This window comes from Notamacropus eugenii, chromosome 6 (genome assembly GCF_028372415.1).
Source record: "Notamacropus eugenii isolate mMacEug1 chromosome 6, mMacEug1.pri_v2, whole genome shotgun sequence".
Lineage (NCBI taxonomy): Eukaryota > Metazoa > Chordata > Mammalia > Diprotodontia > Macropodidae > Notamacropus > Notamacropus eugenii.
In genome coordinates this window covers 314,469,958-314,542,046 of record NC_092877.1, presented here as the reverse complement: position 1 = coordinate 314,542,046, position 72,089 = coordinate 314,469,958, and the positions used below count along the sequence as shown (strand labels likewise).

Sequence of the window (72,089 nt, the reverse complement as noted above, 5' to 3'; positions counted from 1 at the left end):
TGGAGACAAGGGCAGAGAGGGATGACAGAAGAGAGAGCAGATTGGTCACAGGGGCAATTAGAATGCTTGGTGTTTGGGGGGGGGAGGGGATAAAAGGGGAGAAAATTTGGAACCCAAAATTTTGTTAAAATGAATGTCAAATAAAAATTAAAAAAAAAAAAGAATTAGATGCCTAGAGAGCATTTTGCTTCCTTTTCCCTAACATTGCATTTACTCTTTTTTATGTGAAAATTATGTGTACGTGTGTGTGTTTGTGTGTGTATACATATACACATAGACATATATATTTAAAACTATATCTAAAAGCAGTTTTTAACATTTGTTTTTTATAATTTTGAGTTCCAAATTCTCTCCCTTGCTCCCTTCCCTTCCCCCTCACTGAGAAAGTAAGCAATTTGATATAGATTGTATATATGCAAACCATATTTCCATATTAGCAATGTTGCAAAAGAAAGCAAAGACCAAAAGAAAAAAATTCCAAGAAAAATAAGGTTTTTTTTAATAGTATGCTTCAATCTATATTCAAATTCCATCAGATCTTTCTCTGGAGGTAGATAGCATTTTTCATCGTAAGTCCTTTGGAATTGTCTTGTATCATTATATTGCTGAGAATAGCTTTGATCATCACACAATGTTGCTGTTACTATGTACAGTGTTCTCCTGGTTCTGCTCATTTGACTTTGCATTAGTTTGAGTAAGTCTTCCCAGGTTTTTCTGAAATCTGACCACTCATCATTTCTTAGAGCACAACAGTATGCCATCACAATCATATACCACAATTTGTTCAGTCATTCTGCAATTGATGGACATCTCAATTTCCAATTCTTTGCCACCACAAAAGGAGCTGCTATAAATATTTTTCTACATATGGGTTCTTTTCCTTTTTTAAAAAATCCCTTTGGAATATGGACCTTGTAGTAGTATTGCTGGGTCAAAGGGTAAGCACATTTGACAGCCATTTGGGTTTTCCAGAATGGTTGAATCAGTTCACAACTCTACCAACAATGCATTGGTTTCCCAATCTTTCCACATTCCATCAAACATTTGTTATTTTCCATTGCATTTACTTTTGACAGCAGGAGCAGTATGGTGTAGTGTGTACTGGAGATACAAATGTCAACTTCAGATACTTCCCATCTGTGTGGCACTGAACAAGTCATTTAGCTTCTGTCTGTCTCAGTTTTCTCAACTGTTAAATGGGGATAATAATAGCACCAATTTCACATATAAAGATCAAATGCAACAGTGTATATCAAGGAGATGTTTTATCATCCCCTTGTATCATATATTATCAATTTTAGAGATAGGTTCCAAAATTGAGAGAGTGCTAGATCTGGAGTCAGGAAGACCTGAGTTAAAATCTAGCCTCAGATACTCACTAGCTTGTGACCTGGGGCAAGTCACTTAGCCTCCATCTGCTTCAGTTTTCTGAATTGTAAAATGAGAACAATAATAGTAGTATTCAGGGTTGTTTTGAGGATCAAATGAAGTAATATTTGTAAAGCACTTTGCAAATGCCATATAAATGTATATATTGTGTATAAATGTATATGTCAGTTAGAAGGGACTCCAGAGATCATATAGTCTAACCCCTCAATTTTATAGACTTAAGGACTGAGAACCTAGGGAGGCTAATGACATATCCAAGGTCACACAGATAGGAAATAGCAGAATTCTTAATCAAATTCCTAATCAAATCCAATGCTTCTGATTCCAGATTTTCTTTTGTCAAGTCTTGAAATAAATCAAATCCATGAGTTGAGGAATAAAGCATCTTTAACTGAGCAGCAAACTTTCCACCCTGGGGGATGTCCCATGAATATAGAGCACAAAGGATTTTCCAACCCAGGGACCCATGAAAGAAAAGCTTCTTAAACCTTTAGGAGGAGAGAGGGAGGAGGCAATATGAGGTATCTAGGCCTAGCCATGAGATCCCAGTCACCCTTACCAATCTGGGCAAGGTAAACTACTTCATTCTGGCTGTTTCGTCCTTTGTGCCATGAATCCCAAGGCAAAGGGGATAAGGTCATTAGGAACCACTTTTGTAACTGGTCCGGCTCACTGCTGGCTTTGTTTATAGGGTTAGATCCAGGGTGGAATTTAAGGTGTGGTTCAGCTCAACCTAAATGACATTATATTAAAAATTGTTATTGTTGTTTGGACTCTCAGTTCTTGAAGAGGATCATTGACACCAGGAGGGTGATGTCTTGACTTGAAAGTGAATTGAATTTAAGTGAGGGAGGACTGTGCAAAGTCACCAGCCTCACTTTCTTCTCCAGAGTCATCTGAGTCCAGTAGCAAGACATAGGTCAGGACAATTGGAAATGGTCTCAGATGCAGTGGGAGACCTTAGCCTTTTAAAGCTAAAGTCAGTGTTGGGTCTCAGTTTGTCTGAGGCAACACTCATTCAGTGATTTAAGGATCTTAAGAGTAAGACTATAAGGACAAAACTGGAATTCTGACATTGCTAGGATCGTTTAAGGGACTTGGCAAATAACATTACATTTGATGTTAACAATTTCTAACATTTTATTAACAATATTTCTGTCATCTTCTACCACACCTTTTATTTATACTTTCTAATTTTGCCTGGCTCACGGTAGAAGCTTAACATGTGGCTTGTTGACTGATTGTTGATTAGTTTTCACATATTGCTCTTTTTCTGTCTCATGTGCACCCACTTTGCTTTTAGCTACATCTGAGTTGTTTGTGTCAGACTGAGAGCCCCTGGAGCTAATTCTTCTGATCACTTCTATCTTCTCTTTATATATTTTGTCTGCCTAGTTATTTCCCTCTTGTCTCTTTCATTAGAACTGGTATTTTTGTTCGTTCGTTTGTTTTTTAACTTTTTATTGTATCTTCAGTGCTTGGCATAGTAACTGTCACACAGTAAGCACTTAATAAATGTTTATTGATTGACTCTTGGAGGGCAGGGGCTTTATCTAAGTCACTCTGTATCACACCCGAGATTTTAATTGCAGATACCTGTCCCTTTAGAGGGTGTTTTATGGTGGGGGCGGGGAGGGAGGCAGAGGGAAGGGGGAGGAGGAGCTCTCCCACCAATTGCTTTTCTCTCTCCCCCAATTTATCTTCTCTGGTTTTGCGATTCTCTCTTTGGAAAGCAAGCTGAAACCCTTCCCAAGCAGGAGGGCTTCTCTCCTGGAAGCAGCTGAAATCTGGCAAGCCAAGTGACCTTTGTAATCACTCTTGACATTTGGCAGCCTCCAGTGCTGAGGGGGCTGCTCTTCTAAGTCGCTCCAGACGCCGCCGCCGGCGGAGTCTGCAGCTCACTTTGCCTTCAGGCGGTTGACGAATCAGCACTAGGAGAGGTCTTTGTTTTCTGCGGAAGAGGGGGAAACAGCAAGAGACTTGTTTGCCTGGGCTGTCTGGCTGCGCTGGAAAAAGATAGACATGAACTCAAGGAAAATATTCCGTCTCCCTGAAGCTCATCTACCCAGAGATCAAAAGGTCTTGAACAGCTGTGATTCAGTCGAGCTCTGAAGAAAATGAGGGAGATAACCACAAGGGCATATGGAAGGTACCTTGACAAACAGCTAGTCATGCTCCAGAGAGGGGAAATAGACTTACTCCTGGTAACTTACAAGTAGTAAAGGAAAGAAGTAGAATTCGAACACAGTTCCGGTGCTCCTCCCAGCTCAAGACATCCGGGCAGATTGAATACATTTCCACCTCTTTGTGAGCTCCATTCCACCTTGAATTAAAAAAAAAAAAATTTAATTAAAAAAAACAACTAAGGACCAAGGAACAAAGATTGACTGACCTTCATTTTCCATGCCTCAATATTTCCTAGGGAATAATTTTGTTCTTTCTTTGTCACATTCAGAGGATTAATTGTTCCCCTCTCTGTGAAGTCTAGGGCTTCACATATAAAGACAGAGAAGGGTCAAAAGGGCCGTCTCTCATATATCCCCTAATGTGAAGACTACCCCCACCCCCAAAGCTCCCTGGGGCACTGCAAACTGCGTTATAAATAATGGACTCCCCTCTGTACCTCCTTCCCACAAGGGATGGGCCCTTGGGGACTGTGTTGTGCCTGTTCCCGTTCTCCTCGGGTCTACCTACTGTGAGGCGTTATACATAATGCTTACTGATCGTAAGCCTCTGGGAGGCATAATTCCAAATTTCTTTCCAAGAATCTCTGGGCCAATTTACAACTGCGCCAACAGTGCATTAATGTGCCCACTTCCCTGCAACAATTGTCATTATCCATTTATGGGTATGAGGTAGAGTTTCAAGGTTGCTGTTATCTACAGTTCTCTAATTACTAGTGATTGGAACATTTTATTTCAATATGGCTACAGCTTGGACGTTTTCCTTTGAAAAATGCCTGTTCGTATCCTTTATTCATTTGTCTGCTAGGGAACAGATCTTATTTTTTAAATAAATTTGAATTGGTTCTTTATATATCTTGAATGTGAGACCTTTATCAGAGAAACTTGATGCAAAGATTTTTTACAGTTACCTTTTTTTCCCTTCTAATTGTAATTGTATTGGTTTTGTTTGGGCAAAAGCCCTCTTAGTTTATATTTTTTTAAATACCCATTTTATCTTCTTTGATTCCATCACTTGTTTGCTTATGAGCTCTTCCCCTATCCATAGATCCAAAAAGTAATTTCTTCCTTACTCATCTAATTAGTCTGTCATGCTATCCTTTATGTTTAAATCATGTATCCATTTGGAGTTTATCTTAGTATGTGTCTGAGATGTGGGTCTATATTTAATTTCTGCCAGATTGCTTGACAGCACTTTTTGTCAAATAGTGAATGCTGAGGTCTATGCATAATCCCTTAAAAGAGAAGAAGCAAATGCTTTATTGTGTGGGGCAGTACCTGGATGAACTTTGTAAATGGGCCTAAAAAAGCTGTCCTCTTCTCTGTCCGTTCAGTTCTTCTGCACACTTCCCAGTGTCCCAGGGACAGTAGATTTCATAGCCATTGAATCTAAGTCTAGAGAATGGGGAGGAGGTTTTCCATTTTTGTTTGCAGAATTAGAGAACTATTCTGACTCTTAGTGACTTTATACAGGTAGTTCCCTCATCATGTTCCAAATGTTTGAGTGAGTATTGAGAATCTTCCAAACCTTTCCCCTCTGGAATGATATGATAGGATCATAAGATCATAGATTTAGAGATGGAAAGGCCTGTGCAGAACACAGTATGGTGCTGTGGAGAGAGGGATGGACTTGGAGTCAAATAGACTTGGGTTTTAACTTTACCTATGACATTTATTAGCTGTATGATCCTAGGCAACTCATTTAACCTCTCTGAGCCTAAGTTTCCTGAGATTATCTAGATTTGTAGCTGGAAAGACCTTATTGATCATCCAATTCAACTTCTTCCTTTTATATAACCCTTAATAGCCGAGTTTAGTTATTTGCAGATGGAGCCAGGGCCACAGCCTCTCCCCTGAATCTTGCAAACTAGGCAAACCAGTGACCCACTATTCAGGAAGTGCCCTGACCATGGTTCTGAAACAGTTGCTCAAGAAGACACCATTACACAATCTGTCATTGGGAGCACCAAAGAGACATTTGAAGCTAATTTCCAGTCTGGGATATATTAAAACAATTATTAGTAAGTCAATGGAGCTTATTAATATTGTCATCCCACTTAATGTAAATATCCCAGGAATATGTCAGAGAAGATAAATGAGCCCGTGGTGCTGGTAAAAGGGTCAAAACCCATTGTAATCAAGTTAGTTACCATCTCAGGTGGTGGTCTACTTCTTATTTCACTGTTAAATATGACTTGGAACTAGGGATTCATTAGATGTTGGCTTTATTGAAGGGTCTATTTTTGGATTCCTGACACAAAGGGCTATTTTTTTTCATCTCAATAAAATATGGATGACTTAGATGTATTTGCTATCAGGGTCTGCCTGGGAATCATGGCATGGTAGTAATAACTATTAATTTTATTATTATATTTCTTTCTTGGACTAGGTTTACATAAAGTTCCTGCCTGGTTCTCCATTGCTCCCCCCAAATCACCTGTTAACATTTGACTCCTTTTCTAGTTCACAGAACTATGCTTTCTTGCCTTACCTACTTTGAAGGGTAAATGACAAGAAAAGTGTCTGTCCTCAGGGAGCTTTTGTTTAAACCATGTAAACAGATAAGTATATATTTAAGGAGGAGGGAAAAAGCACTAACAGCGTCAGAAAAGGCTTCCCTGGGAGAAGGAGCAGCTGAACCTAGAAATAAAGGCAGGGATTGTAAAATTCCAGTGTGGACAGACTATGCAGAGTTAGAGAGGCAGGAGATTGAGTGCTGAGTTGGATAACTAAGTGAGTTTGGCTGGAATGTAGATGGTGTAAAGTGGAATAATGTACAATTAAACAAGGTGGCCATGAACCACTTCGTGAAGAGGATTTAAATGCCAAACATTTTTTGCCTTGTTCCTATAATCTAGCAACAGCAACATTATTATTACTGGGCATTTTTTTAGTATAGTAAATGAGGGCTGATGTCCTAAGTAAAACACTTTCCAGTGTGTGATCTTATGTAAATCACATAACTCTGTTCCCTTATTTGTAAAGGTGGGCTACCTATCTTCTATAATTGTGGGTGAAAACCAAAGGAAATAATACACTTTGTGGTATAAAGACTTTTAAAATATAACAACAACAATAATTTTATTTATATAGCTTTTTAATATTTGCAAAGAGCTTTATATATGTTCTCATTTGATCCTCACAACTTTTTTAGGTAAGTGCAATTTTTATCCCTATTTTACAGATGAAGAAACTAAGAGATGGTAACTTGCTCAGGGTCTCAGAGCTAGACAATGTTGATAAGGAGGATCGGGGGGGACCAACATGACCGGTATGTGCATTGAATTCTGCCATACCCGATCTGAATCCTATGTCATTCCGCTTCAATAAAAGAATCTTAGGTTTCCTGGATTCTGATGCTGTTGGTCTCAGCTGACTGATTTCTGCTATGTTTGCTACTCAGACTTTCCTAGAGGCAGGTATCTTATAGACTGGGGCAAAGGAACCCTGAGAAGACTTTTGGGCCAGATGGTGACTCCATGTTAGATCCCGTTTGTTAGTTCTTCCATAATATGATCAGAACTGACTGACCAGAGTGACTAATTTAAAACCATGTCACAATCCAACCAGTTCTCAGTTCTACAAGGGCTGATTTAGTGTGTGGAGTCTGCATTGAGTTTACTTGGCTACTCCTCCCTCATCCTTCTGTTTCCTACTTCATCATTCCTCATTAGGCTTGGGAGAGAAAATTCAAACCCAGAATCATGTAATCTCCTAGGTCTCAAAACCTATGATCTAATGATCATTCTTCCCATTTTATGGTGTTGCAAATTGGTCTGTCTGTCTGTGTTTGTCCTTCATTTTTGAAAAAGACCATGACATCAGAGAAATGATGACATGACTTGCTCTTGACTTTGTTTAGAGGGTGGGAGGGGTATGCAGGGTCACCAGCCTCACTTTCCCCTCTTGAGCCATCTGGATCCAGTGACCAGATACAAATTGGTAGTGGGAAATGGAAGCAATAAGAAGGCAGGAGCATTATAGTCTGGCCCAAGTGGCTTTGCTAGGATATAATCACATCTTCATTCTTATCTTTCCCTTCTCCCTTTTCAGAGTCTGTTTTGATTTTACTCATTTGAGAAAAAATAATTTTGCTAAGATAAAATGTTCTTAAAAGTTCAGGAAACTCTGTGTGTGTGTTGTGTGATTATAAAAGAGACAAGAAACCCATGTCCCACAGGGCCCCCTCTCATCTCTTCTGAGTCAACAATTGAAGTATTTGGGGAAAGAACCCTAGTCCCCAACTACACTTGCTTCTCTGATTCTGTGTAATCATGGTCTTATTTCTATTTCTCTTCATCTCTTTATTTCTTAGGATCATAATTTCTCTCTGTCTCTTTCTCTCTCTCCTCCCTCCCCCCCTCCTTCCTCTTCATCCTCTCTCTGTTTCTCTTCTTTTTTCAGTCTGTTTCTCTCTTTGTCTCTGTTTCTCTGTATGTCTCTGTCTTTTGTCTCTGTTTCTTTCTCTCTGTCTCTATCTGTCTATTTCTTGCTCCCTTTCTTCCTCACCTTCCATAGAACCAGAACCTAGCAAGAGTTTAAAAATAGAAACCCTCTCCCTATCATACTCCTTGCCTCTATCCCTTTTACCTTCTCCTCATTTCTCTGTAATTTGCTGTATAAAAAGAAACTATCTGGATAGGCTCCACTGAAGAGACACTCTCCCTGGCTATATAAAACAACAGATTCATAACCATCCCTCAGGTTGGCAAGATAAAGCCCAGTGTGAGTCACTATGAGTGAAAAGGGCTGCCAGTGGAAACCAGGGAACCAACCGCTTGCCATCACCCTGAGCTGGGAACCATTCATTCACAGAGACCATATGGCACAATCCATTCAGGTTTTCTCAGATGAAAACCTGGGCTTCCATATGGGTAAGTCTGTGTTGTCCCACCTCTTCCAGGGGCACTACCAAGATGGGTTAGATTCATCTGGACACTTAGTGATCAGCCCCATCCCATCCCCCAGGAAAGGAAGGCATAGAGAAAGCATCACAGTATCCAACAGAGGGGAGGTTTAGTGAAAAATATTTGTAACTTCCCATGTTACAAAGGTAAGAGAGGAATAGGAAAGATATACATATTAGAGAGGAAAGGAAAGAGATATTTAGATAATAGAAAAGGGTATGTGATATGTACTCCTTTTGCCCCCATCTTCTTGTTCTCCTTTTCTCTTCTCTCCTCCCTTTCCTCCCTTTTCACTCCTATCCCTTTCTCTCATCTACCTCTGCTCTTTTTTCTTTTCCCCTCACTTTTCTCCTGTCCTCTGAAGAGGTGGATCTAGGACAAAGAAGGATGCATCAAGATGTGTGTGGATGAAGGCAAAAGGTTCAGAGAAAGTTGTGTAGGAACAAATTGGTGAGAAAGGGAATCCTGCGTGTACACTAATGAATGTGTGTGGGGTCCCAGGCCACACTAAAAGATGTTCTTTGTTTATTCTTTAGAGGTTATGAAGCATCTTTTCTCTGAAGAGCTTAGCCAGAAGCTAAAGGCAGGAGAAAGAGAAGAGAGAGGCCACTAATCTGCCTGGCATGGACTTCATGTGACTGGCTCACCCCAGGGCCATGCTGCAACTTCATGCTGCCTTCCATGTTGACACATAACAGGGAACCCAGATCTGAGGTGCCACACTACTACAAACATTGGCAATGAGTTCCGTGTCTCAGTGTGTGTCCATGGTTTGAGTTAGAAGAAATAAAACAGACTTCATCCCTCCACTTCTTTATCTGAGAACTTTCAGTAATACAACACATCCTAGGATGAGCTTTTGACTAATCTAGTCCTTATTCTCTTTTCCTTCCTTTTGCCACCACCCTCACCCTTCTCTTCCTCCTCTCTTGGTTGGCGTTAGGCATAGTAGAGAATGGGATTGGTCCAATCAATCTACCAATCAATCGATCAATCAACCAATCAACAAGCATTTATTCCAAGAAACAGGATAGATGAAGAGTAGAGTTTTTATGGAACCATTATATTATTACTGTTTGACATTTATATAGCTTTTTACATCATTTTTCTCCTTTGAAATTTGCAACAACCCTGTGAGGAATTAGGGTTATTATTACCTTCATTTTACAGCTCAGTCAACCAGTCAGTCAACAAACATTTGTTAATTATCTATGTGCTGGTACCCTCCAGGGTGTTGGGAAGGAAGGAAGGAAGGAAGGGAAGGAAAGGAAAGGAAAGGAAAGGAAAGGAAAGGAAAGGAAAGGAAAGGAAAGGAAAGGAAAGGAAAGGAAAGGAAAGGAAAGGAAAGGAAAGGAAAGGAAATAGTCCCTACTCTCAAGCAGTTTACAGTTTGTCAGATGTAGAAACTGAGTCTGAGAAAGATGAAGGGACTTGGCCTCATGGTTAGTAAATGTCAAAGGTAGGATTCAAACCAAGATCTCTGCTGACTCCTTGTCCAGCATTTTGTCTTGCATGCTTTGCAGCCTGTTTTTCAACCACCTTTTGAGGAAGGGAAGGAGAGCTCAAAGAGCAAGGTCCCAAAGTAGACCAAAGCAGAAAGGGTGAGGAGAGGTTAATGCTTGATATGGAAATAATTTGGATTCCATTAGGAACCATTATCAGATAACATTAAGTGCCCATTAGTACATAATGTAGTATCATTCTGAGATCTTCACCCGTCCCCCTCCATTTATGTGTCTATCTGTGCATAAACATTCATACATACATATACACATGCCCCCTGAGACACCATGGTGACTTGATAGAACTGTGGGCTCAGAGTTAGGTGGACCTGAACTCAAATCCTACATTAGACTTCCTAGTTGTGTGACCCTGAGCAATTCAACTCTATGTGCCTCAGTTTCCTCATCAGTAAAAAGATAATAATAACACCCTACCTCAGTATATGAGGATCAGATTAGATAATATATGTAAATCATTTTTAAAAAACTAATGCAATTATCAGTTACAATTATTATATCAAGATTCCACAGCAGATTGATTTCAATCTTCCAACAGGTCTCAGGGCCTTCCCTGGTTGACCTGTACCCTGACTGACACTGTCAAGTTTCATAGCTACCAATCCCTCTTGGTAAGCAGTTACCAATGTCAGCACCATCCTCAGACCCCAGACCCTGTGTCCATCCCAAGACTAAAAGAAAACTGAAGCTACCTTCTCTGCAAAGGAATGTTAGGGATTCCCATTTGGAATATGCTGCACGTCCTTTAAATAGCTATTTCCCATATGATTGCCTATAGTTTCCCTCTCCACAGGGCTATGGAATCATGTAGGGCCATGATTCACTGAATGGAAAAGAGAGGTGATGGTGCCATTACCGCACCTAGGACTTCAAGCAGAGTAGTATTAAGACAGGACTTTTGTAGTCATGGTTTTGACTGTGACATGAGAACAGGATCATGAGACTAAAACAGAACAGGAAACTAACTGGGAGAGGTTGGAAGTAATTGGGACTCTGTGCATTCTGTGACCCTGATCTACTGTGCCAGCATCTTTCTATTAAGGTGCACATGGGAATTCCAACTGGGTGTAATTATTCTCTATTTCAACTGAAGGGGAAACTGAGACAGAAAGATAAAATTTTGAAATTGAGTGAGAGAGCTGAGATTTAACGTCAGTTCTCCAGACATTGAGCTCATGTTCCCACTCTTATCCTTCCCCTACCCTTCAGGAACAGGAGGAGAGAACAGGGGAAAGGAGGGAACTGAGCTGTTTTCCCTTTCATCTCTCTGTTGATGATTCTCAACTTCTCTGCTGCTGACACCTAACTCCGAGTTCACAGTCACCCTTTGTGCCAGGAGAATGGCTGAATCGAGGCCCACTCCAGATGGTGCCTTTATTTTTAGTTGGTTGCGCTGGCTTGAAAGTCTTCATGGATTCCAGTGGCATAGAGAGGAAGCTACAGAGGAGAAACCACAGTGTATGAGTGAACAGTGGGCTAGTTTGGAGTTCCATTGGAGTTAGCTTGTGACATACAACGTTGAAAAACGGGGTAAGACGTCTATGCCCCACCACTAAAGAAGGTGAGATCTGATGCTAGGTCATTCTAGGAGACAAATGAGGGGCCAAATTTGGGCCTGGCACTATTCAGGGGATCTATTTAGGACCCTGAGGGTCACTACAGGGCTGAACAGGACCAGTGGAATGGCATGGTGCAAACCTGATAGGTGGTTGCCTCTCCTAGCACTGTACATTTCTCTGCTTCAGCTATTCCACTCACTCTTAGAAGTCTTTTCTACCCTTGGGTGAAACTAAGGGAAGAGACAGATCTGGAAGCAAGGGGTCAGGGGAAGGTGGGAGGTCGTACCCATCCCCTTGTGATTCATTTTTGTTGTTATTCAGTCATTTTGTCCAACTCTTTGTGACCCCATTTGGGGAGCTGCTATTTTCTTCTCCAGCTCATTTTACAGATGAGGAAACTGAGGCAAACAGGATTAAGTGACTTGCCCAGGGTCACATAGCTAGTAAGTGTCTGAGGCCAGATTTGAACTCAGGAAGAGGAGTCTTCCTGACTACAGGCCTGGTTCTCTATGCACCATGGCACCACCTAGCTGATTCATTGGCACTGTCCATTGCCTGCCCAGCAATCATTTTCTGACTGAATACATTTTTTTTCCCTGCTAATTGGAAAATGGAAAATAGGGATATCCTCATGCAGAGTGCTATTAGAGCCTCCTTTTGTCTGACTTCAGGTAGGGTTTGGTTGTAACACATTAAAGCTATTGTTGTGAAGTGACATTGACTGGAGCAATATTATGTAGAGTCTGATTATACTAAGATGTGTCAGACTATATGGATGAATAAATGAGTGATAAAACATTTATTAAGTGTCAGTTGTGGATCAAGCATTAGGCTAAGTGCTAAGGATGCAAATAGAAAAACAAAAAAGTCACTGCTGTCAAGGAGCTAATATTCTAAAGGAAAAGATAATACCTAGGAGGTTATTGAGGCAGTTAGGTGGTACAGTAAAGAGTGCTGAACTTGGAGTCAAGAAGACTGTAGTTCAAATCTGACATTAGACACTTTCTAGCTGTATGACCTTGGGCAAGTCATTTAACCTCTGCCTGCTTCAGTTACCTCAACTGTAAAATGGGGATAATAGCAGTATCTACCTTGCATAATTGTGAAGATCAAATGAGAATATTTATAAAGTGCTTAGGACAAAACAGGGCACATTAAAAAGTGCTAAATAAATATTTATTCCCTTCCCCCTTCACATAGGAGCTTTCAGCTACAAGTCAGGTAGAAAGATCCCTTGGTCTTTGGGTTGTAGTGGCAAAGCAGATGGTAATATATCCCTGTTAATAGTATTTGTATTGATCAATTCATATCCCCATCTGACACTGAATCATTTGACAATGCCAAGAACTTTGGTCACAAAAATATTCATTTCTGAATCTTGTGACTTCAGTACCCACAGGAGAGTAGCCAGGCTGTATCTCCATAGGTTCTGCTTCCCAGGATGATGGCTGCAGGGCTTGGGCTAGTAAGGAGGACCAGTAGCTTGGAGGGTGATGCATTTCCATGGCATTTGGTTGTGGTGGCAAAGAATGGAGGAGGGAGATGCCACTCTGTAGCAATTGCTCCCCTTGATAATGACTGCAGGGTTTGGGCTAGATGCAAGATTGGTAGTTTGGGTGGCGGTGTTATTCCTGAGAGTCTTGGGCTATTTCTATCAGAGTCTGGGAGGAGGCTTTGGTCAAGGCGATGGCAATAGTTTGACTTTCCTGGCACACAATCAGCTTTCCATCTTTCCCTGAGGGTGCCTTGCCACTTCAGTAGATGTACATGGGATGGACATGTAGATAACAGAACCAAAAAAAAGTGAAAAACACATAGTATACATTATTTTTAAAAGAATTTTATTCATATATTTTATTTTTATATCACCTAAATTTCCCAGTGTATCCCTCCCTGTTCCAGAGAGAATCATTCTGGATAATAAAGAATAAAAGAAGAGGAGAAAAAAGTTCAGCACAACTAAACAACAGATTAAAGAAATCTGATATCATATTCAATGTTTTATATATAGTCACCTCCCTCTACAAAGAAACAGTGGGGAGAGTTTTCTCATATTTATTCTTTGGGGACAACTTTGGTCAATACAATTTCTCAGCATTCAGTGTAAGTTTAAATGCTTGATTTTATTAAGGATTATGAGGAATGTGGAGTTACTATAGTTGGCCTTTAGAAGTGACTCCAAATTTGCTATAGTCCAGTGAATTTAAGAGAGGGAAGGCAGGCACTCTATCTTCTGCATGTCTGTATCTTCAGTGTCTTGCACATAGTAGGAGCTTTAAAATGTTGTTGCTGAATTGAATTGCTGTAGTTTCCTCTACTCCAGGGTTCATTTTTCAGCCTTGCAGTCCACAGACTTGATTTTGAGTCCCAGGCAGGTGATCATGCTCTGGGAAAAAAAGTAACCCATAGTTACTAAACTCAGAGGAGGCAGATTTATAAAGCAGAAAGCCAATTTAGTCATTTATGGTTAGAAGTGTTTGGTGCCCAGAATACTCATGCATCTGACCAGGGAAGCCCATTCCAGGTTCTGAAACAACTAGGAGCATAGATTCAAAATCAGAAGATTCTATGGGAATGTCATGATAACACCTAACATTTTCTATAAGCTGGCTATAACAGTGCTTTATGTACTTTAAGGTTTGCAAAGCATGTGAGCTCATTTGAGCTTCATAACAGTCTAAGGAAGCAGTCACAATTACTACCCATCCTCCCAGAGTTGTTGAGGATCAAAAATAGCTAATACGTAGAAAGTGTTTTGCAAACTTCAAAGTCCTATATTCACACTGGCTACTGGTATCCCCATTTTTCAGATGAGGAAACTTGGCCTAAGAGAGATTAAATGATTTATCCATTATAAAACCCAATGACTTGCCAGCTGGCAAGTGTCTGAGGCAGGATTCAAATGCAGGTCTTCTTGACAAGACTTGCCCTCCCTTCTCTGTAGCACATAGCTGATAAAAAAAATCACTAAGTGGCCTTGGAGTCAGGAAAACCTGACTGCAAATGTAAGTCATTTAGCCTTGTGGGGGTTCATGTCCCAGGTCACTCTTTAAGGATATAAGCTGCAGAACAGTTACAGATAAGTGGAAGGAGTTTCCACACCAGAAGGTCCCTACATGGATGAAATCAGAGATATGAACTGAGAAATAAAATAAAATAACCAGCAAGATGCTGAGTAAGGCTCTAGAGGTACAAGTGCAAAGAACTGAGAGGTCCCTGCACGCTGGAATTTGACTTGTTGGTTTGTTTACTTTGTTTGCTTCTCCTTCCTCTGAAACACAGTCCAAAGTGCTCACAGCTCTGGTCCCATGTTCCCCATGCGGGGGGTAACTACAACCACAGCTGCTTGGGCACAGTCATACAGACAGGTGGCAGGCTATGGACTTTGTCCTCTTCCTTCCTTCCTTCCTTCCTTCCTTCCTTCCTTCCTTCCTTCCTTCCTTCCTTCCTTCCTTCCTTCTTTCCTTCCTTCCTTCCTCCCTTCATTCCTCCCTCCCTCCCTCCAGTTCCCTTCCCTTCCTTTCCTTCTCTTCCTTTTTCCTTCCTTCTTTCCTTTCCTCTTACCCTACATATCTGACTCCTTTCTTTTCCATGTGAGAAACTCAAGGAGATGGAAGAGAATCAGCTTTGGGAAGCGATTAGCCAATTGGTGTAGCCATCTATCTCTTTAAAGTACTGTCCTCTTAATTACCCAAGCGATAAAAGTCCATTTGGGAGAGATTAGATGCAGTCATCACTGGCACCAAGGGTTAGATCAGAAGCCTTGGCTCCAGTGGGGAGAAGCCTACTCTGTGCTTTTGAGGGATGAGCCAGCCTGAGGTGAAGAAATGCCACCTGGCTCTTCTGGAGTTCTGAGCTTTCAGGCTTCCGGGGAAGGGGGGAAGCTGAGTACTGCCTACCTATTCCTCGAGACAAATGTAACAGTCATTTATTAAGGGCTTTCTATGTGTCAGATGCATGCTAGGCTAGAGACCAAGGAGGGAAGGGGAGATTCAGAATGGAGATTTCTGCCTTCAGGGAGCTTAGATGCCTATAACGCAGAGTACATAAACAAATTTCCTCTTGAGTAGGCAATTTTTCCACTAACTTGCTTTACAACCTGTTCATGACTTATAGATAGTCTAGGAATTTTCTTTCTTTCTGTTTATAATATTCTCCTCCCCCCAATTACATGTAAAGACAATACTCGGAGTTTTCTTGAGGATCTTAAAGGATCAGAGGATTGTGGCTTTAGAGCCAGAAGGAACCACAAAGACTATAGAGTCCAATCAGCTCATTTTACAGATGAGAAAACTGAGACTTAGAGAGATTAAGTGAATTGTCCATGGTTACACAACTCTTAAATGTCAGAAATGGGACTTGAACCCAGATCTTCCAGATTCCATTACATTAGAACTATGGGTGTGTAATGTACACATTCTGCTTCTGGATTCTAAATAGAGTGAAGAATTAATGTCCTTACTGTTTCTGCTTCTCCTTCCTGCTTACTTCTTGGATGAAATATGGATTGATTATATGAATGGTGGGCTTATGCATAAGAGGCACTTAACTCAGAGTGAGGTGGAGTTGGATTCAGATCTCCTCCCCCTTCCCTAGTCCTTTATGAGTTGCATGACTTGCCTCCATCTCCTGATCTAAACAGTGAGGATATTAACAGCACCTGCCCCCAGCTTTTATGTTCATTTTATCCTCTCGTCTGTGTGTGTGTGTGCGTGTGTGTATTTGTGTTATGAGTAATACGACTGATAGTGACATCAGAGCACTGTAAACCAATGTGCCAGATGAGATATGAGATGGTAGCTACCAACTGGGAAATCTTGATTGGACACTTGGATTGTCTCTAGAGGATTAGCACCTTTTAGAGGATGAATAGAAATTCAACAGAGGAAGAGAGGAGAGAGAAGAATTTTTAGTTACAGGCTAATAATGGAACAACACCACAAGAGTTTGGGACTTTGGACATTCTTTTGGGGAAGGAGAATGAGCATTTATTAAACACTTGCTATGTGACAGGTACTGTTCTAAGCACTTTGCAAATGTTACCCCATTTGATCCTCACAATAGACCCAGGAAATGGGTACTATTATTCTTCTCATTTTACAGATGAAAAAACTGAGTGACTTGTTGCCCAGGGTGACATAGCTGGCCTTGTGTCTGAGGCTAGATTTGAAATCAGGTGTTCCTGACTGCAGCCCTAGAACCACCCAGCTTTGTCAGAAGCTTGGTGAAAGTTTCCATCAGGGAGGATGTCTGCTTCTCCATCCTGTGGGGGCAGAGGAAAGTTGTAGGTCAGGCAGTTGTAGGTATAGGTCAGGCAGATGACAGGGTGTTCTCCCTTGTTGAGAGCCAGAAATCCCATAGCTTCCCCTGTTGGAATTAATCAGTCATCAACCAATCCACATTTACTAAACACCTCACATGTATCAAAGCATTGGGTTAATCATGACACCATAAAGCAGATAGGACCAGATTGTTCTTTTACAGAGGATCCTGTAAAACCTTTGGTCTGACCATAGATGAATACGTCATCTTACACCCCACAGGTTCTATGAATTTTTAAATTGATTTGATGGAAGACCATAGTGTCCGCTAGGAAGATTAGTAGATGGGATTTTCTACCCAGGGTTAATGATGATGGTTGGCCTTATACATTAGATTTTAAATACACAGAATTAGTATAGATTCATGAAATATTGGCAAAAAGAATTAGAAAGGAGCTTAGAGACCTTCGAGACCAATTTCCTCATTGTACAGATGAGGACACTGAGTCCCAGAGAGATAGTGAACAGCCAAAGGTCAAAGAGGCAAGTAAGTAGCAGAGCTGAAATTTGAACCTACATCTTCTGACTCTAGGTCCCCCATGCTCATGTCACTACACTATGTTATTTCCACAGTCAACAGAAGAGGAGGGCTTGATGCAGGTGCAGAGATGACGCCCAGGAGGAGCTTTTGATTTGGGTCAACTTGATGCGCTGAGAGTGAAGAAATTCCTTGGGACTGGACTAGCTGGAAGAGCAGACTCACCTTTCCGGGTCCAACTCTCAAATTCCTGGGATGGGTTGGACGGGCCAGACCAGCCTGTGCTGATGTTGGAAATGGGCTGCCATTGGAGGGCCTTCTTCTCGAAGCTTCCCCTCACCTGCTTCATGGCCAAGCCTCTCCCCAGACCTCCTGCTGTGATGCCTTTGCAGCCAATTAAAATCCGATTCTATTCCCAGCAAGGGAGCTGGCAGCCTTGGGTCTTCCCAGCAGGCTGGGTTGGTAGCAATTACTGGCCTGGTTGGTGCCTGATTAGCCAAGGGGGGCTGCGGCAGTCACCCTACCCCTGTGGTCAGCTTTTAGCTGACAGGCAGGGGTTCCTCACCCCAAGCTTTAACCACAGGTAATCATTCAGCTCCACCACTAGGGATACAAATTAACCTGTTCATTTCTCTCCTCCTGGTATAAGAAGCTAAAAAGTCAATCTGTCTCTAAGCAGGACATACCAAGGATAATTGGCTAGGACCTTCCCACCCTCTACCCAGGAGCTCTGGTGGCTCTTAGCCACCTACAATAATTCCCTGATTTGGCACCCAGAGGGTGCTTAATATCGCCTACACCATATTGTTCAGCTTAGAAAGTAGAATCCGCGTGGAAAGCCAAAAAGATAAGGATGATTCAGCCTGGAGAAGAAAGAGGATTAAAGAGAAGAGTGAATAATAGGTCCCGAGATTCTGAAATTTTGTTGTTCACATATCCTCAGAGGGTAGGTAGGATACAGGCTGGCCCATTGCTTTACCTCTTTCTTTAGAATCCCTAGATTGCTTCAAATTACACTTCAGGTGCTGCCTCCCACACTGATCTTCCCATTCCCCCTGGTTTCCAGGGCTTTCTTCCTCTCAAAGTTATTTTGTATATAATTTGCATAACTATGGATACCCCTAGCTCTGAACTCATACAAACTGCGTCCTGTCCAGGAGAATGCAAGACTTTTTCTGATTCACTCTTTAAACCCTCCACCCTCAGACCAGGAGAAAAATCACTGAGAACAAGTTTGTCTCAAGCCTAGAATCTCCCAGAAGGGATCAGAAAGATACTCAAGACAGATCAGGTATAGGACAGCTATTTATTTCCTCTATACCCCTCCTCCCCCAATACTTAAAACACAAAAAATTTTAAATGTCTATTGACAAAGACTTAAAACATGGTAAGATAACCCATCGCTTCCATTATAGTCTCCTGGGCAATTGATATTTAAAACATAAAACATTTAGTGGGAATATTGAACTGGTATTTCACTTTCACCTCAAATTCTACTCTCTAAACTTCTCTCTCAAGGTTAATGTCTTCTGGCAAGCCAACCTATGACTCGGGCTTATTCTCCTGCTGGTCCTAGTCACCTTTTCTTCCTAGAAGCATTTAGCTTTGAGTGTAGCTGGCATTTACTGGGAGGGCTAGGAATTTCTAGCTTCTCAAACTCTTGCCTCCCAGGCTGGAAACATCCATCTTAGGATCACAGATGCCCAGAGATAGAAACATAAAATAGAAGCATCCAGGGACCCATGGTCCAGGCTTAGACTTGCCTAGGCCAAATATGGATCTTCTGCTATGTATATACAAGCAACCACCGTGGCTAATTGGGGTAGGAGGGAAGAGCCCTAGGTGTTCCCAATCCCTCTACCATAGGAAATCCCAGAGAGAGATTTCCATGCCACACACTCAGAAGAGAGCAAGAGCAGACTTTGTCTCACTCTTTAAGGTCTACAGAGTAAGTGGCTCTTCCAACTTGAGTGGCCTGTTTGACCCATCCATCTCCCCCGTTGCTGTTATGGAGAATGAGAGACTGCTGAAACCTTCCAAAGTTCTCACTCCTAAAGGTCTTGCTAAGCATATAAAGCCGCAGAAGTGCCTGGGGAGCTTAGCACGTGTTTGAAGGGATGTTCTCCAGTCTAACTCCGGCTGTATTTGCATTTACTTATCTTTCTACATGTTGTCTCCTCCAGCAGACTAGGCTTTGCACGGAGCAGATGCCTCAAATATTTATTGATCTGAAAGCACTGAAACAGGAGGGCTCTAGGTTAGGCATTATACCGGAGGTCCCAACTCTAGAGGGGTCCTCACTGGGCTTGGGCTCTCTCTCCAGATCTTCTTGGCAGGAAGCGACTCCCCAGAGCCAGGTATCATGGAGTACAAGATTTCTTAACCTCTTTTGTATTGTGGCCCCCCTTGGCAGACTGGTGAAACCTTTGGATGCCCTCTCAGAACAATGGTTTTAAATATATAACATTGTAAAGGAAACCAATTATATTGGAAAAAAACAGTTGTCATATATGTGCATATATATAATATCCATCCATCCATCTATCTATCTATCTATCTATCTATCTATCTATCTATCTATCTGTCTGTCTGTCTATCTATCTGTCTATCATCTATCTATCTCCAGATGAATAAGCCCTGATCTAGTTTAATCCTCTGATTTTTATAGGTGAGGAAACTGAGACCCAGAGAGGTTTGGTGATTTGCCCAAATGGGCAGGTGGTGAGGTAGTGAGTTACACATAGATAGTAGTGTAAGAACTAGGACTCAGATCCGGGAGCGAAGATTCCAAATCCCGTGGTCTTTGCAGTGAACCTTAGGAAGGGAAATGAGAGAATATGCTCCACTGTGGGCATCTGTTGTTTCTAAGTGAATTTGCCCACCTGCTGGACTATTTCCTGATGGCTTTGCATATGCATACATATATACACATATATGTATATATAATGCACACACACGTATATATGCATGTGTGTGTGGTTATAAGAGACCCTAATCTACAGAGAGGGTTACACCTAAATCCATTTACATAGTTATAACTAAATGTACTATATAGTTATAGTTAAATATACTATATAGCCAAACTAAGTATCTTTACATCAATACAACTAAATATACTATGTATAAATATACTATATAGTTACAATCAAATACAACTAATATACTATGTAGCCACAACTCAATACCTTTACATAGTTACAACTTATACTATATAGTTCCAACTAAACACATTTAGTTGTAGCACAACATCTCTGTTTGATCAGAGGCAGGGGCACAGCTAAGTTGACCTCTGGAAGAACTCATGCTATATTCACGTGCTGCCTGAGTAGCATGTGGACTGGAATCAACAGATGAGAGTCTATTCGCATGTCATCAAAATCCAAATGCTGCTTAGCAAGCTCTCCCCAAGATGTGCTTGATGGAGAGTGGAGCCAGGATTTCAGGAAGCAGGGCTTTCCAAGGACATGAGTAAAGGGGAATAAGGCTGTATTTCTTGAGGAGCTCTGAACAGCCTGAATCAGAGCAAGAAGAAGAAACTTCAGTTGAATCAGAGAGGGGCTTCTTAAACAGAGCTTTGAACCTTTAGGGTCTGCCTTTGCTCCTCATCCCCAGTACTGCCCTAGAAAAGACACTTGACCTTTCTTGGCCTCAGTTTACCCTTTTGTAAGTTGAGGAAGGGGTGTTTGTGTCTGTGGAAAGGGGGCTTCAGGGGCAAGGCACTATATGGTAAGCTAAAGAAAGTCTATAAAAATAGTGAGAGATAGACAGGAACTAGACAGGCTGTTTATGGCAACTCTCTGCCTCAAGAGTAGTTTGGGGAGGAGCTGAAGCACAGAGGGATGGAGGGAATAGCACTCAGAAGAATCTTGTTTGTCCTTTGTTCTTGAAGAGGACCATGACCTCAAGGAGATGATGATATGACTTGCAAGTGAATTAGATTTAAGTGAGACAGGGCTGGGCAAAGTCACCAGCCTCACTTTCTCCTCCAGAGCCTTCTGGGTCCAGTGGTCAAATATTCATTAGGATGACTAGAGATGGCCCAGGATGCCACAATGGAAGACCCTGGCCCTCTTAGGCCAGGTATTCGCTTCGAGTGAAATAACAGTGAAACATTCAGTGAATAGGCCTCTTTAAGTAACTACTCAAGGGATGACCTCTTAAATTAAAAAAAAAATCAAACTTGGAGGGGAAGACTCTCAGGGTTCCTGGCCAAGAGAGAACAGCTACTATTTAGTATTTACATTCACTCTGCGCTAGGAGGGCAGGGATCTATTGTCCAATCTGTGAACTCCAGAGTGAATTGGGCTTAAGGCCTAGTCTTTGAGAAAGAAATCTAGCCAGTAAACCAAAGGAAAAAAGGCAGCTTTTGGTCATCAAAATGTACCTTCCCCTGGGTAAAGCACATTAAGGTAAGGAGAGAGAGGAGAGGGAGAGCAGAGGAGAAAAGAGAGCAGAGAAAGGAAATATGAAAGGAGATATGAGAGGAGAGGGGAGAAGAGGGGAGGGGAGAGGAGATTGGTAGGATAAAATGCTAACTTCTAATCCTGGCATTCAAGATTTTCCAAAAAACCTTAGTTAAACTCGTTTTCTCCCATCTTTCCTGGGTTATCTTCCTTGGCAATCCCCCGTTAGACAGGATCTTTTCTTCCTATAATCCAAATCTTGCCCAGGATGCTCATTAGCTCTGTGATCCTGGGAAAATCACTTGAGTTCTCTTAGCCTCAGTGACCTCATCTATAAATATTAACTATTGTCATTCTCTGTGTTTTGCCTAAATTGCATACTACCTTCTAATTAAATTTACCTGCATATATAAAGCGTATTCCTACATACCCTCCTATAGAATGTAAACTCCTCAAAGGCAGGGCATACTTCATTTTTCCCCTTGTATCTATAGAATTTTGTACCTTGCCTTGCACATCTTATTGTTCAGATGCTTCAGTCACTTCTGATTCATCATGACCCCGTTTGGGGTTTTCTTGGCAAAAATACTGGAGTGCTTTGCCATTTCCTTCTCCAGCTCATTTTACAGATGGGGACCCTGAGGCAAATGGGATTAAGTGACTTGCTCAGGATCAGGTAGCTAATAGGTGTCTGAGGCTGGATTTGAACTCAGAAAGATAGTCTTCCTGGATTCAGGCTTGATGCTGTATTCACTGTGTCACCTAGCTGCTTTACCTTCCCCAGAGTAGATACTTAATAAATGTCCAATTGAACAGAGCTGTGATTCCCAACTTTGAGGGGTTGTGACTGAATATTTATTCTCTCTTATTTTTGCAATACCTATGACCCCTTCCATAGGTGCTGCATGACATAAAGAAATTAAAATTCATTCTATTTTGAGAATATCAGCGTAATAATTAGGGATACAGTGGGATTACACACAACCATGACTGGAAATTATTTTCTTCTAGGGCAGGTGCCAAAGAAGGCCTACCCCAGAGGCCAACCTGGCAGTTGCCCAATGGCCTGTGGGATAATCTCTTCCCATTGGCACTTTGGGGGAACCAAAGTAAGAAAACAGAAATGAGTTCCTCTTGGAACTCAGCCCAAGGGCCTGGCATCTTGAGAACTTGTCTAGTCAGCTTTGTGGCAAGAGCTGAATTCTGGCAGGACTACATTGGTCTAAATTATTTTCTGCTGTACTCCACACTTATAAAAATACTTTTTTATGATGATGATGATGATGATGGTAGGGAAATAGAAGATAGATACACTTATGCACACACACACACATATATACATACACATGTGTGTGATATATACACAAATACATACATACACATCAATGGCAATTGGACAGTTAAATGGTACAGTGGATAGAGGGCCAAGCCTGGAGTCAGGAAGACTTTTCTTCCTGAGTCCAAATCTGGCCTCAAACGCTTACTAGTTATGTGACCCTAGGCAAGTCACTTAACCCTGTTACCTCAGTTTCCTCATCTATAAAATGAGCTGGAGAAGGAAATGGCAAACCACTCCAGTATCTTTGCCAAGAAAATCCCAAATTGGGTCACAAAGAGTCAGACATGACTGAAATGAGTGAACAACAAAATTATGTTGATTAAAATACAACAGCAGCAACCACAGGGAAAGCTATAAATATAGATCTGCATCTCTCATATTTCCTTGCTCACATCTCCTAGGTAGCTGTGTTTGTTTATTACGCGCACCATGATCCACTTCACGGAACTGGATGTTATAGGAAATTCAGTTATTATAGGTGAAGTTCCTTTTTCTATTACCAGTTGAGTAAATTTAGAGACAGAGTGAATAGGTGCATTTATCTTGTAACAGTTATAGTGAGAAAAGTACCATGGGAATAAAGTAATTATTGTGAAAATGAGAAAAAGTACCCTGGATTTGGATTTTGTTGTGTTATGCTGTATGTATGGGTGGATGTTTTTGATATTATATTGTTTTCTGTGAGCTGACATGAGCAGAAAGGCTGAAAGATTTTGGATTTTGCCTTGGGGATGGAGGCAGATTCTACATTCATTGTGTGTGTGTGTGTGTGTGTGTGTGTGTGTGTGTGTGTGTGTGTGTGTGCGTGTGTGTATGTGTGTGTAGAAGATGAGTTACTGGTGTGAGAGCAGCTATCTGATTGACTGAATAGAGATAATGAATCATATGAGATAATACATATTTTAAGTGTATTCATTGATTTTAATATTTTTCTTATAAAATTTTTTTTATTATATGGGTTGGCTTTCTGGAAGAGGAAAATAGGACAGATGCAGGGGGAAATTGAGAACACAAGATAACAAGTCAGATTCATTTTTTACATGAAATAAATGGGAAATATGTAAAGTGCTTTATAAATGTTTTTGTTATTATCATTAAAGATCTACCTCTCTTTTTTCCTTTGGTAGTAGGTTGTGGTGTTATTGTCTCCCAACTCGTCTGGATAATTGACACAAATTTTACTTTGTTATGAACATGTCAATCCAGTCTTATTTTCTCAAGGGGAAGATTCAGCATTGGGACAATTTAGGTGTGGGTGGAAGTGAGAGGAATTGTGGTCCAGGCCAGTCTTGATGATGTCTTAAGTGCCGTGGGATGGGGGAATCAGATAGGAGAAGACCTCAAACCAGAAATCAGAGCCAGAGAGAGCCCAGAATAGCTTCTCTTGAGAAGGACAGAATCCCAGGGTAAGAAAGTGCTATTGGAGGTCATCTTTGTCTCTCTTCCATGCCTCTGATTGGATCTCATTCAACGCAACCTGGACAGGTGAGATTTATACCTGTTTTAGATTACCCAAGAGAGAAGAGTCTAAACTCTGCCTTCTTATTTATCTGTTCCCATCCTTAATTTTCACTGAGAAGCACTCTTGTGCTTCATGCGGGGATAGGGATGAGATGACCTCCTCAGGGTGTGTGGAAACTAGATATCATTGTCAGGTAACAGGCTTAGGAGTTTGAGTTCCCCAGATTCTTCCTTCCCCTCATTGGTCTGTAGGCCCAAACCTAGCTGTCAGATTTGGGAGGTTTAGATGGAAAGACCCTCTACTTTGGTCATTCTCCCTTGGCCCTCTCCCCATCCCACACAAATAGTTACCACTATAAAATGAACATCCACAATGTGATTAAATTACCTGAAAGGGGAAAAGAAAAGAATCAGGACAGGATCCTCATCCTTAAGGAATCCATAGTCTTAGGCAAGAGTTGGTAAGATGAGAGCTTTCAATCTACAAAATCCATGAAAGTCCATTGAATCCAACTACCTTGTATTACAGAGGAGGAAAATAAAGCCTAACAAATGTCAAAGAAGCTTGGATTTGAGCCTCAGTCATCTCTCTTGAAACCTAGCATTTGGCTATCTGTACTTCCCTAATTGGGGCAAACTTTCATAAAAAGCACATGAGAACACAAGTCACTAAATAGGACACATCAACATGAGATATATCTGGAGGTATGCTGATAAATATCTAATAACCAACTACCTTGTCACTCAAATTAAATTAATACTTTTAATTTGCATTATTAACATTCTTTCATCACTTTCTTAGGTCTAGATAAGCATCCAAACAATAAATCAAGCCCTGATTTGTAGTCTTTGCCAATTGCCAATTTTTGAGGTATCAAGCTGCAAATTTAACCACTGACTGGTTTGAGTTGGCTCCAGCACACTCCTGGACATTTCTCACTACACCTCAGGAGAACTGCACATATGGACAAGGGTTTGTGAAAAGGAGTAGGGCCAGGTCAGCCTGAGAAGACTTCATAGAGAAGGCAGGTTTTGAACAGTGTTCTGAAGAAAAGAAAGGGATAGGGTTTGTCAGAAGGAAGATGTGATTAAAATCCCAGTTTTTCCATTTCCTTCCCACACCTTCCACTTAGTGAAAGCTGTCAACCCCACCAGGTGACTGGAAAAGGTTGGGATTAGTCAGAGAAGGCTGATTAAGGATGTCAGAAAGGCACTTCTTTGGTCCTGGTTTCTGTCTTTGTCTCAGTGATTTCCTGGTGTATTCCTTTCCCCCTCCCCCCCATATTAAAGGGAATTGGAGGTTGGAGGGGGAGAATGTGTTTGAGCCCCTAGAGCTGCAAACAAGACCCATCAATTCTGACTATCTTTCTCTTACTAGTTGTGGATGTATTTCCTCTTTTCCCTGGCTTTTGCTCAGGAGAGGATATACCCGAGCCTATGTGGATTGAGGGACAGATCTGCCACTTACCCTGCCACCATGGCAATCAGGTAACTCAAGAACACTGAAAGTAGGCCCTTCAGATGGGCAAGGAAGAGGAAAGAAATCAGCTAAAATAAAGGGAAAGAAATCCGTGAATGAAGGAAACCACTCAGTATTCAGCCTTGGAGCACAATGCTACAACTTTGAGTGTTGTTACCCATGGAGACCAATTTTAGACCTCCCCACAGTTTTCCTTCATTGTTGACAGCAATGGTTTATAATGGATTACCAAGTACTCCTCTGACCAGAAGGAGTTCTCAAAAGGTCAACTTGCCTTGTCTCTAGGTCATACTCTACAGAATTCATCCCAGTCTGCCATTTAATTCCAAACCACCAGAGAAGGAGATCTGAGCAATTCTCCCAGTAGCCCAGTAGTGAGAGAATACAGAGAATCTTGGTCTGGGAGAGAAGACCTCTGTGTCAGAGTCCCACCTCTACCAGTGACATTGAAAATTCACTCCACAAACATTTATTCTTTAATCTGTCTAGGACATTGGGCTGGGTGCTGGAAATAGGAGGATAAAAATGACATTGTCCCTGTCTTCAAGCAATACATGTTGGGTGGGGGAAGGAGTGATGGTTATGATGTGTGTGCTGATAAATACAAAACAAGAACAATGTGATAGGGGCAAAGAAAAGAGATGCAAGAAGATTTGGGGAGGGAGAGGATACCATAGCTGGCTAGGATCTGGGGGAGCTTTGTGGAAGAAGGAGATCCTGAGTTAAAAAGTCACAGGAACAAAAGCAAATTGAGGAGGGAGTGCATTCCCAATATATGGCATGACCTGGATGAATGCATAAAAGTAGAATACGACCTCGTATTACATGGAGATCTTCAAGGGACCTTAGAGACCATGGCCAACCCCCTCTTTTTTATAGTTAAGGAAAACAAGGCCTAGCAAATTTAATAATGAAATGCATAAGACCACCCAGGTAACAAACAAGTGGCAGGTGGTATATAATCTAGGCCTTTTGAGTATATATAGACTAGTATTTTAATCTATGACACCGGGAGAACATAGTATAGTGTCTTGAGAGCTGGCCTTAAGACCAGGAAGACCTAATCTAAATCATTCCTCTGCCCTTAATGGTTGCATGGCCCTAGACTAGTCATTTTGCTTCTCATGGCTCTAGGCAACTCTTTTAAGGTGCTAAGTTACCAAGAAGGTACTGATCTGCTTTCACAAAGGGAGCTTTTTCACCTGGGAGTCTCCTATATGAATGAAATCATAGGATCTAGTCCTTATCCCCATATTATAATAATTTCTGCTTCCTCCAAAGGGTAAACATGAGAATAACATAGTGTAGTCATGAAAGAGCTTTGTAATATGCCTTGTAGAAGAGCAAGTCAATTTGGGGTTGGGGAAAGGTCAGACTAGATTCCCCTTTCCTAGAGTTCCTTGGAGATTTACTTGGTCTTAAAGCTTTCAGCATCAAGATTATAGAGGGAATTCTCCTAAGCCCTTTGTATTTAATTAATATCTTTGATCCAGTACCGAAGACTTATTAAGGACCAGATACAAAAATTTGCTTGGTTCTTTGAGGCATTCTTAAATTCCTATCTTTCCCAGTTTAACTGAGCCCTGTAGACAGGGTTATAATAAGCCCCAGAATTGAGTCAGAATTGGGGGCTTAAAGAGCCGTTGAAGGAGCAGAGTCTCCCTTTCAGAACCTTGTTTCACGATTAATCTTTCATCCAGTCATTATTGAGTGTGTGCAGAATGACACTGAGTCTGGTTGAGGCAGAGATACCCAAAGAGATTATAGAGAACCATAAGATGTGTCCCTTCCTTGGAGAAGACTACAGTCTAACTGAGGAGTGGGACTACATAGAAAACACATGAAATAATTCAGTCAAGTCAAATTTAGAGGAAGAATCTGTATAGGCTGGAGTGGTCAGAAAAGACTTCCTGGAGAAGGTGGAGCCTGAGCTGGTCCTCAGGATGAGTAGGATTTGGGGGGCTGAATGGGAAAGGAGTGCAAGACTGGTGGGGAAACAGCAGCAACAAAGACAGAGAATTAGAGATGGCTATTTCCTATGTGAAAGATGGTCATACAGGAAAAGGAACATCAAAGATGAGGGGTAGAGCCTGAGGATGATCTTGCCCTTTCTCAAGTTCAGATGAGAGATTTCCAGGGGGAAGAAATGTCCCCAACTTCCCTTGCTGTCCTCTATGAGCATTCGCAAATCTGACTGCAGGGAATACCCTCATTATGCCTAACCTGATACTCTTACAGCCTTAGCCTCTGAGATTGGTATTGTCTCATTCTTTATATTTGTATCTCTGTCATGTAGCATAGTGCCTGGCACACAGTAGGTGCTTAGTAAATACTTGTTGATTGATTTCTTCTTGTTCTAAAATTAGTGGGCAAAGGCTGGTCACAGTCCTTGAAGACTCGCAGGTCCACAGATATCTGCAGTGCTGTGTAATGGTGTAACACTGCATAACCCCAGTAGGACTATCTACCAGGCTATAAGCTCAATGAGGGAAGGGTTGTTTTGTCTCAATTTTGCGTCTCACCAAACACCTAAGATAGCACTTAGAATACAGTAGGTGTTTCATTAATGTTTGTTGAATTGGATTTCATACCCCTGCCCCATGCTCCTTGGCTTCCAAGGAGGCTACCTGGTCAGCAGGATTAGCTAGGAGTCCTTCTACCTTTGTGTCTTCCGAAGCAAGAAAGCTGATGACTAGAAAGGAAAAGAACTGCCTTGCATGGCCACGATCGAGGATGGGGATCTGTTGGCTGCTTCTGCCTAGACCTGAGCACCCCATTCCTTAGAATTATCCAATCCTAGATTTAGAGCTAGAAAGAAACACAAAATCCATTTCCTTCATTTGACAGACAAAGAAACTGACGTCCAGAGCTTAAGTGACTTGCTTAATCATACACTGAACTGGGAAAAACAGGATATTTGGAGTTCAGCTAGTACAATCTACATAGGCAACTCTTGGCTCAATGCTAAATAAACAGCCAACTGTTATATAATGCTGATAGATGTTTCTTGCCTTAATTCTGGTACTCTTCGCCACTCTTTCTCACTGCGCTTCTCACTCTTTCTCTGCAGGGGGAGCTGCTGAGTCCCTGTCGCTGTGACGGGTCAGTCAAGTGTACACACCAGCCCTGCCTGATCAAGTGGATCAGCGAGAGGGGCTGTTGGAGCTGTGAATTGTGTTACTACAAGTACCATGTCATTGCCATAAGCACAAAGAATCCTCTGCAGGTAAAGGTCCAGGAAGGGGGGCCACACTTTCCTTCCCCAGATCCCAGGACCCCTTGGAGGGGTGTGGACATTCTTGGATTTGGGGAGGGAAAAAATCAACTTGGTCCCCACACTCCAAGCTGTATTTTGCTGTTTTCAATTCAAAGCCCTTTCTTCTAAGCGGGCTTTCTGCTTCTCCCTTCCCCTTTCTCTAATCTATTTTTACTTTGCAGCCAGAATGATTCTTTCCTGTGCACAAATGTTGTTGCTTCCCTGCTCAAAACTTTTCAGTGGCTCCCTACTACCTGCCAAGTAAATTTTTTAATAAGTTAATTTATTTTTAGTTTTCAACATTCACTTCCATAAGTTTTAAATTTTCTCCTCCTCCTTCCCCTTCCCTCTCCCCAAGATAGCATGCAATCTTATATAGGCTCTACATATACATTCCTAGGAAACATATTTTCGCGTTAGTCATGTTGTTGTAGAAGAATTAGAATGAATGAGATGAACCATGAGAAAGAAAACGAGAAAACAAAACAAAAAAGAAAATAGTCTGCTACGTACTCCATCGTTTGTCCTCTGGATGTGGATGGCATTTTCCATCATGAGAAAAGGAAGATTTCAGGATAGACAAATGAAAAGATGAGTCAGAAAGATGAAAACAGGAAGGAAACAGACATCAGAAGGGGGTGAAGGTTGTATATGTTTTACCAAGCAAGACCTTCTTCTTAAGACCCAGTGGAGTGAGCCTTGACCTCACTGCCCAGCTTGCCACACCCAGAACCCATTTGCCAAGCCCTGGCACATCTATGAGAACCAAATGAGTTGGCAGACCTCAAACATAAACACTCGTATATTCCCCCTACCCAAAGGCAGCCCTTGGTGAGAGGCATTCACATAAATAAAGTGATTTGCTTCTGAAAATACCACTGCACATGCATAATTAGCCAATTAAGCTGCCACATAATTAATTAGCCAGTGTATAAGTGAGGAAAGGAGCATCAGTTGGGAAGTTAGCACATTTGGTGTGTATTTCTGTCTTCTCTTCTTCTTAAAGGAAAAATGTGAGCGGCCTGTTGGGCTCTAGGGAGCTCTCAGAGTCCATTCCCAGGAGCATGGGGCCTGGAAGGTATAAATCCCAACTGTAGACACAGAACAACTGGAGCAGCAGTTTTCCAGGGCATGTTCTATTGCCTTCCTGATTCCTGGCAAAAGGATGTATTGGGGTCTAGTGAAAAATGAACTAGCTTTGTAATTAGAGGAACTGGATTCAAATCCTACTTTAGATGTGTGACCAATGGGTGAATCACTTTACCTCCTTGGCCTCAGTTTCCTTATCTAAAAAATGTAAGGCCAGAGCTGAATAGCCTATGAAGTCCCTCCCAGCTCTAAATCTTATGACCATTGTCCCCTTAATGCAGGAGTGAAGCAGGATAGTGTTGGGGCTGAACATTAGGGGATCTGAGAGAATTGGAGGGGGCAGGGTATTACAGTGAGATAGAAGAAGACCTAAAGAAAATGTGTTTAATGCATTGCATGTAGGTTATAAAATGACTAAGATACAAGACTTCAAAATTGTGTACATTGTACTCCTGTTTCCCTCCCACTCACCTCTACAAATCTTGAATTCAGTAGCAGCACTAAAGCAGTGGATTCCAGGTTCTCTGGAGACAGACCAGAAGCACAGGGCATTTTACCCAGGTCCCCTTGAACCTCAACTAGCCACATTAACTCCATCCAACTGGCTAAAACCTTGAAGAAGGGTTGGCTCACAATTCAGGATGCCCCTTACAAAACCCCAAGCAGCAATTATCTATTTTTAGACTCTGAGTCCCAGAACAAGCCTGGACTAACTTTTCCCTAAGAGACCTAAAATATCATATCTATGTACCCCATAGCCTGAGAAGTCCATTCAGTGGTTTGGCAGTGTTTTGTTTCTGAGGGACATCATATGACAGGAAGTCCTGGACTGGGAGCCAGATGACTTAGAGTTAAGTCTCAGCTTTGCCAATCTTTCAGCTGTACCACCCATGCCAGACAGATTGCTTCCATCGGTCTATTCCCTTATTTATAAATGGGTAAAGGAATCAGGAAGACCTGGGTTCCAACCTTGTATGAACCCCTCCACACCAAGCGAGGCAGCTCCTTAAATTGTGGAGGTGGAGGAGCTCATGTACATTGGTAGAGGGAGTCCCTCAGTAGGAGTTCCCTGGCATTTCAGTGAAGTACCAGGTCTGGTTTTTTTTTTTTAAAGAGAGGATTGCAAAACTTGTCCTAACCCCCATCCCTACAGGGTTATTGTAAGAAACTCTTTTGCAAACTGTAAAGTGCCATATGCACCTGAGTCATAAACCTCACTTCCATCCCTACCATGTTTTCAGCTGGGAGTTCCTAGAAAGTGGACAGCTCCTGCTTTGTTTGCGTTGATGCATGCCAAGATGGGCAATTGTCACCATCTCCAAAGTGAGAATACCAGAAGAAGGAAGGAGCCAGGCTCCCAGGGAGCCTTCTGTGGGCGGGGCACAGCTTGTGGGCCACATTGCTTACTCATGTTGGCTCCCAGCAATGAGCCAGACAGGAGCTGTCAAGGGAGACACCACTGCTCAGTTCCAGTGAGACAGTTTCTGTCTCGCAGATTGGGAGGTGGGATGGAGTGGGCCTTCCTGCAAACAGGCTACAAAGTGGGGGATGGGAAATTAGGGGTGGGGCTCCAATTCTGGTGCTGCTGGCACAGTGCTGTGGGACCCACCTGGGTCCCTTTGTTTCTCTCTGACCCACAGTCAGGTTCATGCCCTGTATAGAGAGACTACTCAGTGCCGCAAGAAGCCCAGCCACTGGAAAAGGTGTTAAATTCTACTAAGGGAAATAGGATGTGTTACAAACAGTTACAATTCAAATCAGATAATCGGTGCAAAAGAGAGATTCAGGCAAAGTGCCAGAAGGAAGGTGAGGGAGCAGGAAAGCTCAAGAGACTTCATGGAGATGGTAGGAGAGTAAAATGTCCCCTACAGAATCAACAAGTCAGAGGAGCTAGATTTTGAAGCCATCTTGTCCACACTCCCTCCCCATTCTATAGAAGGGGAAAATGAGGCCCAGAGAAGTTCAGTGATTTTCCCAAGGTCACTGAGTTAGCAAGTAGCAGAGCTGGGCCTTGGACTAAAATCTTCTCACTAAAATCAGCATTCTTTCCACTCTACCACTTTCCTAGTCTAATAATCAATCAACCAATGAACATTTATTCAGCAGTAACAACTGTTGGTGGCCCCAGAGGAGCTGGGGCCTTGCACCTTCTCCCTCTCTGTCAAGGTGACCTTCCATCTAGAGTCAATTCAGTGCTAGGAAAGCCTGGCCTCTAAAGGCAAGGGTTTGAATCCTTTTCCCACTTTGTTAGCTTCTTATGTTTTCATCCTGTTAGACCCAGGGAAGATCTGCTTAAAGCTTAGGTTTTGTTCTATGGTCTCCCCAAAAAGGGGATCAAAGAGATACTCATTGTACAATGTAATTCAGGATTGGGCTAAGTATTTATTTTCTGTATATGAAAAAAAATGCTTAGCACAAAAGGTTTTACTGGAAGAACACAGAGTTAAATAAACTAAATAAATTCTATCAGGAGGTTGAGACTTAAAATCATCTAAACAGAAGACTTTTTCTAAGACTGTAGAATCCCTTCTGTTTTATACTTTATCTCAGTTCTGAGCCATATCCTTTGAGTTGGAGTAGTTGCCCTGACACCTTCCAAATGCAACTGACCCTGACTGTGAACTCTTGTCTTCAAGCCGGTTCCCTCCCGTCTCAAGATCAGTGTTCATCTGAGATCAGACAAAGAAGCATGAAGAAGAGGCAGTCAGAGGCCCGGATTCAGCTCTAGTAGTTGAATCCCCCACCTATCCCACCCCCTAGCTCTAGCTGCCACAAAGAAATATACATCCAACGTGGAGAAAGATCAGCCCTACACCCTTCATCCAAAGACCTAGAGTTACATGATGCTACATGGATATTCTAAGGAAGTCTGAACCAGGGCTGAGGTCACTCTTTTTTTAAAGGTCCACCCTTTCTGCTCAGTGGTCCATGAGAACATGGTTTCATCACTCTCAAAGAACCTCAGTAAGAGTCATATGTGGCCAACTGGAACCAGTCAGGGGCAATGACATTCCCAAAGAACCCAATCACTGAGTGAGTGCAAGGGGTCTGCTACAAGTGAGTAAGGAAGCTCTCCATGTTACCTGTACAACCCTCAGCCACACTAAAGCTGGATAGCTTTATGTAATTTTGTCTCATTGCAGAATGTTTGAAGATGAGACATTAGGAAAAGATCCATTCTGAAAGTAAGCAGCTATCCCCCAGTTTCTTTCTGATTCCTTTTAGTTAGAGTGGAGAGAGATAACTAAGATTTCAATCATTGACAGTGTCTTGGGTTATGCCTCAGCACAAGAAAAGATACTCTCTGAATTGCCCTCCTCTCTTCTACTATGGAGGGGTCCATATTGTACCATAGTGTGTGCAACAGGCCTCTTACTATGGCGGACAGATTTAGGTGGAATCTGATGCTGAATTAACAGAGTGATGGATATAATTCATGGTTCAGGGTCCCTAGGCTCTGGGTTTGTAAGGAAAGAGTTCATTCTTAGGGACTAACCCCCAAACTCACTCTTTGGTTTATTCTACCCCTACCCAGAGTTTATTCAGGCAGAATCTGTGAATATAAACTGCGTTTGGCTTTCTATATATGTGATCAAAAGGTCTCCCAAATCCCATACAAACACAAATTAACAATAAATATATCATCTGCAGGACAACCTTCATTCTATCCCACAAAAAAGTAAAGATGTATAAAAGGATTCACAATAATAGTCCATAAAAAAATCAAACCAAGTATCCCTTTCCAGTGAATCCCAATTTTTACAGGATCCTAAAGTCCTCCCTAATCATAATGCTACCTTTGTGATTTGAATTCCCTTCCAAAAGGAAAAGAACTCAGGACTGCTAGACAACAGCACTCCAACATTCCAATGAGACTCTTTCACCTCAGAGATACATACAATTAGCCTTATGATATTACCCTGAGACTTTGGACTACCTCTGGAAAAAAATGTGCTTGATCTTACTGGAGAGGCATTCCTTGTCCCATCAAATAACAATAGTAAAGTGGGATCTTTAATGGCTTTTAGCTCTTCTACTCTTAGAATTTCTTTTAAAGAAGTATGTGTGTGCATGCATACATGCGTGCGTGAGTGTGTGTGTTTGTGCGTGTGTGTGCGTGTGTGTGTGTGAAAGAAAGGAGGGAGAGAGAGAGACAGAAAGACAGAGTGGGAGAGAGAATGGGGGGGGGGGGCAGAGCAGGGAGAGAACCATAGACAGACCAAGAAATTCCATTGATCAATCCCAAACACATAGCATCTCAAAGTTGAAGGGAATTTCAAGGGTCATGTAATCCAACCTGTACCAGATCAAAATTCTCTTCACAACATGCCTGACAAAAGATTGAATGTAGAGAAAGAAGAGGACTAAGGACATTGTCTTTGGAGTCATCCAAATTTATTGTGTGATGAGGAAGATGATGCCAAGACCAAAAGTTCTGGGTCATTCCTGGTACTCAAAACTAGCCCCCAGACCTTTGGTCTACTCCTCTTAGTCCTGTCTTGCCTTAATTTATGCAACCTCAGCCTTGGTACTAACAGGATAAATTTTGGATCCTTGGCTAAGCAAAGTAAAGATTTCTACTGGCATCCAGGCATGCCTGTCAGAGTAGCCCAGTCAAAAGCTTCTCTTTGATGGTGTCCATAATTATATTCTGTTTTACTCCCTTGAATCTTCCCTGAATGCTAGACTTTTCTACCAGCACAGATCTCCTCTAAATAATTTTTTTTATCTGTGGATATGGGGAATTACATGTACGGTGAATCAGAAACCTACAAATACAACAAAGATTGCAATAAGCCAGGAAACTCTGGTCTGGATGCCAGTGGATTTGGAAGAGGTAGGGGATGGAGAAAGCTGTCCAAGTATCTTGCTAACCTCCTGTTCTGTCCTCCCCAGTGGCAGGCCATTTCTCTGACGGTCATTGAGAAAGTCCAGATTGCAGCAGCCATCCTGGGTTCTCTCTTCCTCATTGCCAGCATCTCTTGGCTCATCTGGTCCACCTTCAGTCCCTCAGCCAAATGGCAGCGCCAGGACCTTCTCTTCCAGATCTGCTATGGGATGTATGGCTTCATGGACGTGGTGTGCATAGGTGGGTCACTGTGGTTGTCTCCCCATTGGGCAGGGGAATACATGGCTCTAAGGCCCAGAGACCAACAACTCCCTTTGAAAAGGAGAGGGAAGTCTTCTTGAGTCTGGCTTTGGAAGGTAGGCATAAACAAGAATTGAAGATCTCCACAGGGTTGGACCTGGGAAACTTGGAGGTAAGTATTACCTAAGGGAGAGGCAAACACTTACTGCCCCAGGAAGCTTGACTGTAACAGCTGACCCCGTAGCCTTCAATGAGAATTAAAGCTTACCTGAGGAATGTCAGTCTGCTCCTCTCCCTCCCAAAAATATATATAGTCACCTCTTAGAAGGAGAGCTTATGAAGTTGTCTCAAAATTCATTCACATGGTATTGACATTCACTTAATAATCTATGACAGGGTGGTCTATTGGAAATTGGAGTCAGAGGACCTGGGTTCAAGTTCTGGCTAATACCCATCAAATGTGTGACCATGAACTGATCACTTTAACATTCTCAGCCTCAGTCTCCTCATCTGGAAAAGAGGTCATTAGGATTAGATATTGTGTTCTTAGGCATTTTTGTGTAATAGAACCCTCTGATACTCCAAAACTTATAAACACCTCAGAATAATGTTTTTAAATGCATAAAGTAAAATGCACAAAATTACAAAGGAAATCAATTATAAGGAAAGAAAAAAATGTAATGTTTTTCCTGTTGAAGTCCACAAACTCCCTGAAATCCATTCATAGATCTCTTAAGATTCTATGGACCTCAGGTCCAGTTTCTGGCTGGATTACATGTTCTTCAAGGTCCTTTCCAGATTTAAATCCTTCTGTAAATGCATGAGAACGGTGTCAACCACTCAGCTTCTTCTGCATAGGTCAGTCCCTAATTCTCTCCAGATTCCTCATGAAAGCCTCTGCTTTTTCCTCCTCTGAGCTCTATTATTCCAGGTGGGGCTAGCATAGCCTTGAAATACCAGGTGAACCCCATGTACTAGCCTAGCCTTGATTGTAGCACTTAGGATCCTGGATACTATTTGGACCTGTAGACATTTTTAGTCTCTTCTGAATTTTGAGGTAGTGACTCTGATTTATTCCTTTGTCCATTTTTTATTGCTGTCTTCAGAGCTTGCCAGTTTGCAAGTCTTTTTCTGAAAGTAAGAAGCACAGTACTTCAGCAGGTCTCACACTTGGTCATCCAGCAGAGGCCATGCCAAGGACCGGATTGAGCTCCAGGTGGCAGCCTCAGTGGCTTCATGTTTCCTTGGTAGTTTTCTGCCAGGAGCAGCCACAGGAGCCTTTTGCCTACAAGATTTCTCCCTACCCCCTATTCAGTGTTAAAACTAACATTTCTTCTGAAGGAGAATTAGATTTATAGTAGACCTTTCAGTGTCGGAAAGGTCAAGGTCCATCAGTCTCAGGTGTGAGTTCACTGCAGAGAATGTTGTCAGAGATACAACTCTCTGACAGTTGTACAAGACTTGTGCCCAGTCATTGTCACTCAGCTTTTCAGTGTTCTCTGGGACCAAGATCTTAGACAGTTTGTAGCACAAAGGTACACAACTTCTCCAGGGAAGGATAAAATACAGGGGGATGGTAACACAAACACAATGAGAAAGCTGCAAAAGATTATCAAGCCTCCTGCCCCACCTCCAGATACACAACTTGACAACAAGAAGGTTTCATCAGCAATTTTTCTCTTCCTTCCTCCAATGCACACTTTTCTAACTAGAACACAGTAGGTCAATCTCTTAGACTTTCTCTCTGTCTTTGTTGGTCTGTCTCTGTTTCTATCGCTGTCTCTCTCCCTCCTCTTCTCTCTTCTCTTCTTTCTCTCCTCCCCTCTCCTCTTTCCCCCCTCTCTTTCTCTCTCTCTTTTTCTTTCCACTCTCTCTCTCTCTCTTCTCTCTTCATTCTGCTCTCTCTTGTCTCCTGTCTCCCTCTCTTCTCTCTCTGTCTCCTTTCTCCTCTCTCCCTTTCTTTCTCCTCTCTATTTTCTTTCTCTCTCCCCTCTCTCTTTTCTTTCTCTTTCTCTCTCTGTGTCTACCTGTCATTCTCTCTCATTGTATATGGGCAGCCTCAAAGTAAGAGAGAGCCTGATGTCCCTTTTGGGTTCTGGAAAGCAGTTGCTGCCTTCCTATTAAATCAACTACCTTGTCTCTCTGATTGAAGTAAAAGGAAATCACACATGTCAAAAAGAGACTTCTTTTGGTAAGAGCCCCATGAGGTCCTTTAAAGGTGCACCTGTGGACACAGAGAGGCTGTCTTCTCCAAGAGGCTACACCTTCACAGGCCAACTTTGTATCCTGGAGCTGTCAGTCTTAGAGTGATTTTCCTCTTGTTTCTATACTTTTCTCCTCTCTTTGCATATCTCTCTGTCTCTCTCCGACTCTCTATACTTGTCTGTTACTTTTATATGTTTCTCATGTTGTCTCACTATATTCCGTCTGTCTCTCACTGTCTGCCTCATCTTGTCTCTGCTATAAACACAGAGTGCCATCCATTTATGTTTCTTACGGTTCTTTCCTTTTCTTCCCCTGTTGTTAGGAAAACAATTTCTGAGGATTTAGTATCCCATTGTGCCAAATCCATCTGGTCAGGAGGGGGCCCCATTTGGCCCCGAAAAGTGAGTCACTGCTTGAAGACAGTAGCAGAGCTGCAGAGGGAAATGTGGAGGGACTCTGATTGCTTTCTAGAGTCTATTGAGTTGCCATCAGAAAGCATCAAGAACAGTTTATAGTCTCACTCCAGCAGGGAACAGGCCCAGCAGGGAACAGGCTGCTTTATCATTTTGTTGATTACCATCAAACAGACTCCAGTTACAGAATATGCCTGGGAGGAAGGGAGCAGAGCAGGATTATTGTTCCAAATTTACAGATGAGGAGACTGGGGTTCAGGAATATTGAGTTATCTGTTGAAGATAGCCCAGGAGCACAGCAAGTTCACCAGCAGAGCTGGATGGCCATTCCTGTGGTCTTTGAAGGTGTGTGGCTGCCCTCTCTGCAGAACAAATAGAGGGTTTAAAAATCAATAAGAAAGTAAAAATGGTTGAGAAATGAGAGGGGAGACAGTGGCAGGGGGTGGGGAGGAGATAGGGTAGATAGGACCTGTGTAAAGAGTCTGCCAATGGCTAACATCAATATTCAATTTCTGTCAGAGCTGACTGAGACAGAGTGGGCAATCAACTGAGATTCAACTTTGGGGAAAGATGGAAGAGTTTTATTATTCTTAGCAATGATTACACTAGCTTGCATTTATATAACATTTACAAAGTGATTTACAAATATTATTTTATTCTTGCAACAACCTTGGAAGATAGGTACTATTCTTATGCCCAGTTTATAGATGAGGAAACAGAGGTAGATGGAGGTGAAAGGACTTGCCCAGAATTTCACAGCTAGTAAGTGTCTGAGGCTGGATTGGAAATCACATCTTTCTGATACCAGGTCCAGCAACTCTATCCACTGACTCACCTATATGCCAATGGAATCCAGACGCCAGCCTAGTCCTGGCTCTGCCTTAAAGCTCACTGGTACTTAAATGGATAGTTCAATTCAATTCCTGGGCAAAAAAAATCAATAGTAGCAAGGGAGCAGGGTGTGCCACCCCCCCCCCATTTTTGTTTTTCAACAAGCCTAAGAAAGAAGTTAAACTTCTTTCTCTCTCTCCCTCTCTCTTTCTCCCTCTCTCTCTCTCTTCTCTCTCTCTCTCTCTCTCTCTCTCTTTCTCTCTCTCTCTCTCTCTTTCCTTCTCTCTCTCTCTCCCTCTCTCTTTCTCCCTCTCTCTCTCTTCTCTCTCTCTCTTCTCTCTCTCCCTCTCTCTTTCTCCTCTCTCTCTCTCTCTCTCTCTCTCTCTCTCTCTCTCTCTCTCTCTGCGTGTCTCTCCACAGTGGTAGGTGCACAGTAGGTGCTAAATAAGTGAATGTTGATGAATATCTGGGTAGTTCCCACTTGTCAAAGAAGAAATTTATTGAGTGTTTTCTACTGCTAAGTACTTTATTAGGCAGTGGGGGTGGGGAATTGAGAATTGGGAGAAAAAATAACAAGACATTATTCCTACCTTCTAGGAACTTACAGTTGTATTGATGTTAGAGCTTCTAACATCATAGAAATTATTTAGTCCAACATCTTGATTTTAGCAGTGAGGAAATTAAGCTTCAGATGTAAGTTCCATCTCCTCCATGAAGGCTTTCTCATCTCCAGATGCTGGTGTGTCTCCCCCAAAATTACCTTGTATTTATTTCAAAGATATATTCCCTACACATAGGACTGAGGAAATAGAAAACATGGAATCTTAGAGTTGAAGGGGCTTCAGTGATCTCGTCCAACTCAGACCTACATAGGAATCCCTTCTACAGCAAGGCCAAGGAGTTGTCATCTCGCTTTCACTTGAGGGTTTCTCGTGGGACAAAATTATTCACTGCATGCCCCAAGGCCCCTCACACATGTTTGCATGGTTCTAATTACTGGGAATCAAGATTAGAGAGGTGACAGTTTTGCTGCAATCTTTCCTGGCTGGACCAGGGTTATTATTTATTGAGTGCTAGCTCCAGGTTTCTATGGACTGGGTTCAATTTGGGGGAGAGTCACCCCCTTCAGTTGTTCTCTTCTTGAGTCATTTTGTCACCACTCAGAATTCCCTCTAGGAAATTGCTGAGGATGGTTCATATCTGGGTCTCCACATACGTGGGTAGAGTGAGTGATACAGAACAATGTTTATTTCATTCCACAGAAAATGCGGTCTTTTGCTTCTCCATGTTGTTACTTATTTCTTTGTTGCTTCTCCACCTGCAAGAAGTATCTATGTGCATGGTCTTTTTCTTTCTAAGAGACTTGTGATGCCTAAAAACTCCTCTTTCTCCAAGTGATCAATAAGTACTTTTAAGTACCAACTGTGTACTGATTACTATGTCTGATACAGGGGGGTACAAAAATAATAATCCTACCTTGGCAGTTCCTGCTTCCAAGGAGTTTATATTCTATTGAGAGAAAAATGTACATGTCTAAATAGATACAAAGTACACACAAAATAAACATAAGGCAAATAGAGAGCAGTTGGGGTAAGAAGCACCAACAGTGGAGGGATCTGGAAAGGCTTCATTTAAGAGTTGGAATGTGAGCTGAGTTTGGAATGGGTCGAGGGATTCTACAGCAAGAGGAAGGTGTAAGGAGGCATCAAGGAGTGTCTGTGCAAAAGCATAAGGATGGGAAATAAAACTTCATGGGAGATGGATTGCAAGAAGGCAAATCTGGTTCCAGATTGTGCAAGGGTTGAAATGCCAAACAGAGAGGTCTGCATTTGGTTGCATCTAGCACTTAACACAGTGTCTACCACATAGTAGGTGTTTCATAAATGCTTGTTGACTTCACTTGATCCTAGAGGAAGCTACTTCAGCTTCTCAAGCAAGGGCAAAACATGGTCAGATCCTGGTCCTAGGTGGGGGATAGATTGGAGAAGGGAGAGATTGAATGTAGGGAGACTTTTTGGGAGTTTGTTGCAACAGGAGAGGGGGTAAAATCAGCAATTATATATATAACTATATATATATTCATACAATACATACTATATATAATATATGCAGATAATAAATATATATATACCATATATCCAATGAATATATAACAAAAATTAGCTTTGAAAACATTTTAAATCACATATAAAATACAGCAAAGTATCTTTAAGCAGTTACAGCAGGAAAAGAGCTAGGGTCTCTTTCATTTCCATTTTTTAATTAATTTCTTTCAGTTAGCAAACATTCATTTAGTTTTCCACCCATTCCTCCATCCACCCCCACACTGAGAAGGAAAAACAAAACAAAACCCTTATAACAAATACACGTAATCAACCAGAGCAAATTCCCACATTGACCCTGTCCAAAAATATGTCTCGTTCTGCATCAGGAATCCATCAGTTCTGACAGGAGGTGGGTTGTATTCTCCATCATCAGTCCTTCAGAACAGTGAGTGGTTGGCCATTACACTGATTGGAGTTCTTAGAGTTATTGTACACATTGTTCTCTTGGTCATGTTAACTTCATTCTGTATCACTTTATGCAAATTTTCTCCAAAACCATCTCTTTTATAATTTCTTTTGGCACAAATGTCCCATTGCTTTCATATACAATGAATTGTCGGCCATTCTCCAGTTGATAGGCACTTAGCTTTTCATTGTTTGCCTCTATAAAAAGGGCTGCTGTAAATGTTTTTGTATACATGGGTCTCTTTCTTCTTTTCTTTGATCTCTTTAAGGAATAAGCCTAATAGTAGTGTCACTAGTTCAATGTACAGTTTAGTACAGTTTTAGAAATAGTTCCTTAATGCTTTCCAGAATAGTCAGACCAATTCACAGCTTCACCACCAAAACAATTTTCCCCCTGCAGTTCCTCCAACATTTGTCATATTTCCTTTTCTGTCAACTTAGCCAGTATGGTGGGTGTGAGGTAGCACTTAAGAGCTGCTTTAATTTTACACTTTTCAAATTATTATCATTGGAGCACTTTTTTCATATGCTATTGATAGCTTGGATTTCTTTCCTTGAGGACTTACTGGCCATATCCTTTGAATATTTATCAATTGGTGAATGAATCTCATTCATATAAATTTGAATCAGTCCCATATATAATACACACATATATGAAATGAGATCATTATCTGAGAAATTTGCTGCAAAGATCTTTTCCCAGTTAACTAGTTCCCTTCTACTTTTATCTACGTTGGTTTTGTTTGTGCAAAACCATTTTGATTTTATATAATAAAAACTGACCATTTTTATCTTGTATGAACCTTTCTATCCTTTGTTTGATGATGAATTCTTCCCCTCCTCCTAAATGTAAAAATTATTTTCTTCCTTGCTCCTCTAATTTGTTTTTGTGACATTTTACATCCAAGTCATATATCCATTTGGAGTTTCGTTTGATATGTGGTGTTACATGTTGGTCTAAATCTAGTTCTTGCCATACTGCTTTTCCAGTTTTCTCAACTGTATTGTTGAATAGTAAGTCCTTGGTTAGGTCTCTTTGAAAAAAGGTAGTCTGTATCAGAGAGCAGATGGTTGAGATGGTTGCTATGGAAACAATTGAATATAGATTTTCTTTTTAATTTTATTTATGTTTATACTTATAATTTTCATAGTTATTATAGTTTTATTTTTATTTTATTTTTCACCATACCCAGCTATGTTATTGTTCAGGGAGAGATTGAACCAGGACTTCTAGAAGAAAATAAAACAGGTAAAGATTTAGCTGGCAGGAAAACATATGACTAAAGAAAAAATACTCTTGAAAAAATTTGACATGGAGATATGATTATATGTTTTCTTCCCCAGGAATTTTGCACTCTAGGGTATATGTTCTTTGAATGTAATAGCAGGCAGACCTTTTCTGCTATTTAAATTGCCATTTCTCTCTGTCTGTTTCTCTCTCTTTCTGTCTCTGTTTCTCTCTCTGTCTCTTTCTCTCTCTGTGTCTCTTTCTCTCTCTTGCCTCTCTCTCTCTCTGTCTCTTCTCTCTATCTCTTCTTTCTATCTCTTCTCTCTGTCTCTTTCTTTCTCTTTCTGTGTCTCTCTTTCTCTCTCTCTCGCCTCTCTCACTCTCTCTGTCTCTCTCTTCTCTCTGTCTCTTCTTTTTGTCTCTTCTGTCTCTCTCTTTCCCTACTGCTCCAGCACATTTAGTTAAATTCTAAGTTGTGCAACCCCATTATGATTAACTTTACAAATGCATGCAAAGTAATATGAAGGAAACGTTTCAGTTAGGAGTTCATGCAAAATAAAACAATGTGGGGCAACTACATTGCAAAAAGAGAATTGGGTGTGTAGATGCTCATTTGCCCCCATGGCTTTCCTTGCTTCTTTTCCTGCTTCTCACCATTCTCTTCCTCCAGTACTGTCTCTCAAGCAGCTTGGGGAGGTAACCCTGAAAGTATTACCAACATTAAGTTTTTCCAGAATGAAATAGTTAGGACCAGAATGACTTGGGTATATTTGGAACTTTCTAGTTCTTTCAGGTCTGGAGACATTCTGGGATATTTGAAAGTTTCTAGTCTTTTCAGACTTAGAGTCTGAAGGAATCTTGGCTATTTAAGACTTTCAATCATTTACTTCCTTTCACACAAATGAAGGACTTACTTTCTTTGAAAGCTGAAGTCTCCAATTTTTACCCTTGCTTGAGTTAGAATTAATTGACCTATGTGCCCCCCCTTTTCCCAGCTCTTGGTTTCCATGTCTCCCAATCCCTCAGCATCTTCTACTGAATCTGGAGTTCTGAAGGGGAACTTTGCGTCTTCTCCCCTTGTCTTCCCAAACACTATCTTCCTGCTGGGTTGGTTCGTGCAAATTAGCCCAGGGCTGCCTCCAGACTTCACCAGAACCCAGGTGGGGGAGGGACAGAACTGGCAGCTGCTTTTAAGTCTTGTCTTTGGGTTGGGGCCACCTTGCCACAATGATAAAGATTAACCTCCCAATTCAAGACATGAAATTTTGAGGATACACAGAGAAAATGAGCAATCAAAGTAATGACAAAAAGCAATGTAACAGTGGAAAGAACTTCCAAAGAACTGGATTCGAGTCCCATTGGTGTGATACTAAAGATTACTCCATCTGTGTGACTTAGTTTTTTTATCTGTGAAATGTTTGGATTAAACTAGATGATCTCTGATGTCATTTCCAGTTCTGATTTTGTGTGCCATTGAAAAAAGTCAACTTTGATCCAGATTTTGAAGAAAGATAGAGGTCTGGGTTGGGGAGGTACGTGAAGGATGGAATTCCACTTAAAAGAATGTGCACAGGCAAAAGGATGAGATAAAGAAATAGTGTACAGAGAGGAGACAGGAGGTTTGTTATGTGGAGGAGTAATAAGAAACAAGACTGAATCCATTAGGGAAAGTGGGAGGGAGTAGAGATGAGAAGGGAGAAGGGAGTGGGGAAGCCTCGACAGAGGATTTCACATTTGATGAAATAGTTCCAGGCAGAATGGATTGAAGGGAGAAAGACGAGCAAGAGGGAAATCAGCAGGGAGGCTGCTTGGATAGTCTAGCAGTGAGGCAATGAAAACATGGACTAAATTTGACACAGAGAGGAAGGAGGCAGATTGCAGTGACAGAATAGGCATTTGTGTCTCCTAGGTAAAGATCATAGAATCATACATCTAGAGCTGGAAAGAACCTTAGAGATCACCTAGTCTAGCCCAGTCATTTTATAGATGAAAAAACTGAGGATTTAAGAGATTCAATGACTTGTACCAGGTTTGAGAATTTGTGCAACTGTCCACCAATGACTTTTCATTGTCATTATAATACTTGACTCAACTTATCGCAGAAGAAATACCTACTCACTAGAGCCAGCTCACTGGAATTAACCATTTCATTTTCACTGTGAGCATTTACACCAAAAATAAGGAAATGGTACAGATCAAGGTTGGGTTTACTGTTTTATTGATTGTCCAGACTTAAGAAGGTGATGGAGAAAATGTTAATAATGCAATTGAACTTAAAAGTGTGTTATCTGTGTATGTATGTAATTGAATCTGTGGAGGTTTTTTGGGTGGGAGGGTAAATGGTTTTGTTTTTTTTTGAAGAGTCAGGTGTTAAACATTTACTAGCACACCTCTACCTATATGTCATAGAGAACATAATGTTCTGACATTAAAAATATGTGTATTTATTCCAAATCTTATTTAAAAGTATCCCTTATTACATCCTCTACTCCACCCCTCCATTTCTCATACCCTTGGTAGCTGCCTACCTTGCCTGTTCCCAGCTCTGACTTTGATGGGAGTGTAAGCAAGGGAGAAGTCTGAAATGACTCACAGAAGAATGAGACACCCACTAAAACTACAGGGAAGAGATGAAAAAACATGACCTAGTTCAGCTACCTCATTTTATAGATGAAGAAACTGAGGCCCAGAGATGTAGAGTGATTTACATACACAGCTAGTAAATGGCAGAACTGGGGCTTGAACCCAGGTTGTATACCTCCCAGACTAGCATTATTTCCACTGGAACATTTTGGCTCTCTATGGCCCCTTCACTACTTTTGTTGACAATAATAAAAATAGACAATGGTGCCCAGATGATTTGATGACTGTGAGTGTGCCTAACATGAACCTTAATTCTTAAATCCATTTGGGTTCTTCGGAAAACTGGAGCAGAGTAGTACTTGGAACTTGTCCCCAAGTAAACAGTATTGGTCTGTGCCCTATCATTCATAGTATGAAACAATTCCTATAGGACTCTCTGGTGGATTTCTGTTCCTGTTAGGTTGAAGTGTACTTATAGGGAAGGAAAATGGGGCCAATGTTGCTCCAACTTCATAAAATCTAGTCTGGTGGAAGTCTAATATACAATTGAATTAGACCAAAATCAGGCTTTGACCACCAAGGTAGAAAGAGAATTTCTGGTGATCTTGAAACTTATATTGTCTTGGATACATCATGTGGTCTCTTCCATAGAGGTTGTCTCATTCAGCCAACCATTCTAAAGGTGAGGAAACATAGGACATCCAGGCAAGCTGAACCCATGAACTATAGTCTAAAGGATGAGTGGTGAGTTTTGGAAGGGGGGATCTAGGGTAAGTACCCAGAATTCCTGAACTTCCAGCTCTCAGGTTCTTGGTATAAGATTAGCAGTTATCACGAGCTTATCAGTCAATTAACAAGCATTTTGTTGCTGTTGAGTCATTTTTCAGTTCTGATTGACTCTTCATAATCCAATTTGGGGTTTTCTTGGCACAGATTTATGAAGAACCTATTATGTGTTCATCACTATGCAAGATAACTAGAACACATACACACAAAGACAATACATATACACACACGTGTGTATCAATGTATATAGATAGGTATGTGTATAGAAATAGATATATGCACATAATATTGCGGAAAGGGTACTAGATGCTGGGGGGTACAATGAAAGAGATATTATGGAGACAGAAATGATAATATATGAGAATTGATTGACTATGCAAGGTGAGTGAAAGAAGAGGGGATAACACTAAGGTTGTGAAACTGGTTGATTGGAAAGATGGTAGTGCCTTCATCAGAAAAAAGGCAGCAAGGGTAGGATGGGTTATTTGCTTTTTTTACCCACTTTTCTTCAAAGGAGAACCAGCAGTCTCCCCTCAACCCCAAACCCTTTGATGATTTTAGCTATCCATCCTGGACCTTCTCTAGCCTTGTAATCTCAGCGAATTCAGAATTTTCTCAACTTCTAGTGGGGTGACTTTTCAATGGAAGAGTAAAGTGACCTATCCCAATAACATGGAGAAATTAGTTGGTGCAGTGAAAAAGACTTGGATTCTCTCCCTTTAGCCCTGACACTATCCACTTCTGTGACCTTAGATCTAGAGGGCATGGAAAGTGTCTCTCTGTACTTTGGAGCCTTCTGTCAAATGATGATGATGATGATGATGATGATGATGATGATGATGATGATGATGATGATGATGATGATGATGATGATGATATAAAACACTTTACATATATTTCCTCATTTGATCTGCACAATAACTCTATGAGATTAGTGCTTGCATTATCCCCATTTAGCAGGTGAGAAAAACTGAGGTTGAGACAGGTTTAAATGACTTGCTGAGGCCATAAAGCTAATAAATGTCTGGGGACAAATTCAAACTCAGGTCTCCCTGTCTCTAGGTCTAACCTAGGTCCTGTGACATCTAGCACCCTCAAACAAGATGGTGGGACTAAATTATCTCTAAGGTCCCTTCTAGCTCAGAAATTCCATTTTCCTATGAATCTGTTATCTGTCAATATAATAACTATTAGCTACAGGGTGAGATTTGGGGAAATGGTAGCTACCTGGCCTGAATTCAAGGTGCTGCCTGGTTGAAGAAGGGGAGCAACTCTCCAGTCTGTCTACTGAGAAGTACTACTGTGTGAGTTATTTGTTCTTTATGGGGAAGGGGGCCAGGAAATAAAGACAATAGAATGTTAACCAATCTATTTTGCTTCCTTATGAGGTCTTGAAAAGCTGAAATCAATGGCTAAAATGAAAATTTAGGAAACTCTGCGGGAATTCTCTTATCCCACATATATCCATGGAATAAATTTCCTAATCCCTCAGCCCACAGATCTTCAGGATCTGGCTATATCTTTGGCATTGCAAACGAGAACAAAGATGACTCATTTCTCCCTCCCTTCCTCTCTCCATGAGAAGACATGACTTATTTCTAACATCCTCAGCATACCCTCCCCTTCTTTCTTTTCCAACAAAGCTACCCAACTGCAGGAAAAAAAAAAGTGGTGGAGCTACCCAGCAAATAAATGTGGTGTTCTCTGCTCCAGTGACTCAGGTTATTATAATCTAATGAGAGTAAATTAATTAAAGGCTTTGGGGGGAATTAAAATAACCCCCAAATAAATTGCTTACGAAAGCCAAGAGATGTCAGCCATCAGAAAGGCAGACCAGGAGGGACATGGACCTCTTCCTCTCTTCAATTTGCTTTACTATTTTCATTTCTAAGGAGTTTTAGTCTCACAACCCAAGAGCAAAGAAAGAAAATTATTTGCATCCTAAAGGTTTTAGTTAAAAAAAAAACCCAACTCCTCTGAGTATAGGGCTGTTTAATATTTTATCCAGTGACTTTGACAGAAGTGGTTCCTGCCCTTGAATTTCCTATATTCCAAGTACACTTCAGGTTTTCTTTGATTGTCTCAGAGATATTGTGAATTTTATTTTATTGTTTTGGTCCAGGTCTGTAATTTCATTGATACAGGAAACTAACTTTTCTACTATGGAAGCTGTCTCCACCAATGGCAACCTGCCAGTCCAAAATTACTGAAAGAGAGGGATTGATTGATTGGCTCATGGTCACATGATTAGTATGTATCAGTGCCAGGTCTTTCTGACTTCAAGTTTGGCCCCCTACGCATGACTTTATGCCACCTCTCACTACAAGATTTGGGATAGAAATTTCAACAGTTTAGGTTGGAACTTTCCCCAAAATTTATAATCTTTTTTCTTTCTTTTTTTAAATTAAATTTTATTTTGATGAAGATTGAAATTTATAGTTTTAGAGAGTTGTTGAGAGCAAAGAGGGTTAGGTGATTTGCCCAAGGTTAAATAGCCATATGAAGGCTTCAAGGCTATCCACTCTACCTCACTGCTTCTCATTGTGAGATTAACATAACAAAATTTCATTCACTTTAATTTTGAAAATAAACTAATAGCATACAGAATATTTTTCCTTTCCTTTTTCTTTCTTTCTTTTTTTTTTTTTTGATGGAATGGTAACTAAAGGTTTGTGGTTTCATGGCTGGGCAATATGGTTGGAGGGATGTGCTATCCAAGGCAGGGGCTATAATAATAATAATTATCACACATTCAAGGGTCAAAGAGATAACTACCTACTAAGAAGCCTTCAATATTTCCAGGATCTGTGATTTCCTCAGCGTGAGTCCTCCCTTCAGCAATGCAGATCACGATTCTTTATCCCTTAGCTGACAGTCTTTGTCAGTTACTGTGGCTGAAAATATCTGCAAACCACCTAGTGAAGGGTCTTTCCAAAGTCAGAGAAGCAGCCTTCCCCAATCCCACACTTGGGCCTTTTTGGCTTGGAAGCTCCTGCCAGGGTATGTGATTTACCTCAAGTCTTCAAGAATCCACACTCTCCTCTCAGCCACGATGAAGCACCAGAATATAGGACTTTTACAAATAATATGTATGAAACAAATGCATGACTATTACAAATGATGATAAACTCTTATCTTTGGATTGATTATCCATTTTGTGGACACTCTGAGGCAAAATTCTTTATCTCCAGATCAATATCCTCTTACTATTCAGCATGCTTACAAAATCATGTCAATTGCTCATTCATAGTTTGCTCAGGGAGTCAATGTGACTGATTTTTAAAAATGTAGCAGAACTGATCCATTCATCCTCTTCAGAGGTCACCTTGGTAGGCTAGACATGCATTCTAGTGATGCCTCCCTTGCTCAACACACCTTTAGGATGCTTGTTTGGTTATCACCTGCGGTGTCTGGGTTCCATTTTTCTGAATATCGTTGGTGCTAGCCAATCTTCATTCTTTAAGAGTAGATTACATGTTAGGACAAGTCTGAATAATTTTGGTGACCATTTTGGGGAGTGGGGGAAGAGATAAAAAACCAAAACAGTGTAATTATAAAGTAATGGAATGTCTCAAATTGGGAAGGTAAATTTGAAAGAAGATTTTCAAAAACACTTTGACTAATGGCAGCCTCATTGGAATAAGCAAGGCCATGCCTTAAGTAAGAAAACACACTGAGCAAAATTGTTTTAGGATATTTGCTTTAAAAAAAGATTTTTTATAGTCATGTATTATAGCAACAATTTTTGATATAACTCAAGCAATACTCAATTAAAAGAGTAAATTTACTGCAAAGGGGATCTATGATTTATTTCAAAGCTAAGTAGAAATTACTTTGATGTTACCTATCAACTCATTTTTTCCCCTATTATCTCCCCTCTGACAAGTTCTACTCTTCCTAGTGGTAAATATATGTGGTATCTCTGAACCAGTAGACATCAGAAAGGCATGGCCTCAAGTCATGCCTCTGCTGCTTATTAGTTGGATGACTGTGGACACGTCACTAAACCTCTGAGCCTCAGTTTTCTCATCTATAAAATGGAATAATAATAACTATAGTAACTACCTTACAAAGCTGTTGTGAGGCTCATAGGAAATAATATATTTAAAATGCTTTGAAAACATAAAAGTGCCATGTGAATGTCAGTGGTGATGATCATGAGTTCAGAGAAATGGTTGCATGAAGTAAGTTTTGTACCCCACTTCTCTGATTCTTGATAATTTGACCCACTAAATCCTCTGAGCCCTACACAACTATACACAGGCAAGTCAATGCCAAGAATTCCACTCTCCATGCAACATAGTAGGCATTAGACTCTGACCTCCTTGAGACAAAAGCTGATCTTTTGCCTATGTTAATATCTCCAGAGCCTAGCTCAATACCTGGCACATATTAGCTGCTTAATGAATATATGTTGATGGATTGACAATATCTCTCCTGAACCAAATTCTAAGACTCTCACTGGAGGACACATAGACTTGTGGTGCTAGGGAAAGACCAAGTACTTATTGCTATGGGCATAGCATTCCTCAGGAAGAGGGTTCCATCATGAGGTCTTTTCATATTATTGCTATCCAGTCACTATCTTGAGCTAAGCTGAGGAGCTGTTAGGATCATCACTGATTGAGGACAACTAAGATCCCAAGACATGTGACATGGGTGCACCTGAGAGAACAGAGGTCTTTATGAGTTCTTGTGTAAGGGATGTAGCAATTGCTGACTATATGTCTAAGACCTCAGGCAGCTTCCTGTAAAATCTAGGCTTTCTTACATATACAAGTCATCTGCAGTACATCATATGGGCAAGTTCAGGCTCACCAGCATGGAGACCCAGATTCTCTCTCTCTCTCTCTCTCTGGTTTTATATGCTCCTTATGAATGGACTCATTAGGAGACAGGCCAGTTTTTTTCCCTAGTGGGGCTATTGGGCATAGTTTTAGTGGACTCATAGCTCAACTGTTCTACCTCTCTGATCATGGTAACAATAACCATCAAGGCACTGATCTCCTTATTGCATTTGATAGACACAGGTGAATGTGGGTCGCTCCCAAATGGGTGAGATCTTGGTACAGGTGATGTGCAGTTATTCCTATTTATGGCACTACCTCACAAGAAAGCTGTGGGTAAATTACTTTCTGAATGTGAATGATTACATGTATTAGTGCTGTGAAAAAGTCCCCTGAACTTATCTTGGCTGGTTCAGAGCTACAGAAAGGTCTTAATCATTATCTTCCACTGTGGCTGCCCTCCATTTGCATGGATTTTCCAAGGATGGCAGTATTTCTCAGAATTGAAGAAGACAAGAGTGGGAAAGGAATTCATTGGCCATCCAGAGCAGCCCAAAAACAAAAGGAATCCCTGAGATGGAGCCAAGATGGCAGAGTAGACAGATGCACATAGGCTAGCTCTTACCCCACAGCCCATAAAATACCTGTAAAGAAGAACTTATAACAAATTCTAGAGCAACAGAAGCCACAGAACAACGGAGTGGAGGAGATTTCTATCCCAGAGTGACCTGAAAGACCAACGGGAAAGGTCTGTCACGCACCAGACTCAGAGGAGAGCCCAGTCCTGCCTTGGCCAAGTGGCACCGAAAGGAGCAGATCCAAGCAGGCTTCAGGGACAAAATCTCCAATGGCAGTGCAGATCCCTAAACTCACAGATGCCAAAGGTCAGTGAGAGGGTCTTTTCGGCTGACCAAGAAGGGAGTAGGGTATCCCCATAACTCGGGCCTCCTCAGGTGGCAGCAATAGAGACAGCAATGGATGGGGCTCCCAAAGCAGGCAGTAGCCCACATCCATTGTTGAAGGTCTCATCCTAAACCCCCTGAGGGAGCTGAGCCCAGTGTGGTGGCCCTGCCCCCTCCTGAGCAGCTGATCTTAATCTCACACTGAATAGCAGCCCTGCCCCTGCCTAAAGCCCATGAGGCTTTGGAGTAGCTCATCTGAATCACATCCCCCAGTGCTGGCTTAGCTGAACTGGAGGCGAGGTGGTTGTGGAGAGGAAACTTAGAAGTCAAGTAACTGGCTGGGAAAATGCCCCAAAAGGGGGAAAAACTAAGACCATAGAAGGTTACTTTCTTGGGGAACAGATGCCTCCCCCCATCCTTTCGAATGAAGAAGAATAAGGCATACTGTCAGAGGAAGGCAAGGCCTCTGCCTCCAGGGCCTCGAAAGGGAACTTAAACTGGGCTCAGGCAATAGAAGACCTTAAAAAATAAGTTAGCAGCTTACTAAAGGAGAACCAAAAAAAATGCTGAGGAAAATAACAGCTTTAAAAAGAGGATAACTCAGTTGGAAAAAGAGGTCCAAAAAGCCAATGAGGAGAAGGAGGTTTTAAAAAGCAGAATTAGCCAAATGGAGGAGAAGGTTCAAAAGCTCACTGAACAAAATAATTCATTGAAAGAGAGAATTGAGTTCAGGGAAATGAATGACTATGAGTTAAACCAAGCAGTTAGTAAACAAAAACAAAAATTTGAAAAAATAGAAGATAATGTGAAACATCTCATTGAAAAAACAACTGACTTGGACAATAGACCCAGGAGAAACAATTTAAAAATTACGGGTCTACCTGAAAGCCATAATCAAAAAAAGAGCCAAGACATTATCTTCCATGAAATTATCAAAGAAAACTGTCCCGATGTTCTAGAATCAGAGGGCAAAATAAATATTGAAAGAATCCACCAACCACCTCCTGAAAGAGACCCAAACAGAGAAACTTCTAGGAATATTGTGGCCAAAATTCAGAGTTCCCAGATCAAGGAGAAAATGCTGCAAGCAGCTAGAAAGAAACAATTTGAGTATTGTGGAAATACAATCAGGATAACACAGGATCTGGCAGCTTAACATTAAGGGATCGAAGGGCTTGGAATGGGATATTTCAGAGGTCAAAGGAACTGAGATTGAAACCAAAAATCACCTACCCAGAAAATCTGAGTATAGTACTTTAAGGGACTAAATGATCATTCAATGATATAGAGGACTTTCAATCATTCATATTGAGGAAAAGACCAGATCTGTATAGAAAATTTGACTTCCCAAGACAAGAATCAAGAGAAGCATGAAAAGGTAAACAGGAAAGAAAAATCATAAAAGACTCTAAAGCTGAACTGTTTACATTACTACATGGAAGAAAATATTTTTAACTCGAATATTTTCTCAGTATTTGGGTAATTGGAGAGATTGTACATACACACACATGCATACACACATACACATATATAGATAGAGAGTACAGGGTGTGTTGAATCAGAAGAGATGATATCCACACTCAAAAAAAGATAAAATAAAAATTAGGGGGTGAGGGAGGAAAATACCAGGATGAGAAAGGGAGAAAGTGGAACAGGGCAGGCTATAACTCATAAAAGAGATAAGAAAAATCTTGTTCAATGGAGGAGAAAAGAGAGAAGGGGAGAGGGGAAAAATGAAACCACTCTCTCCACATGTGGCTGAAGGAGGGAATAACATACTCACTAAATTTGATATGAAAATTTACATCACACCACAGGAAAATAGGAGAGGAGGCGACAAGTGAGGTGAGGAGAATGTTAGAAGGGAGGGCAAATGGGAAAAGGGAGTCACTAGAAATAAACACTTTGGAGAAGGGACAAGGTCAATTGTAGGGAAACAAAAGGGAGGGATAGAGTAGGACAGAGGGCAATATAATTAGTATTACACAACATGATTATTATGGAAGTCTTTTGCAAAATGACACATATTTAATCTGTACTGAATTGCTTGCCTTCTTAGTGGGGCTGGGGAGGGAGAGGGGGAGGGAGAGAAGTTGAAATTCAAAGTATTAGCAACGAATGTTGAGAATTTTTATTGTATATAATCGGGAAATAAGAAATATAGGGAATGTGGTATAGAAATTTATCTTGCCCTACAAGAAAAGAGAGAAGATGTGGATAAGGGAAGGGTGGGGTGTGATAGAAGGGGAGGGTACATTGAGGGAAGGAGTAATCAGAATGTAAGGTATTAGGAAGTAGGGGGAGGGGAGTGATGGGGAGAAAAATTTGACCTGTTACAAGGTGAGATAAAAGCGATTAGTATTAAAACAATTGACTGAATTGATTACTGAGAATAAATCAATGACATCTTTAGTTTGGGGAAGAGAATTTTAGTCTAAATTTCCTAGAGGAAGGTAACCTCAGGTAAAATTTGGCATTGATGGAAAAGTTAAGGTTTTAATGGTAAATTTGATTTTATGATTGCTGTTTAATCAGGAATTAGAACATGTATAGAAAGGCATGTAAGGCACTTAAGACTTGCCTCAAAAGATGTTCCTTAGCCAAAGTGAAATTATAATCATATTTGAAACCTAGTTATTGGAATTTGCCATTTTTAGATGCTGTGGGACTATTAAGTGACATTTTTCTGAGTCTAACTCCAGGTATGGATAGCAAGAAAGGCAGTCTGAGCCTCCAATCCATGATGCCAGTAAGCCAGTAATCTAATTCTGCCTGGAATTGACATGAAATCGGGGAGATATTGTATCCCTGCTATGTCCCTACTCTTGGTAGCAATTTCCTATGGTCAAAAGCTTAATACCAGATCTATTAAATTATAGATTATTGGTAGGGAAACATCCAAGGTTAAATCTAAAATTAAGCTATTAGGCATAGGACTTTAAACCAACAACAATAAGTTAGGGTCCTTTAATTCTTAGGAATACTGTGGAGACAATTAGGTCAAGAGCTTGTGAAGGTAGCAACATAAATATTATTTGTGTCTCAGTTAGTTAGTGTTTAAAAAAAAAATTCTTTTGTGGTCCATATTGTAAATGCTTTAAAAAGAAGTATCACCTGACCAAAAGTTTGAATTGTTTTATCTATTATAAACTGTGTTAAAAATGAAAAATAAAATTTAAAAAAAAAAAGGAATCCCCACTATAATATCCCTGACAAGTAGTCATCCGGCCTCTGCATGAAGACTTCCCCACCACCTCTGGAGCCAGGCCAATGAACACATGTTTCATGAGGCATTGGATGGAGAATAGTTGGGATTAGGACAGAATTGCTTGAATTTCATGTTTGAATCAGGTAGAGGTGCTTCCTTTATTCATTCTAAGAAGAGCTGATGGAGAAAGGGAGCTGTAGCAGCAGCTGCTTAAATAATGAGAACAAGTGGGTGGACAGAGTGTAGGAAGCTGTCGCAGGCATATGGTGTTATCTTACTCACAGTTTACTTTGCTCAGGCCCTTCCTTCCCTGGAATGGCACTCAACTTTGCTTCTTCATTTTCTTCTCATACAAAGAAGGCAAGCTTAGGGAAGCTGCCACTAACACACAATACAACCCTCTCCCTCCAGAAGAGGCTGTGCTGTCTGTGCATTTTGTACTGTTACAGTAATATGTTACATTTTACATACAGTAATATACATTGTATATGTACATCGTACATACATTAACATACAATAATATATTGCCATGTACATACAGTATATTTTGTACTGTCACATTAATATATTACATTGTAGATACAGTACATATCCATTGTACATATCCATCATACGTACATTGTACATGCAATAATATATTGTCATGCACATACAGTACATTTTGTACTGTCACAATGATAAGAAAGTCAAAGAAGTTGAGTTAAGGGTGTTGGGAAGTCCTTTAGTTTTAACTTTAGATTAGGACAATAGCTCCAATCAGACACCTACAGTTTTCCTCCCTGGAGCTTTCTCCAGCCACCCTTAGGAGCATCTATTAGATTTATAATGTTTTAGATCTTTCAGGTACATAATTGTTTGCATGTCACCTTCCCCATTAGAATGGGGGCTCCCTGAGTATGAGTAGCAGGTTTTTGCTTTTCTTTGTATCTTCAGTACTTAGCACAGTACCTGGCATTTATTTAAGTACTCAACAGTCAATCAATAAACATCAGGGTTACAAAGAAAGGTAAAAGACAGTCCCTGCCTTCAAGGAACTCACAGTCCAATGGGGGAGATAAGATACAACTATGTAGGATAAATTGGGGATAATAACAGAGGGAAGGTCCTAGAATTAAAAGGGATGAGGAAAGGCTGACAGACTGAGGAGCAAAGCACGCTTGCTGGTGCTTAAATGTTTGTTGCTTGTGTGTCCTTGGGGAGCTTTACTGTGCTATGCCCTATTGCCAAGCACTGCAAAGGGAAGACTGATAGGACATGACAGTGATGAACTTCTGCCCCAAGTTCAGTGAGAGCTGCATCTTTGATATGTTTTATTAATGCATTTTTCATATCCCAATCTCTTTCTAGCTTTTACTCCCAAGAGAAACCTCCTTTATAATAGCAACCCAAAACAACTGAGCAAAAGTGCTCGACGTGGAAAATATAAGTCACAAAATATGGGTCATTTCACATCCATAGTCTGCCATCTCTTTTTGGAGAGGAAGTATGATCCAGTATCATTTTTTTCTGGAACCACTATTGATTGTTACATTTGTCTGTGCTGTGCTGTAAAATAAGTCCACTGAACTTGTTGTAGTTGGTTCAGAGGTACAGAAAGGTGTTTAATCTTGTGTTGTCCTGAGGCCGCCCTCCCCTGGCATGGATCTTGTCGATTTGTCTGAATCCTGATGGCCCTAGTGTTGTCTACAGTAATCACCATGTATGCAGTATTACTCTCTGCATTTTGCTTCCTTTGTTCCATATCAGGACATAAAAGTCACCAAAGCATAGTGCAGAGAACACTGGATTTGAAGTCAGGGGACCTGAGTTTGAATTTTGACTTCGCTACTTCCAAAACAACCTTGAACAATCAAGTCAACAAGCATTTGTTCATGCCTACTGTGTGCAAGGCATTGTTAGGTGCTAGGAAAACAAAGAAAGAAAATGAAATAGTTCCTGCCTTCAAGGAGTTTACATTCTACACAAGGAAATGTATACAAAGTAATGCAAAGTGAATTGAAGAGGGAGAAACTGGGAGGAGGGGTTCAAGAAAACCTTCATGTAGAGGTTGGCACCTGAGTTATGTTTTGAAGGAACCTGGGAATTTCTGGGAGGCTTTGGTGAGGAGAGAGTGCATTAGAGAACTGGGGAACTCTTGATGCAAAGTCTGAGTTGGAGGGGCTGGAGGGGTGTGTAGAGGGAACAGCTCCTAGGCTAGTTTGACCATAATGAAGAGTGTAGGAAAGGTAGGTGGGTGCCAGATTGTGGAGGGCTTTAAATGTCAGAGATTATATTTTATTTTAGGGGACGGAAAAGAAGGGAATTTATTTAGTAGGTGGAAGGAGTAGGACAATCCAGTGAAGGGTACTGAGAAGGAACATTCAGATAGGGAAAACTGAGAGAACACAATCAAAGAAGCCAAAGGAAGAGAGAGTGCTCCAGAGGAGTGGATGGCTGACAGTGACAAAAACTACAGAAAGACCAAAGGAGATGAGTACCAAGAAAAGACCCATGGATCAATCAGTTTACTGATCTTTGATAACCAGGGAGAAAGCGTTTTCAGTAAAGTGGCAAGGTCAGCAGCCAGACTTCAAGGGGCTAAGAAGTCAATGTGTTGAGGTCTATGGTTGTTGCAAACTCTGAAATTCAAGGGCAAATGACACAGGTCCTGCCTTGAATGAATTTGACCCAAGCCTTCTTTCAGTCAGAGACAAAGTTTATTAAAACACTGGTTAGAATGGGTGAGATTTTAAGAATTTGAGCATTTGTATCATGAATCTGAGTATTGGTGATGCTCATATGGACAAGCAGACCAGACTGAATCTGAGCAATTAAATAGAGGCAAGGTGGGCCTTGTATCCAGTGGTAAGGAGGAGGTCTAGATGGAATCAAGGAGTGGTGGTCTAGGGTGGGACCAGGTGCAGACAATGAAGGCCACAATCACAGGGCAGTTAAAAAGATTATACTGAAATGAGCCTCAGGTGAATGCCAGGGCCATATGGGAGAATTCAGGGGAAGTTGGGAGGGGCAGTTTCCAAGGCCTACACCCCATCAAGTGACAGGTGAGGGAATGGAGGCAAAGAGAATAAACAACCTATTACAGGAATTTGTCTGTGAAAGAAAAAAAATATAAGATGTTATTTGGAGGAAAGAGTAAATGAAGGAGTTATTGGTTTGTTTGGTTTCTTTTTAAATAGATGAACCATAGATACAGTTGTTATATACAGAAGGAGTAAAACTATGAGAGACTGAGAATAAGAGGAAGGCAATGCCTGAGAGGTCAAGTTGCTAGAGAAGATAGAAGGGAAGTGTTTCAAGGTCACAAGTAAGGAGGTTAATGTTGGTGATGAGAAGGATTTGTTTCTTCATTAGAGGCTGAGGGAAATGAAGAGTGGATGGGTGAGGGGATTATAAGGGTTTGGAGGTTTGGAATTGAGGTAAAGAGGAAACTTGCAACAAATGGTCTTTATTTTTCTCAATAGAGTAAGAGGCAGGGTCTTCTTTTGAGAGGGAGAGGGGAATGGGTAGTGTAGGAAGTCTGAGAAGAAAGAGGAAGCTTTGGAATAGCCACTGTGAAGAGTGTGATAGAAAATCAATCAAAGAAAGTGGAGGCATGAAGCTTGAAAACTCAGACTAACCTTGGGAGATAATGGGTGGTCCCAGTTGGCTGAGGAGTCAGGATTACTGTGAGGCAGTGAGGATCAAGTTGAAATTAGATAACATAAATTGTTAGGGGAATCCATTGGAAGGGTTGTATGACCTTCTCTAGGCTTATTCAGTAGCATTTGTATAATAGTGGGGAAAATGAGTGGTAGGGTCTTCCTCAGCTGGCAGCATGGCAAGAAGTGTCTGGTCATGGGACAAGAAAGCAAAGAAGTCAAGGGTAGCAGATAGCGTGTGGTTGAACATATTAACCCCAAGATCAAGACTATAAAGGAAGGAAAAGCAGTCATAGACTATGAGAAGAGGTAGGGGTAGAGGGACTGGAAGTCTTGGTAAGAAATTGAAGAATAGAAGGGAGAGGTCAGAGAGAGGAATTTCAGAGCTCTGGATCAGGGAGGTGGAATAAATATGGGTAGGTGGCTAGGTCATGTATATGACCAACTTTTTGCGTGACTTGTGTGAAGTGAAGTCATGGGAATTTAGGAGACTGATGAACTGAGAGGTTGGGGCAATCAAAGGGACATGAATATGCATGCCAATCTACCCAAGAATCAGGGCAGTTATTCAATAAACAATATCCAAATGCTTATTATGCACCAAGCACTGTGCTAAGTGCTAGGCTACAAAGAAAAGGGAAAAAAATCAGTCCTTGCCTCTAAGGCATTTATGTTCTAATGAGGGAGACAACACATATATATATATATAAAAATATATGCAAGAATCATACAGAGTAGATGGAAGGTCATCTAAAAGGGGGAATATCTAGCATCTGGGAGAAGCAGGAAATACTCCCTGCAGATGGTGGAATTTGAAATGAGTCTTGAAGAAATCCAGGAAAGCAGAAAAGTATGGTGAGGAGGGAGAGTATTCCAGGTGTAAGAAAACAGCCTGTGCAATGGCAAAAAAGAAAATGGGAGATGGAATACTTTTTTCAAGGAATAGGGCAGGGGTTGGGATGGATATGAAGGCTGAACTCCTTGAAAAAGGACTCGCCTGGAGGTCAGGAGTTAACCTCAGCAAGGAGTTGCACTGGGTGATAAAGATGGTTGGGGTGGATGTTCAAAGAAGAGAGGTGGCTACATGTTGGTGGCAAAAAGACAGTCTTGAAAGTGAGAGTGTAGAGCAAACAAAGGTGTGTACACACACACACACACACACACACACACACACACACACACACACACACACACTCCTTTGTCAATAGGACCTATGCTTACAGGAGCCTGAAAAAGGGAGCATCTAATCTTGTGTTCCCTTGGTCAAGGATACAGTTTCTTTGGGAAGGAGGAGATTCTCAATAGTTCAGGGCTATGAGTGGGAATTATATAGGACAAAGGACATGTGTGTTAACAGTAGAGTCACGTAATCTCCCTGAGCCCAAATTTCCTATTCTGTAAAATAAAGGGGTTGGACTTGATGGCACCTCCAAGATTGCCTCTGATCTCAGCCTGTAATTCTTGTGGCTTTCTGTATCACATATATTTTGTGGTTGTTTAGTAACTTTTCAGTTGTGTCTGACTCTTCATGACCCCATTTGGGTTTCCTTGGCAGAGATACCGGAATGGTTTTGTCATTTCCTTCTCTAGCTCATTTTCCAGAGGAGGAACTGAGGCAAGTAAGTTAAGTGACTTGCTTAGGACCATACCGCTAGCAAATAAATATCTGAGGCCAAAGTTCAACTCACAAAGAAGAGTCTTCCTGACTCCAGGGCTGGTGCCCTGTTCACTATGATGAATAGTGAATACACCTAGCAATAAATCTATTATATTCATATTAGAGCCAGGAAGACCTGAGTTCAATTCGTGCCTCTGACACACCCTTGTTATGTGGTTTGGTTCATGTCACTTAATCTTAGTGCTCTAGGACAGTCTTGAAGATGATGAATTGTAGAGATGGTGCCAATGGCCTCTCCCCTCTGATTAGAGGCTGGAGAGTAGAGCACTAAACTCTTCCCAAAGCCTTCTCTTCTCGGAACAACACATCTCCTGCCCCTCTGCCCCCACTTCCTGGTCCCTGTCTCTCTGGTTCTTGGCTTCCTTTTGTGCTCTGTCTTTTCTCATTAGTTTGTAAGCTCCTTGAGAGCAGGGGCTACCTTTTTTTTCTTATTTCTTTTCCCAGTGTTTAGCTCAGTGCCTGGAACATTGTAGGCAATTAATAAACGATGAATTGAATTGAATTGAATTGAATTGAATTGAACCTGAATTTGGTAGGCATTTCCTCTCTGAGAATTTCCTATAACAAATGTAATCCCAGGACCAGCCCCTCTCCCTGCATTCACATGGCCTCATCTGCGTAGCCAGCCCCCAGAGTGTTTTCTGAGTTTCTCCCTCTCTGTTCAGGAATACCGAAATCAGAGTTCGTAAGACCTTGCTACCATTTCCCAGATTCATGGAGCCAGGAGGAGGCATTGACGCTGATTACTCCAGCCCTCTGTCCTACCACTATTACTTATCAGCCTTTCTTTGAAGTTCACCTTATAGCTACATTATTCTTTCTCTTTCCTCAACGCCATCATCCATCATTCTCTAGGACATAGCCTTCCTTAATGATCTGGTTCAGTTTCACTGTCTGCCCCTCATGCAGTTAGAGAACATTGGTGTTGGACAGAACCCCAGAGATCATCTGGTTCAACCACTGTTTGCCCCTGGACCCAGATGGCTCTGGAGGAAGAAGCAAGGTTGGTTACCTTGCATAGCCCTGCCTCCCTTAAGTCCAATTCACTGGAGATATTCCTCCACTTCTCTATCCCCAGTCTAGTTTCACTTGCCTCTCGAGCTAAACTGAACACTGTGGTCAGCTACTTCATTATGTTTGTCACTCTTCTTGAAGCCTTTAAAGATTTCCCTTGTTCAGTCACTGTTTTCATCCTAATAATCCCTCCTAGTCTGTTGCAGAATTCACTTTCTCTGTTTCTGTGTTCAGGCTGCCAAGGAGTTAGTGGAGAAAACCATGAATCCATGTCAATTAGTTACACTGCCGATTTATACTGTTGAAACTTAGCTGGGTTCTCCATGTTGCTCAGTTTTCCTCTAAAAATCATTTCTCAGTAATTCCCTATCACATTCCCCACAGCAGTGGTTTAAACCTTTGCCACTGTCCTTGGTTCTTCACCCCTATCCCTCTGTCTGCAGATTACCTGTCTTCTATTTTAACGAAAAGGTGGAGGATATCTATTATGAACACACTCATCCCAGTACCCCCCCACCTCAAAAATTCTGTGTTTTTACTCATCCTCCCCTGCTGCCTCTGAGGAAGAACTGAGCATCCTGCTTGCCATTCACTTTTAATCTGTTCCCACTCAAATCCATCTTCCAAAACTAAAAATTAATCTTCCACTGCCCTGCAATTCTGATCACTTTTCACTCTTGCTTAAAACCTTCAGTGGCCCCCCATTACCTCTGGAATAAAGGCTAAATAAAGTATTTAGCCTAGCCTTCAAAGCCCTGTTGAGTCTGACTTTTCCAGCCTTGTCTCACAATGGTTCTCATCACTCTACAATCCATGATTATTTCTCAAATCTGTTCCAATTTTTTAGCTTCATGAATGCTTTCCCCACTTACCTCTGCTTTTGAAATACTGTTCAGTCTTCAAGGCCCAGCTTTAACAAAAATGACAGCTAGCATTTATATAGTGCCTACTATGTGCCAAGCCCTTTGCAGATATTATCTAATTTGATCCTCATAACAGCCTTGGGAGGTAGGTGCTATTATTATCCTCATTTTACCAATGAGTAAACTGAGGCAAAGAGAGGTTGCCCAAGGTCACTCTGTCCCTGAAGACTTCCCTGAGGCAATGTAGCATAATGGATATGAGGCCTCAGAGCTAGGTAAACTTGGGTTCAAATTCTGCCTCAGAAGCACAGGGGCTATATGACCCTGACCTAGTTGCTTAACCTCTTTGTGTTCTAGGAAAGGTGTCAAACTACATTGGAAGAGGGTATTTGATCATGTGAAAGTTCCCTATGCCAACGAAATCACAAATTTTGTCCCTATCCATTCATGTGTGCACATCTTCTATCTTCCCCTAAGCAAATGAAAAAATATTTGTAAAGTACTCAGTACCTAACACATAGTAGGTGCTTAATAAGTGCCCCTTCCTTTCCCTTACAAATTGTCATTTTCTTGAGAACAGACCATATCTTTCTTTAAAATTTTATTTTTATAGCACAGGACCTTGCATATAGTAGGTATTCAACGTGTTTCTTCATTCAGATGTTTCTTGAATTGAATGGAACAGAGGAGAGTAGGCTTTAGCCAACATTCAGACAGCTAGGTTTCATAGTAGATAGAATGCTGGCCTTCGAATTAAGAAGAACTAAGTTTGGATGTGGCCTTCACAAATTCCTGAGATGTTCTCAGCATCACTTTTATCGTCTGTAAAATGAGCGTAGCGATAGCATCTCTACCTCCCAGTGTTTTTGTGAAGATGCAGCAAGATAAAGCCGTAAAGTACCACACAATGTTAGTTATCCTTTTCTGGCCAGATGGGCCCATGATGAGTAAAGGGCCTTTCTGTCTTACTAAAAACAGTCTACAGAGAAGATGCACATGACGTGTACCTAATTTACCTTCCTATCCAATACATGAATCCTTCCTACTATATCCCCTACTTTGAGAAGTGCACATTCCCTTGGGATTCTTGGAGCTCTAATAATAATTTTATATGAGTGTCCTTCATGGGGATATTTTGGGATCTGCCAGTTTATAATTTCCAGTTAAATATTTATGTCTTCTATTCTGTGTGAGGTCAGAGAAAGTGGCAGGATGGTTCTTAAGGCTAATGACAGTGGGGAAAGTGAGACCCAGAAAAGGCATAGTACTTGACCAATGTAAATTTCTGAGGCTGGATTTGAACTCATGTCTTCCTTACTCCAGGTCCAGTGCTCTAGTACCACCTAACTTCTTGAGGAACTTCCAGGCTATTCCCTATCATCCAAAAAAACCATCTCCCTGGGAGTGACCAGGATGGAGATAAGGAGAAATGCTGACTTCCCATTTAGCTAAAAACATTCTCCTCCCAAACCTTCAACTATAGGAGTTTGGTTGTTTAAGAATACCCAAAGTGAGGGGCTCCCTAGAAGCCTGCTTGCTCACGAGGCTCTGGCAAAAGGCCCAGAATGGGGTAGGGCCTGGGGAGCCCATTCCCACCTCCTCCAGCACCCCTCAGAGAATCTCAGGGGCAAAGCTTGCCAAATGCTGGGGAGTGGGGATAGCCAGCAGGCGCAGACTGTCCCTTGCCTGGTGATGATCAAACAGCCAGTGGTATTGCAAATCTGGCACTTCCCAGTAATGCCAGGTCCACCAAAAATAACCTGCCTCCTACATGTGCCTGATGTTCACTTCATGTAGTCTCTGTCTGTACCAGACTGGCACTCAGAGGGAGAAGTAGCAACCCGGAGAGCTAGCAGCTTGAGAAATGGGGTTCTCCAGGCTATACTTGACATCAAACCTGGACAAGATGATGGAGTTCAGCTGGGAGTTTCTCTGGGCCAATGCTACCTGACCTTGCTAGTAGAACTACTGAGAAAATAAGGTGGAGAAAAAGACCAAGGCATCACTTTGAGGGGAGAGGAAAAGGGTCAGGGGCTACAGCAGGGTACTAGATAAGGAGTGACATGGATGGGGGTTGGGAGGACACTGTGAGATAGGAGCAAAAACTTTGAGAACACTAGAGGGGTGGGCAGGAACTGAGTTGGGACCACTGAGAAAAGAAAACTGTGCTTTCTCTTCCTTTTAATATCTAACACTGGGGCAGGTAGGTAGTACAATGGATAGAGTGCCAGCCCTGGAATCTGAAAGACTTGAGTTCAAATGAAGCCTCAGACACTTACCAGCTATGTGACCCTGGGCAAGGCACTTAACCCCTATTGCCTCCACCCAAAAAGTAATAGCTAGTATTTAGAAATAGCACTTTAAGGTTTGCAAAGCATTTTACATGTTATCTCACTTGATTCCATAACAAACCTGTGAAACAGCTGCTTCGTTGTACCCATTTTCTAGGTGAGGAAGTCAAGGCTAAGAGAAGTTAAATGTCTTTGCTATGGTCACACAGCTAGTACACCTTTGCTATGGTCACACAGCTAGTACACAGTTGAGTCAGGATTTGAACTCCTATTTTCCTGAGTTCAGGTTCAGTTCTCTATCCACTGCACCACCTGGCTGGCTGCCTGCCTTTCTATTGTTACCAGGTCAGCTTCACCTGATATAGTAGCAAACTCAATAAACATGCTAAAAAGCTTTGATGATAAACAATATTTCCTCATTGGTTCCATTGAAAGTTGGATTTTGAAAACCAAAGCTTTGAATAGTAAAAATGATAACTCCACAGAAAGGACTTAATAAAGATGTGACTTCTGCTGGAGTTCTGAGTGGGCTCACTGATGGGGGCGAGGGTTTCCAGCTCACTCAGAAACTCACTGGGCTTCTCAGGAGGCTAATTCTAATTCAGTCACAAGTGGTTGCTGTACAGAGGATGACAGCCAGCTGCTTTTCCCACCTAGCACTAGGTACATGGTTGTATTGAGCCTTCACCATGGACAGAGCAAGAGGTTGTGCAAAACCAATTGGGAGGGTTGAGATTAGACCTGGAGAAAGAACCCTCTGCCAGGAAAGGGTATGAGACTTGGAGGCAGAAGGATGGAGAAGCTGTGAAATTCCATCACTGCAAAAAAGATCAGTCTCCCCCACCATACCCCTCCAGTGGCATACCACTTCAGACCCTACCCAGACCCTCTGACCTGACAGGCAGGTTATCATTCATGGATTCAGGGTTTCTGGCAGTAAGCAGGGTGGAGCAAGCACCCAGATTACCTCTGGAAAGCCCTACCTGCCTGGGAACACTTACTACTAGAAACAAGAGCTCTAAGACTTCTCAAGAAGCTGAGATGAAGTAGGAGATCTCAGGAAAATGTGTCCCTCACAGCACATGATCAGTACTGGAGAACTATTTTGTGGAACTGCATGAAACTCTTGGGAAAACTGTTTATGTCTTTAAGCCCAATTTCTCATGGCAAACACTCATCTTTTCTTCTGTTTTCTTTTGTGTTCTCATTTTTCAGTTCTCTCTTCCTGTCCCCCATTCATTCTCTATTCTTCTCTTCTTTGCCCTCCTTTCTATGTCTTCCCTCTTCTCCCCTGACCCACTTCCACCTTTCTCTTATCAGGATGATATTATTTAGAGCTAAAAGGAACTTTAGGGATCCCCAAGTCTAATCCCTTTTTCTTACATATGAGATCTGAGAGGTTACTTACCCAAAGTCACACAGCTAATAAGGAACAGTTGCTAAGGTTTTCCACCCCCAAGTCTAATGTCCTCTCTGATACACTATAGCTCCCATTTGCCCCACTCATAGCCAGTCTCCTCCTCACCTTCTGTGGATATTTTTAAATTAAACTTATTTTTTTAATGGACAAAAATTCTATTCTCTTTGCCTCCCAGGTAGCCAAATGTTTTTTCAAGCCATAGTTTCGGTGGGGCAAATGGAGCAAATGAAGGGTAGGGTTCATGACACTGAACTTAGGCCCTTTAAGTATTGTAGAAATAAGAGCTTAGCACCACATTAGCAAGAATAAGAGATAAACTGAGAAGGCTCCCACTCAAACAAGCTCCACCGTGGTCTTGCTGATACCGCCTGTCCCGTAGCTTCTCTGGGTCTTGAATTAGGGCATTCCCACATAATTGGGAGCCCATGTGGTGCTGATTGCCCCAGCTGCACAAAATCTGTAGTCACAGCTCGGCTCTCTCCACCTCATCTTCATTTGACCACTTCCTGATTCCTACCCAGTGCAAAGGAATCAATAAGCAATTTACAGAATGACAGCAACAGGAAGAGAGAGCAGGATCAAGGGAAGTAGAAGTGAAGGATGATGCTCCGAGCTTTTCCTTGGCAAGCAGTATTATCTCAGAAAACAGGTGCTTGCTCCCTTTGGCCACCTTGCCATTAATGTGGTGTAATGACTTCCCAAGCAGTAGACATTTAGATAATTAGAAGGCATAATTCAGGCAGGATATTTAAAGCACCCTCTTCTATCAGACTATACATTCACTGTAACAAGGAGTTAATTAGAAATGATGTTAGCTACCTAGAATTGAAATAGTCATTTGGAAATTTGAAAGGATTCAGCCCACTTCGGCCACATCTCTTCTTTTTTTTCCTTCCTTTTTTCACCACCACCACCAACCAGCAAGGTGATCTTGGGCAAGCCATTTTTCCTATCTAGGTCTCAGTTTCCTCATATATAAAATGAGCAGGATGTAATAGACCTGGCTTCTCAGCCTTTTTTTGTGTCATGGATCCTTTTGTAATCTGGTAAAATGAAAGTCCCCTTCTCAAAATAAGGTCTTTAAATGCAATAAAACAAATCTATAGGGTACAAAGGAAACCAATCATTGGTTTTGAATAGGGATTGAGATAAATATCAAACAAAAACAAGTTCATGGATCCTATATTAAAAACCCCTGTCTACTAGAGGGTCTCTAAAGTCCCTTCCAGCTATGCTAGTGATGTTTCACTGATTCTAAATCTTTATTAAGGAACACCTTCACTAAAGTCTGATTCCAATGCCAGATCTGGGTATAGATGTAACCTCAAGTTTTCAAAGCTATGTAAACAGAGTGTAAGCCTTGGGAGGTTTTCCTATACCCGAAAGGCGTCAAGTATGGGACCCCCAACAAAATGTCTTTGTCAGACAATCTTCGTAGCTAAGTTTTTGAAGATGCACGTCACCAGATGCCTAACTCTTCTTCCTTCCTTCCTCCCTTCCTTCCTTCCTTCCTTCCTTCCTTCCTTCCTTCCTTCCTTCTTTCCTTCCTTCCTTCCTTCTTCCCTTCCTTCTTTCCTTCCTTTCCTTTTTTCTTTCTTTCTTTCCTTTTTTCTTTCTCTATTCCTTTCTTTCCCTTCCTTCCTTCCTCACTTCCTTCTTTCCTTCCTTTCCTTTTTTCTTTCTTTCTTTCTTTCCTTTTTTCTTTCTTTCTTTCCTTTTTTCTTTCTTTCTTTCCTTTTTTCTTTCTCTTTATTCCTTTCTTTCCCTTCCTTCCTCACTTCCTAACTTTTTAACTTTCTTCCTAACTTCCTTCCTTTTCTTTCTTACTTTTCTTTTTCCTTCCCCCACCCCAGCAACAGCCATCCATGAAAAATTCTAGTGGTTCAGATAACCCAAAAGGTTACCCCAAGGTAAGCGGTGGCAGTTGTGCCTATGGGTTACTATGTACAAACTCCATATCGGAGTGAGATGTTTGCCCACAAGGCCTGGAAGAACATGGGATCCACACATAGCTTACCCATAGGCACAACTAGCTCTGTTCACCCCAAGGAGCTTACTTCCTACTGGCCCGTCCGTTAGTGATACACTTTGGTTGGAAGAGGCTTTGTGTTGACTCATGCTGCTGATCATAGGAAGAGTCCAGAAGCTGAATATTTCTTGTCTAGACTTAAGGAAATGATGGAGAAGGTGTTAATAGCACAGATTATACTTAAGAACGTTTTCTGTGTACAGTTTTTTGGAAAGCCGGTTGTTTAACATGTATCAGTCCACCCCTGCTTGTGCCTGTTTCTCGCTTTTCCCTCTGTCTTATAGCAGCTCTCTTCTTTCCCTACTTCTGTCACTTTAGGCCTGATCATCCATGAGGGGCCCTCTGTGTACCGGATCTTTAAACGATGGCAGGCTGTGAACCAGCAATGGAAAGTGCTGAACTATGACAAGACAAAGGACATTGAGGACCAGAAGGCTGGGGGCAGGACAAACCCCAGGACCTCCTCCTCCACACAGGCTGATGCCACTGCCTCCTCAGAAGAGGAGGCTGTGGGCAACCCTGCCCAGGGCGACGGTGGCAGCGGCGGGAACCGGGCCCCCAGCCACGCCTCTGGCCCTCTGGCCGATCACCACTGTGCTTACACCATCCTGCACATCTTGAGTCACCTGAGACCTCACGAGCAGCGGAGCCCCACCGGGGGCAACCGAGAGCTTGTCATGAGGGTCACCACGGTCTGAGAGCGGGAGGCGGGAGGGAGGCCTTAACCTTGAGAACCTGGGAGCCCAAGACCAGCTGGAGGGAAGGACAGGGAGCAGAGGTGGACGCACATGGGCATGCATCCCCAGAGGGGTGGGAGGGCAGGCTGGAGAGGGTGCAGGAGGTGGAGAGGCTGGGGCAGTAGGGAGAAGGAGGCAGTGCGCCTTTCTTGGAGTCCTCCAAGGCATCAATCAGCCTGGTCTGGTCCCAGGCCAGATGGAGGGATAGCGCCCTCTGGGCATTTGGGGTTTTCCAAGTAGCAAACTCTCCTTACCGGGAGCAACAAAGACAAAAAAAATAAAGAGAAACAACCACGAACTAAAGTATAGTACAAGCTAAAACAAAAACACACGGGAACGCACACATGCAGACACACACAGGCAGGCACGCAGGCGGACATACAGGGTGAGCACACACAGACACACATATGCAGGCACGCAGGCGGACATACATGGGTGAGCACACACAGACACACACAAGCAGGCACGCAGGTGGACATACAGGGTGAGCACACACAGACACACACAGGCAGGCACGCAGGTGGACATACATGGGTGAACACCTACAGACACACAGGCAGACACATATGCAGACACACAGGTGGACATACATGGGTGAGCACATACATGCAGACATGCAGGGATACACACAAAACAGCAGAGAAGGGGGCCACACCAGTCTGTCTGATGGCAGTGCTGCCAAGAGCAGTAGCTCTCTTGACATTCGCCTGGAAGCGTGCACATGCACACACATACACACACATGCACATGTGAAGGGAGATAAAGCGTGAAGATGATTGGAAGATGACAAGTATTTGTTGCCCTGTTTTGTTTCTGTCTTTGGATTTGTTTTGTTCTCCCCAGACCCTGGGCAGTGGACAGCCGGCAGGGGGCAGTGGGGAGGGACTGGAGAGGGGGGGACAGTGGGTGGGAAGGGAGGGCAGGGTTTGAGCACATTTCGAGAGCCTCAGGCTCCTCCTGGCTGGCAATATTAGCATACTCATCTGGTTTTAGTGGGGGGGCGTTAGGGAGGGGAAAGTGCTGACTTGAGGGAGGGAGAGATTTCTTGGTGTGAGTGGTTAAAGGTGGTGAGTATCTCTCTGCCCCCCGCCTCAAAGACAGGAAACCTTCTTTTGAGCCAAAGGTTTGGGTTTAGAGTTGGGCTTTCTTGTGCCCCCATAACTGTATTTTAAGGTGATTTACTCTAAAAAAGTTTTTATGGGGGAAAAAACCAACCAAGCACAAAACATGTACACATTTAAAACACTAACACCAACAAAACAAACCGAAAGTCCAGCTTTCCCCTGGGGATCTCACACACAGTCCTGCTGCGGTCTCAACCTTTGAAGCTGCGCATCCAGGAACCTAACCTTCCCAGCTCACCAAACTCTACCCGAGGGCAAGTGCAAAGCTAATGTGCCACATTCCCCCGCCTTGGAATGATTGCCCAAATCCAGGTCTCCCGCCACAGAAGGGCACCCTCCTATCCCAGTCTCACCTCCAGACAATTGTGTTAGGATGAGAGGTAGGTGAGAATGGAGAGGGGAGAATCAGGCAAAAGTGGGGAGGAGAGATGGGGTAGAAGTAGTCCCTGCTGCTTGTTTTCCACCTGAAAAAGGCAGTGCAGACTTACCTCCACGCCCAGAAGATTGATCTATCACCTGCTCCTCCCCATACAGCCAGGTGGCCCTGGTTGCCTAAGACTGGTGGGCAGGCCACTGGAGTCCCTAAGAGCCTACATGGCAACCTAAGGGACCCTTGACCATGCCAGTCCCTACCAAGGCTTGGGATTAACTGATCTACAGAGTTTCTTCTTCAATGCACAATGGCTGAATCATCTATGGGTATGAAAGGGACACTGTCAAGTACTTTTTTAACTAGTTTTTAGGGTTTTTTTTAACTCTCCATTGTTTGTAATATTCTCTTAAAAGCTTGAAAATAAAATTTCTTTCCCTACCACTGGTGTCCTTTCCCATTTGGCATACATCATCTTCTCCTCTCCAGTCCCTGTATGGCATGAACATAAGACCTTGGGCAAGTCACTTAAATTCTGTCTACTTGAGTTTCCTCAACTATAAAATGGGGCTAATAATAGCTCCTACCTCCTAGTGTTGTTGTGAAGATCAAATGAGAAAATATTTGTAAAGCATTTAGTACAGTGCCTGGCATACAGTAGGTTCAATATAAATCTCTGTTATTACTACTACTACTACTGCAGCTGCTGCTGCTGCTGCTGCTGCTACTGCTACTACTACTACTACTACTACTACTACTACTTCTGCTACGTCTACTACTACTACTATCATGGTTGCCTTTTCCTGGATGATATCCAATTTATCAATATCCTTCCTAAAAAATAGCACCCAGAACTTAACACCCAGAACTTAACTTAATTTGAACAGAGCAGAATGTGGTAGAGGTATCACATTCTTATTCTTAGAAGCCCATTTGCCTCAATTTCCTCCTCTGTAAAATGAGCTAGAGAAAGAAACGGCAAACCATTCCAATATCTTTGCCAAGAAAACTCCAGATGGGGTCATGAAGAGTTGGACATGATTGAAAAATGACTGAACAATAACCACAAAAAAGATTCCATTAGTTTTATGGGGTTTATTATCACTCTGTTGACTCATATTTCAATTTCAGTCCACTAAATCCCCAAGTCTTGTTCAGTCAGCCTTCTGTTTAACCAACCATACATCTTCTATCTGGTGAAATCAGTTTTTTTTCAAACCCAAGTGGGAGACTTTATGTTTATCTCTTTTAAAGTTTCCTTTTATTAGATTTAAATCAGGGTTTTATCCTATAGATATCTTTTCAGATCCTGGCTCTGTCACACACTATGCTAGCTCTCCTTCCCAGCTTGGTCTCATCTGCAGAATGGATGGGTGCCATCTAAACCTTTGTCCAAGTCATTGATAAAAAGGTTAAGTAGCACAGGTAGGGCCAAGCAAGGATCTCCGGGATCCTGCAGTGAAAACCTTCTGCCAAGTTGGCATCAAACCACTATTGACTGTTCTTTGAGTCTAGTCATTCATTCAATGCTGAATCCATCTAATTAGATTGCCATGTAGTTCACATCACTCCATTTTTTTTCAGAAGAGTAAGATGAGATACTTACTTTAGTGAATGTTTTACTAGAATCTATCTATGACTATAGTTTATGAAAATCCATCTACACCTAGCACTCCCCTGATTTATTAGTTTAATGATTCTATCAAAAGAGGGAATGTGGTAAGTCTGGCATGATCTTTTCTAGATGAAGGAAGCCATGCTGATTTGGGGTGGGGGGAGGTTGGTCACTGCTTTTTTTCTTAATCACCTCTATAATCAAGAATTTTCTTAGGATTTGAAGTCAAGCTCATAGGATCCTGTTACAGTTTACAGCTCTGTTATCTTCCCTTTTAAAAGAATTGGGACAATACTACCCTTCTCCAGTCCTGAGGTATTTTCTTGTTCTCTATCATCTTTCAAACATCATCCACGGTTGCTCAGTGATCACATTGACTAGCT

General features: G+C 41.7%; 1 protein-coding gene across 1 annotated transcript; it reads left to right on the top strand.

Moving 5' to 3' along the window:
• Positions 1-28,640: 28,640 nt before the first annotated feature.
• Positions 28,641-69,461, top strand: MARCHF4 (membrane associated ring-CH-type finger 4). Its single transcript, XM_072621519.1, has 4 exons — positions 28,641-28,670; positions 29,111-29,266; positions 35,282-35,474; positions 68,179-69,461. Exons 1-4 carry the CDS (start codon positions 28,641-28,643, stop codon positions 68,556-68,558), a joined length of 759 nt encoding a protein of 252 aa, XP_072477620.1. The 3' UTR covers positions 68,559-69,461.
• The last annotated feature ends 2,628 nt before the right edge of the window (positions 69,462-72,089 follow it).

What these genes read in the sequence shown, in the direction of transcription:
- MARCHF4 (XM_072621519.1), top strand. Translation starts at nt 28,641, where the DNA reads ATGCTCCTTGGCTTCCAAGGAGGCTACCTG. An exon ending in GCTTCCAAGGAGGCTACCTG is followed by an intron (nt 28,671 to 29,110) that starts GTCAGCAGGATT and finishes CTTTCTCTGCAG; the next exon opens with GGGGAGCTGCTGAGTCCCTG. An exon ending in GCACAAAGAATCCTCTGCAG is followed by an intron (nt 29,267 to 35,281) that starts GTAAAGGTCCAG and finishes TGTCCTCCCCAG; the next exon opens with TGGCAGGCCATTTCTCTGAC.